This window comes from Acomys russatus, chromosome 14, assembly GCF_903995435.1.
Source record: "Acomys russatus chromosome 14, mAcoRus1.1, whole genome shotgun sequence".
Taxonomy (NCBI): Eukaryota; Metazoa; Chordata; class Mammalia; order Rodentia; family Muridae; genus Acomys; species Acomys russatus.
This window is the reverse complement of record NC_067150.1, coordinates 19,161,983-19,232,369: the sequence shown is the minus strand read 5'-3', so window position 1 is coordinate 19,232,369 and position 70,387 is coordinate 19,161,983. Positions and strand designations below refer to the sequence as shown.

At 41.4% G+C, this 70,387-nt stretch overlaps 1 protein-coding gene and 2 pseudogenes across 1 annotated transcript; 1 reads left to right on the top strand and 2 right to left on the bottom strand.

The window, feature by feature from the left end:
• Positions 1 to 25,135: 25,135 nt before the first annotated feature.
• Positions 25,136 to 25,513, bottom strand: LOC127198030 (40S ribosomal protein S25-like; annotated as a pseudogene).
• A 7,735-nt stretch (positions 25,514 to 33,248) lies between these two features.
• LOC127198763 (small nuclear ribonucleoprotein G-like) lies at positions 33,249 to 34,543 on the bottom strand (annotated as a pseudogene).
• Positions 34,544 to 39,618: 5,075 nt separating this feature from the next.
• Herpud2 (HERPUD family member 2) lies at positions 39,619 to 66,655 on the top strand. Its single transcript, XM_051156093.1, has 8 exons — positions 39,619 to 40,416; positions 53,603 to 53,680; positions 56,590 to 56,703; positions 57,418 to 57,569; positions 61,026 to 61,148; positions 64,148 to 64,471; positions 65,162 to 65,276; positions 65,777 to 66,655. Exons 1-8 carry the CDS (start codon positions 40,270 to 40,272, stop codon positions 65,936 to 65,938), a joined length of 1,215 nt encoding a protein of 404 aa, XP_051012050.1. The 5' UTR covers positions 39,619 to 40,269; the 3' UTR covers positions 65,939 to 66,655.
• The last annotated feature ends 3,732 nt before the right edge of the window (positions 66,656 to 70,387 follow it).

The window sequence follows — 70,387 nt, the reverse complement described above, 5'->3', positions numbered from 1 at the left end:
TATTCTAGTGTGTTTGTGTGTGCACTTTTGCCTGTGTATATGTCTGTGTGCCTTCCATTATATGATGAGAAGTAAATGAGAGAAGAAAGTCTCTGTGTAAATCCTTAAGAAAGGGGAGTGATATTTTGATCAAAGTTGGTCTGGTCTTGTTCATTTAACTCTGAAGTTGGAGATTGAAGGAGTTCTTAATCATGTTTTTGTTTGTTTTGTTTTGTTGAGACAGGGTTTCTTCCCTGTGTAGCCCTGGCTATCCTGGAACTCACTCTGTAGGCCAGGGTAGCCTGGATCTCACAGAGATCTGCCTGCCTCTGCCTCTGCCTCCCATGTGCTGGGATTAAAGGAGTGCATCCCCACTGCATGGCTACTTACTCCTGTTTTCATGTTCACTGTGATATCACCTTTGGGAGCTCTATCTGTCCACCTCCTTGTGCTCTGCTGTCACCCGCCTAGTAACTGCTGATCACCTCTCGTGAGCGACAGATACCATTATCACACTGCATCAAAAACAATTTGTTCGCTCCTTTGTGCTGCTAGGTATTGAACCGAGGGCCTTGCACGTACTCGGCAAGAACTCTACCACCGAGCTACGAGCCCAGCCCAAGGCATTCACTTGTAATTCCCTAGAGATTAAGAGCTCCTAGAGGTATTGTGTTGTCTTTATCACTGTGTCCCATTTTTTTTTTTTTTCTGTGTGTATCAAAGAACTTGAGACCTATGGGAGCCTCCACTGTTGCACCAAAGGCATTTGAAATCAGGCTCTGGGAGTCAGTGTTTCTAAGGAAAATGGCAAGTGACCAGCACTGTCCATAAAGTAGAGTGTTGAAGCACCTCCTTTTAGAACTTCTTTCATTGTCGCACTGTCTGTGTAAGGCAGGAAGTGGAGGCACTGATGCTGAACTGTCCCTTAACACCTTCGCCAAGTCCCCAAGAGGCGAAAGACACAATAACCTACGTGGAGATGGTTTGGGTTGTCCAGCCCCTCACTTCACTGTTTCGGTTCCTTGTTTTGTAGAAGTCACAGATTATCACGGAAGAATCAAGTTTCTTGCTGTTCTGCACTTGCTGAGTTGTTGGCTCTCTCTCAGCTGATGCTCCTGCGTTCTCCTCCTTCTCTGCAGAGCAGCTCGAGCCTGATTCCTGCAGTGGACCTAAACACACGCAGCCTTGAGAATTGCTGTTCTATGGCATCTCTGCCCTTTTGCTAGGAGTATAATTTTTCCCACCTACAGCCTTACGATGTCTGTCTCTGTGCACTGCTGCTGTACCCTTTATCCCATGGCTCATGCTGGCTCTCAGTGGTGTTTTAAAATAGGCTTTATCTCTATAAAAATGGTAAGTGATAAAGTTAGAGCACTACATATGCTAACGTGCTATTTATATATTTTATTTTAAATTGACTATGCCAACCTCTTGTCTGCTTGTTCTCAGAGCTTTCTACACCACCCTCTGTCCTTGGGATCTTTGTTTTCAGACCTGGTCAAAGAGACCCAGAGATGGACACTGTAGGTGGGCAGATGGAAGAATCAAAATGGGTGATTTTGGGGTGTGTGTGTGTGTGTGTGTGTGTGTGTGTGTGTGTGTGTGTGTGTGTAATACAGCACATATATGGAGGTCAGAGGACAACTTGCAAGACTTGTTTTTCTCCTTCTACAGTATGGGTCCTTGACTTGAACTTAGCTCATCAGGCTTTGTATTGAGTGGCCTTACCTACTGAGCCATCTTGCTGACCAGAAGCCAGGGGCTGTCTTCCTTTCTCTCTGCTTCAGATGGTACCCGTAGCATCCTGATAACATCTCCACCCCTAGCCAGATAGCCATTTTCCTCCACATTCCAGCTGTATCCAGCAAGGGCTGCCATTGCTGTAGGTGCCTCTAGGCACCTCAGCTTATGAGTCCTAATGGCTTGTTTCTTCCCTCTAGCCCTCCAGGGTGCCACTCTGGGTGGCACTTCTGTCTTTCATTGCCTGTTTTAAATTCTCTCTGTTGCAATTAGCATGGCTTCTATGACCTCTTTATCTTGGATTATAGCATTCTAAATTTATATATTCACCACATGTATGCATGGGAAAACAAATATGTTTTTATCTGATCATATGTATTTATAGATACACACACATATATGACAACACAGAAAAAGAACCTTCAGCATACACATGAAACAGTTAAGAGTGACGTTAGGAACTGGGAAAAGAAATACAACTAGATAGATAGGAAATTTGAAGGAGTCCTAGGTTTTTTTGTTTTTGTTTTTTCCCTAATAGCTTTCAGACTGGAGAGATGGCTCAATAGTTAAGAGCATTGGCTACTCTTCTAGAGGACTCCAGTTTGATAGCCAGCACATACATGGCAGCTCACAGCTGTAACTCCAGTCCTAGGGGATTTGGTACTCCCTCTTCTGGTCCGCAAGAGCACTGCATACATATGGTGCACAAGCATGCATCTTAGTTAGGGCTATTATTGCTGTGATGAAACCCCAGGATCACAGCAACTTGGGGAAGAAAGGGTTTATTTGGCTTACACTTCCACGTCACAGCTCATCATCCAAGGAGATCAGGACAGAAACTCAAGCAGAGCAAGAGTTTGGAGCCAGGAGCTGATGCAGTGGCCACGGAGGGGTGTCATTCACCAGCTTGCTCCTCATGGCTTGTTCAGTTTGCTTTCTTATAGAACTCAGGAGCACTAGGTCAGGAATGGTCTTGGCCCTCCCCCATAAATCACTAATTTAAAAAATGTCCTACAGACTTGCTTATGGCCAGATCTTATGGAGGCATTTTCTTAGCTGAGCATTCCTTCTCAGCTTGTGTCACATTAACATAAAACTACATGCACATACATACGTGCATGCAGGCAACACACACACACACACACACACACACACACACACACACACGCACACACGCACGCACGCACGCACGCACACGCACACACACACACAAAGAGAGACAGAGTCAAAGACAGAGAGACAGAGAAATAAATAAGTAAAAGCTTTATTGATCACAACTCACATTTCTACAACTGTAACTTTTATGTGCTCACATGTATGACTTGAATTTTTAAGTGAGCATACATTCACATATTGCTTATATAACATTAAAAATAAAGTTAAAAATATTAAGAACAAAGATGGAGAGCACATTAAGTGTATTAGCCTATACCTTAAGCCACATAGGGAAATCCCTGCAGAGATACCACTCACATTCAGTCATTCTGCAAATTTTACTATTTATTGTGTTCCAGACACTCTATTGACTCTGACTGTCCATCACTGACTACCACAGGCATGATCTGTACACAGATTAACTGCAGTAACTAAACAGATAACAATGCTGATCCTTGTAAATTGTTAGTGAATAGTCCCTATTATCCATACTATTAAGAAGTAAGGGCAATGAAAAGGCTAGCCTAATCAAGTAAGACTTCCTTGATGGAGTAGTTTATTAACTGAGTCCCATTTCCCTTCCTTCTTACGTCGGGGAAATGAACAGACAGAAGAGGATTGTCAGAGCCACAGTTTGCTTTCCTGATTCCTCTACTCAGGAAAGCTACTTATGGTGGTTTGACTAAAAATGGCCCCATAAACCCATAGGGCATGGTACCACTAGGAGGTGTGGCCTTGTTGGAGTAGGCGTGGCTTTGCTGAAGAAGCTGCATCACTAGGGGGTGGGATTTGAGCTTTAGAAGCTCCAAACCAGACCTGGTGGCTCACCGTTTCTCTTCCTGCTGCCTGTCAATCTGGATGCAGACATCTCAGCTTCTTCTCCAGCACCGTGCATGCCTGCATGCCGCCAAACTTCCCGCCACCATGATAATGAACCAAACCTCTGAAAACTAAAGCTCTACAAAGGCACCTGTCCCTGGGAGCCAGTGCTAGGACGCCCGCTTGCTGGATGCAGACAGAGGTTCTACGGGAAGCATCGTCTCCTGCCTTATGCATTCTAACTACACATTCCACCTCTGAGCTGCATCTCCAGCCCTGATGTTATGTGCCTTACATTAATTAATAAAACTGGCTAGCAGGCGGCTCAAAACCTAAGGATATCAAGGGGTCAGCGCGATCTTTGGGCTTTAGGCTCAGCTCAGTGGTAGAACACTTCCCTAGTATGCTTAAGTCCCTGGATTCAGTCCTCAGCCCCTATGTACAACCCAAGGCAGGGATGCCTGCAAGCTAGACACGTATTCTAACCCTGAGCTACCCCTCCAGCTTTATCTTCCTGGTCTGAAGCAGAGCAATGTGAAAACGTTGCGTCAAAGTCCTCCATCTTCTATTCACACATCTACTCATATGCACTCCTGGCGGGGAGGGAGTTGGTATTTGTGCTAAAAAGCTACCTATTGTCAAGTTTCAATTTTCATGAGATTTGTGTATAATCTGACTCTTTTTTCTCTCAGATTTTCTAACTCATAGGCATTTTGGTTTTGGCTGTAATCTTATTTGTTTTGCACCTCACCCAATCTATCTTGTTGTAAGCCACAGTTTCCCCATGACATTAGGCTACTTGCAAAGTAGCCCACTAATTGCAATTATGGTTTAGATACAGTATGTCCGGTCTCTCCAGACTACATAAGAGCAGGTTACATTTGCCTTTGATTTCCAAGTTACAAAAATAACAACAGGTTCTTAGTTTGACTGCAGTGGCCTCTAGCTATTTCTGGGCATTGCCAATAAGGTATGTCGTCCACACTTATTACCAGCTGCTGTAAGTGCACTGATGCACCCAGTCTTTCCTCTCCTGCTTGGCTCCTCCATGTCTGTATCCTGCAGGGACACTGAGAACCCTTCATTGCTGCTACTGCTCACTGTGAAAGATGCACTGCTAGAGCCAAGGGCTCAGCCCTGGCACAGCCAAGTGTACCAAGCCTGCCAGCCCTGGGGTTGTTAGAACAGAATGGGGTTTTATGTGCACGCTGTGAAAATGACCACTGCCCCAACTTTGAGCTGAGATCTGAAACAGTGATGCATTGGACTGGGTATCTAAAAGGCTTCTTGCTAGTAGGTTTCTCACTTGGAAGTAGTTGGGAGGTTACAGAACCTGGTGGGAGGATAACTTTCACCCTCCTTCAAGCCTTCTCCCTTTGGTTCTTAGCCATCCTAGCAACTGTGCTTGGCTCCATTCTCTAATCACAAGATCTCCCAGCCAAACCAGCAGATTCACACGGAGAGTCTTGTGTCTGTAGCAGTGACACAGTAGTTGTGTTACAGGTGTCTATGTGAACAGCTAAGGCTATTCTCAGCTGGCCAGAACAGATCTCAGTGTAGTACTCAGTCACTCAGATGCACTAGGAATGCTTAAATTAAAATGGATTTATGAGGAGAAATGGCTCGCTCCGCATCTTCTTCTCAGACTTCCTACATTATAATCCACGGAATCTGCGCAGTGAGAATCTGTTGTTCTCAGAACCCAGCACAAATTCTTCGCCAGCTGCTGTGTCGGGCAGGGGCGTGTAGCTGAGGTTTGAGCGCACACCTCTGTGGTTGGTCTAGCAGTGTTCTTGCTGGTCTGAGGTTTTGCCTCAGAAGAGAGCTTCTTCTGTTTCCTGGTGTGATGAGTAATAGAAGGAAAGGGCTGGGTGTAATGTGGGGCTTCTCACGACATTTGTCATTGCTTCTTCTCACTTACGGCCTCCTTTCCGCCAGAGATTTGCAGGATTCTGTTCTTAAAAGTTTACCCAAAACAATTCTCTTTAGAAGTTTAAATACGAGCCAGGCATGGTTGCGTATGCCTTTAATCTCAGCACTCGAGGAGGCTGAAGCAGGGGGAGCTCTGTGAGTGTGAGGCTAGATTGGTCTACAGGGCAAGTCCCAGGACAGTTAAGGCTACACAGAGAAGCCCAAACTAAAACAAGAAGAAGAAGAAGAAGAAGAAGAAGAAGAAGAAGAAGAAGAAGAAGAAGAAGAAGAAGAAAAGAAATGTAAATAAAACTGATTTTTGGCAAGTGCATAGTTAGTTACCCTTTAATGCACATAACCGTGGACTCGCTTAGTTTTACACACAGCAGAAACTACTGCCGATGAGGAGACAGAGTCAGGCTTATGTGGATTGTGTGCTCAAAGACACAGCAGACAGCACACAGTCTCACCAGACCTCACACTGGTCCTCTCACCTCTGTGCATTAAAATCCTGAGGACACTCTCACTTGATTAGTCAGATTGTCCTTGGTGCACATTCAACTTGAACATAGCCAAGTTTGCTATGTTTTGCTATGAAAGTGGTTTGTTTCATTAACCAGCAAAAATTCTATACCCAGTTATAATGTTAAACTTCTCTGAATGGAAAGCTGGGTTTAAAACCTTTAAATATTTCAAAAGCAATACAATACTTTTTTTAAAAAATACCACTGTTATATTTATCACCACTAGGTAATATAGAAATATGTTTTATAGGAAACTACCAAAGGGTCTTTCAAAGTGGTTACGCCAGTTTCCTATCCCTCCAGCCACCAGCCACCAGCCACCAGCCATGTGTGAGCGTTCCTGGAACTGCATAGTTCTAGCTGTTGCTAACACTCAGAGTTTAGCCATACTAATAGATATGTAGCGGTGTCTCATTATTATTTTCATGCGTGTTACTCCCAATGAGTATGATGGGGGAACATCTTTTGTGTGCTTATTTGCATCTGCATGACTTCTCTGGTGAGTTCCTCAAGTCTTAGGCCGATTTTTCAAGCAGTTGTTTGCTTCCTGACTTTGTTTTTATTTTTCTCTCTTTTTTTCATTCCCTTGGGGTGGGAGATTGACCTCAAGGCCTCCTGCCTGCTGGATAAGTACTCCAGCATTGAGCTACATCCCCAGCCTTTGCTTTTTTTCTTCTTATATTTTAAGAATTTATGTACAGGCGTTTAGAAATAGGGGTTTCTACTACATCTAGACAAGCAGTTTTAAGAGCTACGTTGCAGTAATTGCAATTTAGATATTAAATCTGATATTGAATAATAAGAAAGAATTGCTTTCTGTAGAAAAAAATGTAAAGATATGAAAATTTTCTGATAATTCTACAACAGGTCTAACAGCTGACTGCGGCTGGGGGTGTTGGACCGATGATGTTTAATTTTCTAAAACTCATGCTAGGTCTAGGAGCCAGCAGGGTATGGTGGGTAGGAATATGGGGCTCAGGCCAGGGTTGCAGGTTATCATCTGGATGATCTTGGGCAGATTGCTCAACCTTTGTGGCTTCCAGTTTTCTAATCTTCAAGAATGAGTGGAAAGGATTACTTACCACGATGGACTGAATAGATCCCCTAAATTTATCTTTAGGATCCCTAACTCCCAGCGGGGCTATATTTGGGTGTGGTACTGTAAAGTAATTAAGGTTTAATGAGTCACTGAGAATAATGGCCTGACCCCTAGGATCGGTATACTTAAGAGACAGAGACAGCCAGCGCTCTCTGAGCTCTCCGAGGAGCACAAAGTGTGGGCCGGCTGAGCCCACAGAGAGAACGTGGGCAATCTGACGCTCAACCCTTTCACCACCTTACTTTTGCACTTCCTGTATCTAGAACTGTGAGAAAGCATAGTTCATTGATGAAGTCACCCGCTATGTGACATTTTAACCTCAACATTGTAGGATTGTTTTGTTATGGTTGTGTTTTAAATGTCACCTAAAGGCTCATGTGTGGGAAAGTTCCTGTCATGTGGTGAACATCCGAGAGGAGCACTCCAGGAGAAAGAAGGCACTGCAGGCGTGACCTCTAAGAGAGGACTAAACATTTTCCTTCTTCTCTCCCTCCTTTCCCTCTCTTCTTTCCCCACTTCCTATTTCCCCCTTTCCCCCCTCTCCAGCCTCTCTCCACCGTCTCTCGGCCACCATGAGTGAAAAAGTAGCTTTGCTATACCAGGCTCTCCCCTCAGTGACATTTTGCTTTACTCAAGACTAGAAGCAAAAGATCCAGCTCTCCACAGACGAGCACGCCTCAGCAAGCACAGCCAAAATAAGCCCTCTCTCATTTTACATGCGTTTTCTCTGATATTTTCTCACAGTGATTGAACTCTTTCTCTCTCTTTCACAGACACACACACACACATACACACACACACAAAACGTTTTTACAGTAACATGGTGCCAGCACTAGGAAGTTCTATAGACGTGTTACCTAGCATTGTTAGCCTCAAATCTGTGGTCCTGTGGTTACACAGTTTGATACACAAGAGAACTAAGTCTTGACAAAAACTTGAGAAACTGATTTTAAATTAGTTAACTGGGGAGACATTTTCTTTCTTTCTTTCTTTCTTTCTTTCTTTCTTTCTTTCTTTCTTTTCCTCTTTTCTTTCTTTCTTTTTTTTGGGGGGGGTTGTTTGTTTTGTTTTTGAAACAGGATTTCTCTGTGTAGCCTTGGCAGTCCTGGACTCGCTTTGTAGACCAGACTGGCCTCGAACTCACAGCGATCCTCCTGCCTCTGCCTCCTGAGTGCTGAGATTAAAGGCGTGCGCCACCACTGCCCGGCCTGACATTTTCATTTAAAGTCCATCCAGTCAGACAAAAGCAAACATGCCAACCTCATTTAGGGCCAACATCACACGACTTATTTCCTTCTTTCACTTGTCAAATGTTTGCATTTATGTTAAAGAAAAGGCATTCTTGCGGAGTTTGGTGGCACATGCCTTTAATCCAAGCCCTCAGGGTGGGCATGGGGGTGGGGATAGGCAGAGGCAGGTGGATCTCTGTGAGTTTGAGGCCAGCATGGCTTACAAAGAGAGTTCCAGTACAGCCAAGACTGTACTGGAGAAACCCTGTCTGGAAAACAAAACAAAACAAAAACAATAAAGCATCCTCCTTCCTAATGAAACCTCAAACTAATATGAAGTAAGTTTAATGTGTCTTGAGGGAAAGAGAAAACAGAACAGGAAATGTCTATGTATTTAACGTTCAAATTTTCTTTTTCTTTCTTTTTTTTTTTTTTTCTTTTTGGTTTTTTGAGACAGAGTTTCTCTGTGTAGCCTTGACTGTCCTGGACTCACTTTGTCAACCAGGCTGGCCTTGAACTCACAGAGATCCACCTGTCTCTGCCTCCCCAAGTGTTGGAATCAAAGGCGTGCAACATGGTGTCTGGCCAGACACCATCTTTTAGGCAGGATAGTTGCCTACTCTGTGTCTGCACAAGAACAGGCCTGTCAGGACTCAGTCTTGGAAGGGGAAGAGGCTCAGGAGGCTATTGGCTACTGATAGCATCTGGACAAGGGGAAATCATTGCCTTTAGTTATAGACCCATGATGATACCATCAAGCTCCAGTGGATAGTTCCAAACCCTGGTTAAACAGAGCAGGCCACAAAACAAAACAAAAGGATCAATTAGAGAAAGGGATTGGTAGGAAGAAGATGATAGGGATGGAAGGGAGATGAGTGTGTGTGTGTGTGTGTGTGTGTGTGTGTGTAGGGGTGAGAGTAGTCAGAATATGTTATATACATTTAAAATTGTCAAAGATCAAACTTTTAAAAATATCTGAGTGTAGTTGTAGGTAACAGTCCTCCCAGCACTGGGGGTGGCAAGACACAGGAGATCCTGTGACTCACTGCCGATCTTATTTTGTGAACCCTAGGTTCTTGTGAAAATTCTGTGTGCTCAAATCAAGATGGATGGCACTTGAGGATGCCACGTGCATGCAGTGACCAGAGTAGCCAGAATAGGGCACTGACCTCCCAGGAACTGGAGTAACAGATTGTTGTGAACCCCCATGTGGGTGCTGGGATTTGAACTTGGGTCTTGTGCAAGAGCAGCCAATGCTCTTACCCACTGAGCCACATCTAGAACCCCTATATTAGGCACTTGGGTTGTCATAAAACATCATGACCAAAAACAACGTAGAGAAGAAACAGGGGTTTTGGCTTGCAGTTCCAGATAGAAGTTTAACAATGGAAGGAGAGACATGTGGCAGACAGCTGAAGCAGGAAACCAGGAGATCACAGTTTCAGTTACAGAGGAAGAGGGTGGGTGAGCTGGAAAGGGGGCAAAGCTACACATTCTCAAAATCTGCTCTGGTGATGTACTTCCTTCAGCAAAGTCCCAATTTCTAAAGGTTACACAACACTCCCTGACAGTACCACCAACTGGGGATCAAGTATTCAAATACCTGAGCCTTTGGAGGATATCTCTCATTCAAACCACCACAGTAGCTTGTTCTTGTTATCTTAGTATTTGGTAGGCTGAGACAGGAGGCTCAGGAATTCAAGGTCATCTTTGGATGGATATATATATTTATATATTTATATTGACGCTGTGTGTGTGTGTGTGTGTGTGTGTGTGTGTGTGTATACACTAGCCTGAGCCATGTGAGGGAGGCTCAGGCTAGCATATTGTCTCAATATTTTTTTAAAATAGTGTCTTAGTTGCTTTCCTATCTCTGTGACAAAACACCTGAGCAAGGCAATGTATTCAATTGGGGGCTTGCTTACAGTTTCAGAGTGTCAGTACATCACCATCATGGTGGTGAATATGGAAAGGAGAAGAGAAGAGAGAAGAGAGAGAGAGAGACTGGGTCTGACACAGGATTTTCAAAAAAAATTTTTTTTTAATTTTTTTTTTTAAATTTCAAACTTTAAAGCCAAACTCCAGTGATGTACCTCCTCTAAAAAGGCCACACCTCCTAATTCTTCCCCAAACAGTTCCACCAACTAAGGGCCAAGCCTTTGGGGGCCATCCACGTCCAAACCACCATAAACAATAAACGTATTTCACTTTACCCTAACCTCATGCTAGCTGTGCCAATCAAAATGAAACAAATTTCCAGAACAGAGTAAGTTTATAACAGGCACTGCCCCTGCAGCTTCTCAGGCTACAGTTTTATTACTGCTGGGTTTGTGCTTTCTGGGTTTCAGCTAAGACAATCTCTCCCCCTTGCACTTCAGAGGGGAGCATTCCCAGGCTTTCTTGGCAGGCTGGACCACCATGCTCCGCGCTGTGTGTTCAGGAGCAGGCTCTACATGTTTGTGCCTCCCAGCCACTCTGGTTATCCATGCCTACCCCGTCTTTATTATCTCTGAGTAGGCTTCAGGCTTTACCACGATTCCTGGCTAATGGCTCACCCACCTGTCTCCTGTTGTTGATCTTACCAGCAGAGTATTTGTCCCCAACTCAGTTATAATTGTCTCCCCCTATCTGGGACTCCATTTAAGGTCAGTGCCAATCCCTGGGACCTATTTGGGGAGATTCTTGTGACTTGATCTTGGCCAACTAAAAGAAAGAAAAAGAAAAAAAGCAACAACTAAGTGGGGACTTGGGGACATGGCTCAGTTGCTATACTGCTTTCTGTACAAGCACTCTCTCAGTTGGATCCATGGCCTCTATAGCAAGGCTGAACCAGGCCAGCCAGTCTAGCCACAATGGTAAACTCCAAGTTCAGTGAGGGACTCTGTTGGAAAACCTAAAGTGGGTCTCTGTGAGTTTCAGGCCAGCAAGGGCTGCACAGTGTAACCTTGTCTCAAACAAAACAACAACAACAACAACAAACCAACAGCAAACAAACCATCACAACACAGACAAGGAAAGTAACAACAGGAAGACCTGCAAATATTTCCTACTGTTAAAACAGCTGCGTGTGGTGTCTCTTGCCTTTAATCCTAGCAACTCGAGAGGCAGACGCAGGCAGATCTCTGTGAGTTTGAGGCCAGCCTAAGTGAGTCCAGGACGGCCAAGGTTACACAGAGAAACCCTGTCTTGAAAAACCAAAAAACAAACAAACAAAAACAAAGAAACAAACAACCCCTCCCCAAAAAAACTCCCCCAAACCAGGACCCATGAATGATACTGTCCACAGCTACCCAGGAAGCATACACGACGGGAGAGCTGCTGTATAGCTGAGCTCTCCTGTGTGCTGAGGAAGTTAAGGCATGGAGCGTGGGCGTGGAGTCTGTCTGCTAATGCTGAGCTCTCCTGTGTGCTGAGGAAGTTAAGGCATGGAGCTTGGGCGTGGAGTCCGTCTGCAAATGCTGAGCACTCCAATCAGTGCGCCATGAGATTATCCTTCTCAAGCCTTCTTTTATCTATTTTAATAGTAGAAAATATAGCATATTTTCCTACTGCTTACATCAGTTAAACCAGCAATTTTCTTACACTGGAAGCTCTGCTATGCTTGCCTATGCTTATGTATATGGAAGCCAAAGAATTGGAGCTGTCGGTCCTATGTGGGTTTTGATTGACTGCTCTGCAGTTTCGTGAGGAAGAACATGATATAGTAATAAATTCACACTATGGACACATTTGCCTACTCTTATCTAGACTTTTTATTTTGAGATAATTGTAGCTTTCCATGCAGCTATAGGAAGACAGAGAGGTCTGGTGTAGAGTCACCCACTTTCCCACAGTGGTAACATCCGGCATTTGGAGCACAGCACCCTTAGGGCTCAGCATCTGTCCTCAAACAAGACTTACGATTTGAGGAGGAATTCCACAAAATCTCATGGGATTTACTGGAAGAAATTTTGCAAAGCCAAAATAAACAGCAAAAGTGGAGAATGGGCCAAGAGTGTTTGCTGGACAGATGGTGGTTGGGCATTCCAGGGGAAGGACTGTTTCCTTTGCTGCTTTCTCCTACAGGATGAGAACGACAACGCCTGGTGGGTGGAAGATGATCAGGCTTTATAGCAGTTGTCTGGAGAAGTCTGCTGCCTAGCACCCGAAGACCTTGGGGGGTGGTGGGAGTATCTGTGGTAGAAACAAATCAGCCCAGGGAACAGTTTGAGTGTAGTATTAGTGACCTGCTGTCCAGGCAAAATAGATGAGACCTGCAAGTGTTGACAGTCTTACCTGACACCGTGAGTCTTACATTCCCTTCAGTGTCAGGTAATTTAATGAATGAATGATGTAGTTATACATCAATTGTCATTGCTCCTGGAATATGAGCAACCGAAGTCCTTCTCTCCCACCTTCCTTGGATCTGAGGAAATTCATGTACATTGTCCTTGCTTTGGCTAAAGCTCTTTGAAGGCTCCACAGGCCTAAGAGAAGGTTCCCTAGGTCCAGCATGGCCTCCTGCTATTGAATCCTAGTCCTTCCCTCAAAGCTCTGAGGAGTTTCTTACCACAGCAGTGGGGCAGCCCAGGAACAACTGGCTGTCCACACCTCATAGTGCCCCCAGAACAGGCTTTTTTTTTTTTTTTTTCCGAAACAGGGTTTCTCTGTGTAGCCTTGACTGTCCTAGGCTCACTTTGTAGACCAGGCTGGCCTTGAACTCACATCAATCTGCCTGCCTCTGCCTCCTGAGTACTGGGATTAAAGGCCACCATGCCCAGCTCAGAACAGCCTTTTAAAACTTGTAGGACTTAGGCTCAGCCAGGGAGTATAACCACAACCTGCCGTTGTTTGCAAACTTCTGTGAAAAAAAAATTGAAAATTCCATCTCTCACACAGTTTTGTTCTAACTCACCACCAAAACCTTTTCCCTTCTACTTATTTTTATTTATCTATTTATTATAATTTATTCATGTTACATCCCAATTGTTAAGCTCTTGCTAATATCTTCCCATTCCCACCCTCCCTTCCTTTTCTACTCTAGTCCCCTCTGACAGACCTCTAACAGGGGGGACCCTTCTCCTCCACCGTCTGACCACAGCCTATCAGGTCTCATGTAGATAGCCTACATCTCCTTCCTGTGTGTGCTGCAGGGCCTCCCTGCCAAGGGGAAGTGACCAAAGCTCTGGCACGAGAGTTCATTTCCGAGGCAGTCCCCCACTCTCCCCTCAGCCTTGGGGAATGAGCTGTCCATTGGCTAGATCTGAACACGGCATCTGTGTTCTCTGCATGTATCCTCCTCGGTTGGTGCAGGCCCAGCTCGGTGGCTTATGCCTGTCATCACAGCACTCTGGAAGCAGAGGCAGGAAGATCAGGAGTTCAAGGTCATCCTCTCCTGCAGAGTGAGTTCAAAGCCAGCATGGGCTACGTGAGAGCCGGTCCCAAACAAACACGAAAAACATAATGGCTGTATTTTGAGTAAACTATTTTAAGCTTCCTGAGAAACTGAAAATAACTAAAGGAATCCTTGGCCTCTGTCTACCCCACTCCCTCAGACACTGGTCATTGCCCTTCTCAACTGCTAGGATTCTGAGTAGTGTCCAGATTTGAAAGTAGCAGCAGGGTTTGGTGGCACGTGCCTATAATCCTGCACTCAAGAAGCTGAGGCAGTAGGACGGCCATGATTTGGAAGCATGTCTTGGCTGCAGAACGATATTTTGTCTCAAAAAGCACAAAACTAACAATAATTAGCAATAAATTATTCAATAAAAAAAAAAAGAAATGAAACGATCGTTCCAGGAGGCACCAGGCAGAGAACATGGAGTTAGTAAAAGCCTGTGACTCCAGCTAGATCTTTGCTGTCAGTTTACCTTCCTCAGTGGTACGGAGTACTCAGCTGCGGCAATATCCTAGCTTCAAGCTCTCTTCTCCCAGGCACAGCTAGTCCCAGGTCTGTTAACAGAAATTAAAGGATGCAACAAGCAAGCTGGCACGGTGACACCTGCCCTTTAAGACCTGTCCCTGGAAATGTGAAACAAGTCACTCTTTCCACTATGATTCTACTTGATTTGTGGTGTAGCTATCACTTTAGGGTGTAAAGAAAACCTCAAACAGGAGCACAACAAAACAGTAAGTTTTAATGCTTTCTGAAAGAAAAGGAAGTATTTCTATTACCATCATCCACTGCCACAGTACGATGAAAGGGAAAGCGTAGAATAGACGGGAGCTTGGAAATCTGACCTTGGCTGGTATAAGAATAGAGAGAATCTGCTGCTTCTAAGTTCCTCATTCAGGATCTCAGTGTTCCAGGAAGTGGTCTGCTCAAGTTTCCTTTCTCTATTTAGCTCCCCTGAATGCCAGCTTCAGTGCCTAGGCATCACTGCCAAGGATCCCGCTGGTGCATTCAGCTGCCATTCAAAGAAACAGGCCTCCACACCGCCTCGCATTCAGGAGCGTGTCTTACAGCATAAAACAGGTGGAAGGACATTCTGCCTGTAGAGCTCTTCTGGCATGCTCTGCTCCTTCTGCTGCCCAGGGCCAAGAATGACAAAAATCCTTTGTGTATATTTCGGGGTGGGAAAGACCAGATATTACTGTGAACAGCAGTTAGCTTGCTGATCAGACAAGACTCCCAGGGCAGCTGTTGCAACTCAGACAGCAATAACTTTAACATGTGGCTCTGCTGCCAGGGTAGATTGATAGAAACTTTGAACAAATCATTTAAGAAATTATGCTTTCACGGTAACGTTAAATAGTCCTTAAGATCAACTTACAGATAGCTGAATATTTGTTAGTATCATATCAAAGAAGTACAACAAGATATTAATCAACCAGGGCTGTGCTTGTACTTCCATCCCATTCTAAACATCTGCTTTCAGTAAAGTCCATAAGTTTTCTGTCGGCAAAAATTGGAAACGACACCAGATTTGAAATCCCTAGCTACAATTGAGCAGACTTAACTTCTTATGTGCCAGCACACGCAGTCTTACTTAAACTAGCATAGAAGTCAGCTTTACAGTGGAATTACAAATTTTAATTTGTGAAGTAGACAGTTGTTTTTTAGCCAAGGCTTAACTACCCTTGCTTAAATTTTAGTCTTAGCACGTATAAGTGTACACACAAGCTCTTAACATTTTTTACTTAAGAAAACATTAATACTTAAATAGTTATTTGCAATAAAACAAAGTTACTTCAGCAAATAATAAAAACATGGTTAGCTAAGATAACCTATTTCTAGAAAGTGAGTGTCCAACACAGAGCTATAGAAATCTCAATATTCCATGCTAACTGTCCTCAAGAGCTAGGTCTTAGTAATGCCACTTGTTTAAATAAAGTGGATGGTTTTCCCTTGCACGTGCCCAGACCAATATTAAAGACTATAATTACCCTTATTCCAGAGTAAGCAGAGGGCACCAGTGATACCACTTTGATCTTCAATCACCAGGGAAGTATAGGATTAAGACTGCCATTGCTGATCATGGTAGCACATGCCTGTAGTTCCAGCATTTGAGAAGTGGAGGCAGGAGCATCATTGAGAGTTCATGGCTAGTCTGGGCTCCAGGGTGAGGTCCATGTCAGTTAAGGCTACATAGTGAGGTCTTGCCTAAAAAACAAAACAAAATAAAACAAACAAAATCCACTTTGGCTCATATTGACTTATATTTTGTTTTCCTAATTTGGGGACTGGGAGATGGCTCAACCACTGAAGAGCTTGCTAGGCCAGGAGAGGACTACAGTTAGGATCCTAGAACATATGCACATGCCAGGTGGAATGATAATCCACCTCTAATCCAGCCTTGGAAGGTGAGGCAGGGGTTAGCCAGAATAAATTGCCTTGAGAGATTGCAGTATGGGTGAGTTCTGGGTTTGATTAAGAGACCCTGCATCAGAGGAATAAGGGTTAGCCCAGCTGAAGAAGATCCCCACCATCAGCCTCAGGCCTCTACACATGTATATGTGGCCATGCATACTTCAGCACACGTGTGCACCTACACACACAAACCTATGCAAAGCAGAAGATAGAAAGTGTGAGTGCTGCTAGACACTTGGACATACTGACACTACCATTTGGCTTGCCCTGTCCTTGGCCTACCTGGTTGTCTGCTTTTTCCTCTCATAATTGCTTCTACATTCTTCAGTCAGAGCACAACATGGTATCTGCCACTGGACCAGTCTGCCTAGTCTGTCCTGTCCAGCAGCTCCTGCTAACCCTTGCCAGCTTTCTCTGTCATTCATGATGCCCAAGCAGGCATAACAGCCATAGCCAGTTCTGCCACCTACGTCATGAGTCCTCAACTCCTATGGTGTTGTTTTTCTGTCACCTCCTTTTACCACAACCTACAGCCCACACCAGTAATGCTACTGTGCTCCTCTTCTATCTGCTCTTGACAGCTGCTAGCTCCTGGCTTATCCTCACACTCACACTCAGCACACACTGCTAAAGCCAAGCCCAAGGTAAGCTCTAGGCTCTCTCACATGGATGCTGGCTCCTTCTCTGACCCTTTGGAACATGTCACTGATACTTGATCCTCCTGGAAGTCCAGTCTTGGCTTTCTTCTCTGTACTCCTTCCCTGTTTCTAAACTCATGGATTCAGGGAGCACTTCCTCCCTCCCCCCTTTTTTCTTTTGAAGTTCACAGTAAGCAATGCTTCTCACCTCATGCTCCCTCTTTTGTTATTGTTACAGAGCCAGCCTCGCTCAGCTGACTCCCAGCCTGACCCAGATTTGCCTGGATGCTCTTGTTACCAACTGTCTGTCTTCTCTCCATGATTGCGTCATTTTTTGGACAGGCTGACTGTGAAGCCTCTACTCTGACTGCTTGGGGTATCACACAGAAAGTTCACAGATGAGAGTAAATGTTACTAAGTGTAACTGCAGAAAATAGAACTGATGAGGAAAGAATAAAGGAAGGGAGATGAGATGAGAGAGCCTAAGGGTATTATTAGTAGAATAATGAAGACATGAAAAGAAGGCTGGAGAAGAAGATGTGTAGGAACAAGATGTATTAAGATAAATGTAAGCGACAACCAAGTCCTTCCTATGCAGAGCCTTAACATTTGACTGGTAAAATGCCCTGTATTGTCAAAAGACATGGCCTAATGACCCACTCTAGTTAATGGGTAGTAAGTATTCTAGAGGTATTAATGAGAATTGAACTAAGAAAGCTCTCTGATTCCTTTAAATGGCCCATGGGTGTAAGGTAGATGCACAGAACAGTAAAGGAAACTCATAATTTTAGTGTGTTCTAAACATGAATTTACCATATCCCTCGTAGGCGATGTCACTGACTTTAACGAATTTAAATGTTTTGAGAAGCCAAGTGCTTAATGACCACATGATGGGGATGGTGTGCAAGAAAGTATTGTGTTTGGTTTGTACATAAGGCAAGGTAGAACAATTCTTCCAAGCACTGGATTAGGGTTTTCTTCCTTGAGAAAAGGTGTGCGTGGGTGGGAGGGGACTGTTGAGGCAGACCATCACAATAATCAGCGTTTTCATAAAAAATCATTTTTCACACCCAGCATTGGCCAAAAGAGATATCAGATGTTTGGATAATTATCAACATTTATTTTCATATAGGTTAAACACCTGTCTATATCTCTGATCATACTTTTAAATTTAAGGAAAGTAATGGTTTAAAGATTTTCTGTTGAGATTATGGGTACCAGTGGGATTTCTGTGGGAGGAGAGACGGCTTGGGATTACTATAGAGCCTCTAATGCTTAGGAACTCCTTCTGCATTTCTCCTCTTCCTTGTCTTTTTCGGTCCTTATTTATTTATTTATTTATTTTGAGATGCTGGGAATTGAACAAAGGGCCTAGTGAGTGCTGGGAAAGCGCTTTACCACTGAGCTATATCCAGTATACATCTCCCTGCTTTCAACAGGGTTTATGTCGCCCAGGCAAGCCACAAACTCATTGTATAGTTAAAGATGACCTTGCCTTTCTGATCTCCCTTCCTGCACCCCAAGAGCCAAGACTAAGAAGGTATACCACTGTGCCTGGATGTACTATTACACTTCTTATTATGCTCAACTATTTTGAAACTAATAATGGTATAATTATAAAATTAAAAATTCTCTAAAATGACTGATATTTTAGTTTTTGAGACAGGATTGAGGGGGGGATTCTGTGGGTTGTGGCTTTAAAAATAGAGCCCTGTCTTTGCAATAAGAGTAAGAAACAGTAAAGGAAATGCCCAAATCAGTGGCAGGTGGTTTTCATTTATTTGTACATTTGTTTATGTATTTATTTTTGGAGACCAGATCTCGATGTATAGCCTTGGCTGGCCTAGCACTCCCTATGTAGATCAGGCTGGCCTCAAAGTCACAGACGTCTGTCTGTGCTGCCTCCTGAGTGCTGGGACCAAAAGCGTGGATCAACATGCCTGGCTTTGCAAGGTGACTTTTAACTTTGTTCAGTGGTGCTCCTTACAGTTTGCCCACACTGAACCCCTACAAATTAAGTGGATCCTGGAACTGGACCCTCGTCGACACGAACGATGTCACAATCAGAGGAGATATTAACTCTAAGGACTCAGAAGCAAACAGAATATAGCTGTGATTGAAATATGTACAGAAGACAAAATCACAAACATATAATAATTTAAGTAGTCATGTTCACTCTGTCCTAGAAAAATGGACATTATATCGTACAATTTTCTTATAAAAATATTCCAATAAAAAGTTACTTTATGGGCTGGGTGTGGTGGCGTACATCTTTAATCCCAGCACATGGGAGGCAGAAGTGGGTGGATCACTGTGAGTTCAAGGCCAGCCTGATCTACAAAGGGAGTCCATGACAGCCAAGGCTACACAGAGAAACCCTGTCTCAAAAAAAAAAAAAAAAAATTACTTTACACAGAAAGCAAAATTCTACTAAAGTACATGACCTAAATATATATTTTGGGTTTTACTATTTATTCATTTCAGAGACCAATGCTAATTATTGTTTTTTTTTTTTTTTAAAAAGCCTGGTCCAGCTGATTCATTTTAGAGCTGAGGAAAGAAAGAACATCAACTGAATTAATTAAATTGCCAAGGTAGCAATGTCAGGACCCAAACACAAGATTCCTAAATCCTCCATCTCATAGTCTGAAGATTAAAAATACACTTACTGATCTGGGTGTGTGTGTGGGTACATACATGCATGCATACACACAAGGATACATACAGGTAAGTGCTATGTTTTTATGGCTGTTTGTGAAGGTCAGGGGTCAACGCTATCTTTTGAGCCAGCATCTCTTCTGGTAGCTGGGGTTTGCTAAATAGGCTGGGCAGCATCTTCCTCCCAAGGGCATATATTTCAAGTGTGTGCTACCACTTTTAGTGGATCCTTGAAATGGAACGCAGGTCTGCATATCTGCACTTTATTGACTAACCTATCATCTTGGCTATGCTGTGTCCTAAAAGGTTTGGTCTTGGAAATCTGACTGGGTGACTCAAGAGTGAAGAAATTATAAATACATGTAAAAAAAAAATCTGGGATTGGGTAGGCTGTGCTGGCTCTGCTGGGGGACAATTGTTATGTAACCAACAACCAGCAACCAACTCAGGGGATTTTTATGCACAGCACAGGGAGGAGGGGTTGGTGGGTGCTTTGCTCCACAGAGGAGCATTTTCAGGAAGGAGGTAGCCCTGGCTGTCCTGGACTCACTTTGTAGACCAGGCTGGCCTCCAACTCACAGAGATGTACCTGCCTCTGCCTCCCAAACGCTGGGATTAAAGGCGTGTGCCACCACCGCCTGCCCTGCCGGCAGTCAATGTCTTTATGTCTTATGTCCACTGGTTTTAGCTAAAGGTCATCTCCTTATCAACATTCCTACTTGGGCCAGAGGAAAGTTTTGCCATTTCTTAGAGCCTTACTTGGGTATCGCTTTCCCATTTCCCCCGGGGTCTGAGACATTGGGGTCTGGGACATAGCTATGCTCATGTCAACAATACGTTTTCGCTCAGGAATTTATATGCTCCCCATACAACTCTTATTCACTGATCTTCATTATACATAAAAACAAACAAACAAACAAAACCCTTTTTGTGCTAGGTGGGGTGACACATGTCTTTAATCTGAGTGCTTCAGAGGCAGAGGTAGGCCAACAACTGTGAGTTTGAAGCCAGGCTGATTTACAAAGTGAGTCCAGGACAGCCAAAGCTACACAGAGAAACCTTGTCCTGAAACAACAAAACTTTTGGGGAAATACTTAAATATCTCAGAAACTTTTAAAATCTGGTGGTAAAGTCTGAAAGTAAGTTTTTTTTTTCTTAATCAGTTTCATCATAGCAAACAGATGAGATTAAATTAACGATACCCTGCTATACTTTCAGCCTAACAGAGCTGTCCTCTGAGAGGTTCCACCCAGTTGGAAACAGATGCTGAGACTCATAGCCAAATATTGGGTGGTGTGTAGGGAGTCTTGTGGAAAAGTGGGGTGGGGGAAGAAAAGGAACTAGGGGTGACAGGAGCCCCAAAAGAAGACCAACAGAGCCAACTAACCAGGGCCCAGAAGGGCTTGTGGAGACTGAAGCACCAACCAAGGACCATGTATGGACTGGTCCTAGGCCCCCTACACAGATGTAGCCAATAGGCAGCCCAGGCTTCATGTGGGTCCCCTAGTAAGGGGAGCAGAGGCTGTCTCTGACATGGACTATGTTGCCTGCCTTTTGATCACTTCCTTCTGGCAGGACTACCTTGCCAGGCCACAGGGGAAGAAGGTGTACTCGGTTGCTCAGTCCTGATGTGACTTGATGAGCCGGGATTGATGGGAAGGCGGGGAGCTCCCCTTTTCTGAGGAATAGGGGAGGGGGGAAGGAGGGAAGGTGGGCCTGGGAAAAGAGGAGGGATGGGAGTATGGGCAGGGTTTAAAGAGAATTAAAAAAACAAACAGCAGCAACAACAACAACAAAACATACTGGTTCCAAAAAGTATATGCAATCCTTCATTCTCTCCACTAGATGACATTTTTTTTGCATGTCTAAACTATCCAGTGAATAAGAAAACACAGGGAAAATGGAGCACTGGAGCCTAAGAGAAAGCAATATCACTGACGGTTGTAGTATAATGGTTAGATACTAAAAAGACAGTATTAAAAAGGGAAAACACACTTCAGAGCACTGGGGCTGTAGGTCATTTGTATATAGTATGTGCTTAGAGTTTATGAAGCCTCGAGTTCATTCCCCAGCACCATACCACCCCGCTCCAAAACAGCGAAAACAATGACATGCATACATTTTGTTTAGGAACACACACACACACACACACACACACACACACACACACACACACACACACGGTTCCTCTATTTCTAGTTTGTAAAATGAAAATCGAATTCTGCTCTCACTGCTGTTTCAATTAAAATTCTTCTCATCTGATTTCACCATCCATTAGTTTCCCTGGGCAGACAGGTAACTCAGTTTGTAGCCAATGCTAAATTACAGTGAACACTAATGCAAGTATTCAGAGTTAGGAGTACTTCAAACTGTCAGCATTTATGTAATTTCTAGAGATGTCTTTTGTTGTAATGGAATGATTCAGGGTTAAAGTACAACTATTTTAAATATTAGTTTTCTTTAAAAATTGTCTACCTAGCCTAGCATAGAAAGGGCAGCAAAGAGAAGACAGAAAAGGGAAAGGAGGCCTTGTCAGGCAGTTGATGTCACCAGGTGCTTCCTGTGGGATGGTGAAGCTCCCTCACCAGAGGCCATCTCTGTAGCTGCTGGCGCTTTCTTCTGTGCAGAGCGCTGCTGACTGGATGCTACTCACTGTGTGAGGGAGAGGACCTCCAGCGCTCTAAAAGGACTGCAAGTGCTCTCATGGCTTTATTTGATTATTAGACTTTGAAAATGATAGCTATTAAAATACGATTGCAAAATGGATGCAATAAAAGTTTCCCCTCCTTGGCCCAACGAAGTGTTCGGTTATCAAAAATGAAAGAGGACACGGCACAAACGGGGAGAACTGTTCCTCAATAGGGTGTCTGACAGGAAGACGCTGGGTCTTACTTAAGAATTCTGTGAAGTCACTAGACATAGCTGCACAGTTAAGAACACTCTGGTTCCCAGCACCCATACGGAGGCTCACTATTGTCCCTAACTCCAGCTCCAGGAGATTTGATATTTTCTTCTGATCTTTCTGGACACCAGGCATGCACATGGCACAAATACGGGTAAGCAAAACACTCATACGTATGAAATATTTTTTGGAAAAAATTGAGACAGGGTTGCTCTGTGTACTCCTGGTTGTCCTGGACTCCCTTTGTAGACCTGGCTGGCCTTAAATTCACAGAGACCCACCTGTCTCTGCCTCCCTGAGTGCTGGTATTACAGCCGTGTGCTACCTCAGCAGGCTGAAAAAAAAAATTGAAGTATAAAGAAAGAATTCTGTGAATAAAGCTTTGCTCTCCATCTCTTTGATCGGAAACTTCCATCAGAGATAGTGAGTGGGGTGATGCAATGGAGACACCTAGTGGCTGGTGTGGTTAATGCAGCAACAACACATTTCACCATGTTGGCTTCCTGTTTTCTGTGTGTACACTTCCTCTTGAAAATAGACATTAAGAACCGGGCGTGGTGGCGCACGCCTTTAATCCCAGCACTCGGGAGGCCGAGGCAGGCGGATCGCTGTGAGTTCGAGGCCAGCCTGGTCTACCAAGTGAGTCCAGGATGGCCAAGGCTACACAGAGAAACCCTGTCTCAAAAAACCAAAAAAAAAAAAAAAAAAAAAAAAAAAAGAAAATAGACATTAAGTATACTGAAGAAGAAATTCAATGACAGCATAATAAACCTATGAATGTAATGTCATTAAAAACTAGGCCTTCACTTGAAAGATGGAAAAATATATTTTAAACATGAATATAGATTTCCCTTTTCATCATTAATTGTAATTTAGGTAAGAACTGGAAAGATTAATATTTGAAACCTGAAACTAAAACTTAAACCTTGTGAGGGCTGAGGAGGTGGTAAAGTGCTTGGCATACAAGCAAAGAGGTCCTTAACAAGCCACAGGTGTTAACTCTTGTAATCCCGCGCTGGGGAGGAGAGGAGTGCCAATCCACAGGGCCTGCTGGCCAGCCAGCCTCATTTAACTGCCAAGCCTTATGTTCAAATCTCTGTTTCAGAAAGGATTAGGTGTTTGGGGCTTCAGAGAAGGTTTGTGGGTGGGATCACTTGTTGCTCTTGAAGAGCACTGGACCTGGGTTGTTCTCAGAAGCCACACAATAGCTCATACCATCTGTGACTCTAGTTCCAGGAGCTTGGTCAACATCTTTTGATATCCACACATAACAGGCATGCGTGTGGTGCACACACATGCATGCAGGTAAAACACTCATACATATAAAAATTTAAAAACAAAACTAAACAAATAATCTCCAAAGGTGAATGGCCCTGAGGAATTATATCTGAAGTTGACATCTAGGGGTCCGCCTGCATGCACATACACATGTATACATGTCCCTGCAAACATACATGTTCCTATATGCCATCATAACATGTATGCATACTCCCCTATATATTCAGACACAAAATACTTAAAATTTGAAAATGTCTCTGTAACGCCACTGAAATTGTCCCCACATGAAATGTATTAATATATTAAAATGTAAAGACTGTAAAAAACTTGTTTTTGTAAAGTACACTTATTTTATTTGTAAAATATATTTTATTTTAAGAAGAAAAAAAAAGAGAGAGAGCCAGTGAGATGGCTCAGTGGTAAAAGCTCTTGATGTGCAAGCCCAGAACTTGAGATTCATCTCCCAGATATCCCAGGAGAACTAACTTCTAAGGGTGTCCTCTGACCTCCACACATATGCCTGCACATGTATTGTCACACACACACACACACACACACACACACATACACACCAACACACACACTAAATAGGATACTAAAAAATTGCTGCTTAGTGAAGAAATAAATGGGCTTAGTTTACAAAATAACTTTTATCATAACAAAAGTTGCATAAGTTCATTTAAAAGAATGAGAAAACCCTGGAAAAAAAGAAGCAGTATGTCCATTCATTCCTACCTTGATACATACATATGTGCCGCATACATATATATACTCACACATATATGCATCTGCATGCATTTCCTCATACAGCAAATTCCCTAGGAAGTGAGGACCTTATGACCGAAGGCAGAGGTTGAATCATCTTTCCCAGGCTTGCTTCTCAGTGATGGAAGAGGCGGGGCCCACTGCGGGCTGAGAGTCAGCCGCAGCAGCAGCATGGCCTGCAGTGAATGTTGGACACCACAGCAGGTCCATCTTCTTTCCCTCTCACATCCTGGCAGTGAAGTGAATGTGCTCTCCTCTGCACAAGCATTCACCATGAGGTACCTCGCTATGGCAGGCCCAGAGCGAGGAGCAACACCCCGAGACTTCAGTATGAGCCAAATTAACCTTCCTCCCTTTTTACGTTTATACAATATTTGGTTATAATAATGTGAGGTGGAAACACAGTTTTTATAGTTTTTCCTCTTTACATTATGAAGAAGCCCTTAGTATACATTTGTCTATACATAATTTAAAAAGATATAATTTCCCCCTATATAGGCATAGGATGCTTTATTTAACCAATTAAAAAACTTTGATATTTGGGATTGAACCCAGGGCTTCCTGTATGCGAAGCAAGCTCTCTCTTTCTCTCTCTCTCGATTTAATAGAGTTTTATTTCCCCAAATGTACAGCTGATTTAACCTGCTCATGCATTTTCACCAGCAGCTGGGGCATCTCCACTCTCGGTGTTTCTTGTGTAAATTACTTGGACTCTGTGCTTTGAAATTAGCTTGATAAGTCCTTTACTAAGTAGCTCCTGAAGAGCTGCCCTGGCCAAGGAACTTCAAATCTTCAGTCTCTCAGAGACCACAGCTGGAGTAATAAGCTTATAATTGGGACCTTCCTTACAGAGTTTGTCATATGTGGCTTTGTCAAACAGGACTAGATTGTTGAGCTTGTCTCGAACTTTTCCTTTGGACCACTTCTTCTTTTTGGCCTTGCCACCAGATTTATTTACTGGGTCTTTGTCGTTTTTGGTCGACTTTCAGGCATCTTTCTTCTTCTTGTCGTCCTTGGGTGGCATGGTGAAGCTCAGAGAGTGGCGATGACCACTGCAGCCTCACTAAAGATGCCGGGGTGAGGGGTGGGGGGTGGGTGTGGGGGGGAGGGGTAAGGAAGCCCAGCGGGGCCAACAGTCCTAAGCAAGCACTCTTACTGCTACATTTTTAGCACTTTATATTTTATTTAGGAACAAAATCTTACTATATAGCTCACACTGGCCTTGAGCTTGTAATCTTTCTGCCTCAGCCTCTCAAGTGACTGGATCCATAGTGGTCAAATACTGCCACTGTAATGAATGTTCTAGATTAATTCATTACTCACACTGCTTTTAAATTTAACTGCTGTATCCAGATCACGAGACCTGGGAAAAAGACCACCAGGATTTGATACCGATACAATATACATGAGGACCTTTAATCGAAACAAGCCGGGCTCTCACCAGTCACTAACACAATGGTATCCAGAAAGAGCCTCAACCTCTGAGCTGAGGGTAAATTTATAGGTTCCTATCCCTCCTAGGATGCCAAAGTGGGGAGGGGAGGGTCCCAGCCTGGCAATCATCTATTGGTTGAGTAACATAAAAAGATCTAATGTCTAAAGTGACCGGTTACAGAAAAAGGTGTGAAGACCGCACATGGCTTATCTTTCTTTGTTCTCTTTGTTCACTACTTTGTCCAGTGAAGCGTCTGGCTTCTTATTAACCCTATCTCTTGTGGGCAGGAAGGAATGTGGCCATAAAACTGGGTCTCTTATCAACTCTATCTCCACTGGGACCCTTTGGGTCAGTCATTAGGCATCATTACCTCTAGAGAGGCTGCTCTTTGCAGCTGCCCAGATTATCTCCTGTAGGCCTATTTCTTAACCTTCTAACCTTGAAATCTAATTTTAGTTCTTCTGTGATACATAAGAATTATTTAAAATGAATATCATATACAATTTATAAGTTTCAAAATTATGAAGTATAGCATAGTCAAAATACATATACATTGTGTGCACACACATGTGTATACAGAGGTGGAAAACAGCTCTGTGAATGTTAGGAAAGTACTCTGCTACTAAGCTGGTGCCCCTGCTCTGTCTATACACTATTAAGCAAGCTGGGTGTGATGACTCATCTCTGCAGAGGCTGAGGCAGGAAAACCACCATGGGTTAGAGAGTAGCCTGGGCTTCAAACTGAGGGCCTCTCTCAAAACAGACAATAACAAAGCAAAGACAAAAACAATTAAAAACATGTATGTGCCACAGAGGCCATGAAAAGAGCATCCTGACACATCCCTCCCTTTGGGATTATGGTCTTTAAGAATTTGAGCTGCATTATCAAATTATTGTCCAAAAACATACTATTCATATGTATTCTTTAAAGACTGCATCAGGTACATGCTTATATCATGACTCATAAAGTAACTATTGTTTATTGTAATCAGTAGTAAGAAAAAAAATAGATTGAATTTTATCAACATCACATTGACATCTAAAGTTGTATCATTATCCCTAAGATGCAATTGTAAATATAATCCAGCTTACTGTGCAACCTTATGATATTTAGTACAGAAGGCATTTGCTGGCATACACTGACCTGTTATGGAAGCCACACTAGCCCAGAAAGGCTGAGACAAGTGGGCCAAGCCTAATGACAGCATTTGCACCTCAGTACAGGAATGGCTTCTAGTTCATGTCTTCTCTTGAACTGCTCTGTATGCACGACTTTTTTATTAACTATATTGTTGGGGTCTTATTCCTCTACCTCCCTTCCACCAAACTCCCAACACTAGGTAGGAGAGAAAGGGAAAAGGGGCATAGGTTTCTTAGTCTACTTCCAGCTGGTTAGGGTCATTGGGTTCTTTGGGAAAATACCAGTCTCAGTTGTTAGGACATCCAGCAGTCCAGCAGAAACAGTAGCCTTCCTCTTCCTCTGACCGTCTCCTCGAAGAATTCTCTCTAAGTGTTCTCTGACTCTGTCTCTGTCTCTGTATGTCTGTCTGTCTGACTGTCTGACTGCCTGACTGTCTGTCTGTCTGTCTTCTTTCTCTCTCTCTCTCTCTCTCTCTCTCTCTCTCTCTCTCTCTCTCTCTGGGCTCTGGTATTTATACCCTATTTGAATCCTCAGAATTCCATTCTCTGTAGCTGGCAAAGACCATGCCCCTCTCTTAGCCCACAGGAGACACTTATCAGCTGTGGACAAACTAAAAGCAGCCCCATATCCCACAAAAATTAAAACAAAAATATAACATGACTGGGTTGTTAAGGAAATCAAAACTTCTACTACACTGCTCACTTCCCAGTGTCAGACTGATACTGAGCCTGGTGAGAGCTGAAGAGGAAAGGTGTCTCAGCATAGGAGAGCAGGTCTTTTACTAGTAAGGGGCACTGACTTCCAAGCTATGTAAGCCATAGAACTATGGCATATACATGTGTCTATCTGTGTATGTTTTGGTTATTTTGGTTTTTCGAGACAGGGTCTCTCTGTGTAGCCTTGGCTGTCCTGGACTCACTTTGTAGACCAGGCTGGCCTCAAACTCACAGAGATATGCCAGTCTCTGCCTCCTGAGTGCTGGGACTAAAGGCATGTGCCACCACACCTGGCTTTCTATCTGTGTATGAGTGTGGCCATACAGAATAAAAATGTACAAACATTAAATTTTTATTTCATATGTATGTGTTTTGCCTGAATGCATGCGGTACCTGTGGAGATCAAAAGAGGTTGACAGATACATGAGAGTTGGAGCTACAGTCTAATGTGGTTGCTGGAAACTGAACCTAAGTCACCTATAAGAGCAGTAAACGTTCTTGACACTAAGCCATTCCTCCAGACTCTACATATACACTTTTAGGTTAAAATATTTTTTTTCTAAAATTCTATATGGACAATTATTACTTTAAAAACCTCCATATGTACATGAATTACTTATAGATAAGTACATATAGTACCAACTAGAAGACATGAATAAATAAGAATTTCTACCTTAGATTGATGAGACTATATAGTAGATTAAATATTTTATAAAGTTACAAAAGGCTTTCAAATAAAAGATAATCATAGCTGATACAAAAACCCTTAAAGATGACTTCTATTGCTTAGTCAACATAAGACGATACCTCCAGAATGAAGATGTCTAAAGGAAAGATTTTAAAACAGTTATATGTATATAGATATGTCCACATGTATGCATGCCAGGTGGAAATACAAGCTGCTGTGTGCCACCCAGTGTGGATGCTGGGAACTGAATGGTGATATTCTGGAAAAGCAGCAAGTGCTCTTCACTGCTGACCCACATCTCTATCCCCATATAAAGGAGTTTTGATGATAACTTGGAGAAACAGGTTAGAAATGGTATAGAACAAAGAATAGTATCTCACATAATTGATCTAGTTTTGACTTTCTGTAAATGTACCTACTGCTATAGGTTCCTTGCCGTCCTCATAAATGTATGTGGTTTATAAGAAGGGTGCCTCAGGAATTCCTCTTCCTTGAGTATTGTATAAATGATCTGTAATTTACAGTATAAATGAATAAAAGATGGCTGTGTTATGCAAATAATGACTTTAATAGGCACAAATGTTTCAAGCACGTAACACTTTTTAGAAGATCCCAGGCATATGTAAAATAACTGATACCAGATTAAAGTACTGTTTGCCAGGGGAGATGCAGGAAGATGCTGGCTCTGTTAAGGCCTATCTTTAAATGAAAACATGCATGATAGAGAAGAATTGGCTAGAATGTTGAATCTTGTGGCTATGTTCCCTTGTTAATCAGAATGCTGTTTTCAGATGCCGAAGACTCCTAGCAGATGTCTGAGGAATAATGTCTTAAATCATGCTCTGGAACTTTCCATGTGGCAATTGTGTGGTCCTTCTGCTTAACTCTGCATTCTAATCTCAACATGGTCAAGATGTTCCCACAGTGTTGCTTATCATCACATAGGATAGAGGGCAAGAAATGGTTGTGCAAGAGCTCTAAATGATTGTAGCTAGAAAGGAAATAGAGACAAATCGAAAGTTAACATAACATTTTAAGTCTTGTCTTAGGGTTTCTATTGTTTTGAAGAGATTCCATGACCAAGGTAACTCATATAAAGAAAAATGTGTAATTGGGGCTGGCTTACAGTTCAGAGGTTTAGTCCATATTGTCATGGTGGGAAGAAAGTGGCAGGCTGGCAGACATGGAGCGGGACAAGGAGCTGAGAGTTCCACATCTGGATCCACAGGCAGCAGGAAAAGAATGACACAATGGGTGTGGCTTGAGTATATGAGACTTCAGAGCCTGCCACAGTGACACACCTCCTTTAGCAAGGCCACACCTAGTAGTGACACTCCCATTTTTATTAAAATCACCACAAGGCTTTTTGTAGCAAGTGGTTTATCAATTATATGTGGTTGGTGAGTTACTAATTTCTTTACACTCCATGTAAGATGAGTATTATCATTTAATTAACAGTGTTTATTGCTAATATGAAAAAAGGATTACGTCGTACCAATGGTGATATAAAAGTGGATAAAATATAACATTTTACCAAAGCCTAGTAGGGACTGACATATTAACATGCTATCATACAGTTAATACAAACTTTCATATTACACGGAAGCATGCAAGCCTCTATGGATGTGGCAAGGGTAAGTCTGAACATGGCATTCAGGGTTTGTCTTAAAGGGAGTCGAAGAGATTACTCTGTAATAATGCCCTGCACACTCCACATCTGGAAGAGGGTCCCATAATGTGTTTCTCTTCGGTCAGCAGTGATTTTCATTATCCATTCCTGCAACAAACTGAGTGCTTTCCCTCTGGACATCAAAGTGGTGAAGCACGAATCCCTTTGGGGATAAACTCCTGCATTTTTAAAGAATGATTGTTGCCAAGGCAATGATCAGGAAGCTGCCCCAGCATTTTCTAGCGCTTGGAATTCAGCACATTCTCACTAATTTGCGTTTTCAGAGGCTCATCTAGTTTACAAACCCCAGGGAGCCATGAAGAGCAACATTCAAGAGAGATTTAGAAAGTAAAATATGTGAACTCAGCTGAGATTGCTCTCTGAAAATTTTGGCATTTTCTCTTGACTAGTTATATAAATATTTAAGAAGTGGTTTGTATAGCTTTAGAGATATTTTCAAGATGAGATAAGAAGCATAAAGAGCATGTTTGCATTAGTAATGAACAGAATGAACAGATGATCTTGGCATGTGTATACAGTACTTGTAACACTTGACCTGCCATTTCCCTCTCTTTACCTCTGTCAGTCACAATAATCAGTATTTTCCAGATTCTACATCTGGCCTTAGAATTTTGATTTTGATTTTGAGACAGTGTCTTGCTATGTAGCCCTTGGCTGGCCTAGAATTACGTGTGTGTGTGTGTGTGTGTGTGTGTGTGTGTGTGTGTGTGTGTAGCCTCTGTCTCTTGAGTACTCAGAGACTTGTGGTGTTATGCTTGGCCTAGCCTTAGATTAAACAAACAAACAAACAAACCATTTAGTTAGAAAACCAACACCAACGGAAAGAAACTGCAATAGACATTTCAAGTAAGATGGGCAGCAGCAGTGGAGCTTCAAGTAAGAGGGGCAGCAGCAGTGGAGCGTGTGAAGAAGACAATGAGGCTGTCCTCTGGAATGGCCGTGGGGCTGGTGATGGTGAAGCCATGAATACGAGTCCTCATGCCAGCCAAAGCTACATAGTGGGACCCTGTTTCTATAAGAGAAAAAGAAAAGGACCCAGTGGGGAAGTAGGAATCGGCATGTACGGGGCCCACTCTAGTTCCTGTGTCTTACACGTTACAGGGTCTGTTTCCCAACAGAGTAAACTAAGTCTCATCTGAGTTGGAAGAAAGACACTGGATAGATGTTAACATAAAACTTGGGAGAAGTTGTAGAGAAGAGTGTGTAGAGGAAAAACTATGCCAAACTAATGCTTGTATTTTGAAAATGGCTCTGGTTCACATATACAATATATATTATTAATATTATATACATTAATATAATATAATATAATATATGCCTATCTCCAAAGGTAGATTACGAACTACCTCCCTGGCCAGGTGGGGTGGCTCACGCCTTTAATCCCAGCACTTGGGAGGCAGAAGCAGGGGGATCGCTGTGAGTTCGAGGCCAGCCTGGTCTACAAAGCGAGACCAGGACAGCCAAGGCTACACAGAGAAACCCCATCTCGGAAAACCAAATGAAACCAAACCAAAACAGATAAGAACTACCACCCTGCTGCTGGTTAGGCATATAATTCTTCTTCAGCTTTGTTTACATTTAATGCCATAGTCTTAATTTTATTTGAAGGTTGCTTCTCAGCAACAAAGATATCAGACATTTGAGAAAGAGTCAATAGTTCTAAGAGTAGGGCTAGGAAATCAATGAGACATCTGAAAGCCTATCAGCAGGAGGGTAAACAGTTGTGAGCCACTGGGATTTGTGCTTGGACAGTCAAACACCCACATAGAAGAGGATCTGCTGGGCTGTAGCTAGTATGTACATTATGGTACATTATGTACCCTATGGTACATATTTATATTATGGTAGCTGGCCCGGAATGAGACCAACACACTCCACTTCCTGGTTCTCCTACATCTTCTCAGGGTACTCAGTGTGACCTGCACTGCACAGCAGAGGTGATCAAATGATTTCCACGACTGCCATAGCAGGCATGATGGCTTCTGAAGTGGTCTCTTGGACAGTTTACTCTGGGCAACCTACCTGTCACGTGTGGGGTGCTGAAGCAGTCCTGTAAAGCCACTAATGAGTACAAAAAACCACTAATGAGTACAACTTACTAGCCATATGAGGTAGAAACTTGCAAAGTAGGTCCTCCATTCCTTATTGAATTTTTAGGTGACTATTAGCTGAAAGCATGATGAAATGTCATTAAGAGTCTCAAACCAGAACCACAAAACAGCTCACAAATTTCTAACCCACAGTGTTTGGAAGGTATTTTGTTTTATAATAAGTAGATGCTTATTTATAGATCAATAATCTCTGAGAATGGAATCTGCACACACACACCCACACAGGTGCACGCCTTTATTCCCAGCACTTGGGAGGCAGAGGCAGGTGGATCACTCTGAGTTCGAGGCCAGCCTGGTCTATAAAGTGAGTTCAGGGCAGCCAGTGCTACACAGAGAGACCCTGTTTCAAAACAGCAACAACGACAACAACAGTAAAAGGAATTTTAAAAGAATAGACATAGTTTTTAGGTTTTGTGCTGAGGATGTAGCTCAGTGGCAGGGTGCCTGCCCACCACGCATGAGACCCTGCATTTAATCTGTAGCACTGATAGAAAGCAAGAATAAACATATTCTGAGGTAATCAAAGGGGAAGGTGGGCCTAACAATGAATGCTAAAACTTCAGCCTTTTAACTCATTTCTAACAGCTGTGGATGTTTATACAGCTGGCCATGCTAGGATTCTCCTTATTCTGCAAATGTTTCCTAGCCTTTCAGAAATATGGGAAGAGTGATTGTGGTATTTGGAAGGCTGATCCAACCGCCTTTCACATATTTCTGAAAAGCTCTTCTTATGATGTGCCTTCTTATCCATGAATTTTTTTCTTTTCTTTCTTTCTTTCTTTTTTTTCTTTTTTTTTCTTTCTTTCTTTTTTTTTTTTTTTTTTTTGAGATGGTGTCAAGTTGCCCAGGCTGGTCTTGAATTCATTTTTTTTTTTAAGCAAAAAGTTTCATATGAAAATGTGCATGACCCAATTCTATATCACAACCAAAGAGGCCCTTTGCAGAGGGATGTGGGAACCTCTGCTGAACTGACACTGTTTAGACTCTTTCCAAGGCTTCTGACATGATGCTGCTGTTCCCTCGCAGGACACCATTCCGATGTTATCCTCTTGCCCACTTGTTGCCCTCTTGATACCCTCATCAATCATAAGATTCATAAAGGGATCAAAGCCCCGTAGTATTCCTTGTACGTGTCTGCCACCATTTAACTTTTCTTGTCGATACATTTCTTCAGTCCGGGAGGGTGGGCCTTGCTCAACTTGAACTCTTGAGCTCTTCTGTTTCAATCTCAGCTCCATAGCTGGGACTGTAGGTACGCACCACAGGGGCAGCTTTTTTTCATTGTCTATAAGATGGTTTATAGTCAAACATCTGACTAAGATTTTAAAAAACAGTGCTGAAATGAGCTAATTTTCATAGGCTTCCAGCATAGGTGTTCAATTTTTAGAAAATAGCACTACAAGTCATTGAGACTTGATTAGATATTTTATTGTACGGCATCATAAAACATGTCAGAGGTGGTGAAAGAGAAAATGGAAGACATCAGAAGCCAGGTGGCGCAACCAACCGCCCACACAATAAACAAGCATAAACCAACAAACATCCTCAAGGTTATTTTAGGTTCCTAGAAGGTACTTCACATTTCAGATAAAATGCCTAGACTTTCGTTGAATTTTAAGGAGAAGCTAGAATCTCACAGAATGAATTGTTGTATGCGCTTTTAGCTGTCTTCCCTCACCACCTTGATTATTAAATGAACCAGAAGTAAGCATTCCACAAATACTGGAAATGGCTTTTTGTTATTTAAAAAAATATTTTCTTAATTTCTTTTGCTTTTTAAAAAAAATGAGTGCTACCCCATGGACGGAAATAAAGCTTGATTTTCTTACGTATACACAAAAGCTAATATGGCTAAAGAAGATTCGTCAACAATCACATTTTTTTTGCCGTTGTTCTCTTTAAGAGAGCAATGGGGACAATGACAACCAAACCCATCAAAACCAAATGAAAGGCATGTATTTTTCTTAGAATCTGTCTTTAGTAACAAATTATAAGTGACACAAACAACTGTACTTTTGTATTTCCACGTTTTATCTGCCACACGTAGAGAGATTTAGACAGGCATGCTAGAGCCATGAAAACATGTAGAGATAGGTAATAATTTTGTGGGATTTTTTTCTAATCACCCATTCTAATCCCCAAATAATAAGATGGAGACCTGCAGATTTATTCAACAAGCTTTAAGGCACTAGAGCTGGGCAGATATGCATCTATTCTAACCGTCTGTACCACTCTGCCCACTTCCCAGTGGCATGCCATGAGTTACTCGCCATATTGGCCCAGCCTGGGCTACTTCTGCTCCATCAGGTCAATCCTCAGGGTCATGTCCTTTCTCTACTCCTTCTTTCTTCTCTCTCTTTTACCTCATGGACCCTAGGCTGGGAACAGAAGTGCTGCCTCCTGTCCTCTCTCACCCAGCTCTAGGCTGCAGAGCTTCCTTATTAACCAATCAGAGGTTTAGGGGGAGCATCCTTTACACAACATTGATATAGGGAACTTTTCAATAATCAGTACAAAGCCCATGTCCAGACTGGAATTAGATCTCGGGGCACAGAAATTAGCATCTGAATACACTGCGCATCAGACCAAACCCCAACAGAACCCCCTAACCAGCTGCTACCATTTGGTTATCCTAAACTCATGCCAAATTCAAAGTCAAATAGTATCAATATTCTGGGGGACCACTGTTATCATACAGTTAGTGGTCTCACTAGTGGTGAGGCCAAAAATTCTGGGAGCACTGCTTGACAAAGTTCCAGTGCCCGACTACTGAGTGCCTCTGCCATGCACCCTGAGGGCACTGCTTGACAAAGTTCTAGTGTCCCAATAACCAGGTGTCCTTAAGCCCTGCCTGATAAAGTTCCAGTGCCTGGATGCCTCGGATTGACTCTTTACTGCAGAAATTCCTGTTAGAGGTTTCTCTCCAAAGGCTAGAATTGGAAATTAGTAAAAGCTGATGCTAATAAAAACTAATAAAGTAATTGATGATTCCCTGGGAAAATACAGCTATGAAGAAAATTGAGTCTTTTACAGGATTTATTCAGATTCACTGTTAGATTATTAATAAATGATTTTGGTAAATGATTTAGAGGATTTTAGAAGAATTAATAAAGAAGAAAAATTTAGGGGAAACTTTGGAAGCTGACAAACTGTAATTAAAATCACTAGGTCTTTATGCTCAGCTATGGAAACTAGGAACTAGTTTAGAAAAAAAGAGATCTTGATCATGCCATTATCAACAGATCTTTGTGCCTGCTTAAAAGCAAAAGAAAACAGTTTTAAAATTCTAATGTTCCTTTACAGGACTATAGTAAAGACAGAAGTTGTATTGAAGTAAAAGTTCATGATGGGGTTAAAGGAAGACATTGGAGACAGTCCTAAAGTCCTAATAGTTTTCTATTCTCTACAAAACTACAGTAAAGATAGAAATTGTATTGATGTAGGAATTCAAGACAAAGTCACAGAGACAGGCATGTTGGCTCAGGGAGCTGCCTGCCCTTCTGAGTAAACCTGACAGGCCAGGACTTTCCTCATGTTGTGGAAAGACAAAAGGACAAGCTGCCACTAAGTAAAAAGGCTACATGATATTTTTAATTGATAGTTTTATTTTAAATATAAAAACGGAAAAGAAAGGATCAACTAAGGGTCAGGAAGACAAGTTTGGGGTATTAGGTGGAGGGATTGGTCTTTGATCTATTAACTATATGCCAACTTAAAACAAAATCAAATAGAGTCACTTTGTTTAACATCTTTTGTAACCGCAAGGCTTTATGATACCAATCACAAGGAAGAAAGCTTTGATTAAAAGAAAACTGATTTAATCCTAGTTAATTTTTAGTTCTCAGGAAATTTGCTGTTTGCTTGCTTCGTTCCCTTTGTTCCTAAATACTTATGCAACAACAACAACAACAACAACAACAACAACAACAACAACAACAAAAGATTTCAAGCTGTGTGTAATCAATGATTAAAGTCTTCTAGGGAAATGATTTTGTGTATAAATAAAGCTTACAAGAGACACAAGTTGTCAGAGCAGGTAAAGCCACTGAGGCTTCCTCTCTGTCCCATCTCTCATCAAAAGAAATTGAGTGGTGTCCCGCGACTGATTCTTTTTTCCCTCATTGCTCTTACATTCACCCTTCTTCGGGGGCTGGACCCTCATCCGGAGCTGGACTCTGGCACACTAGCCTGCCTTTTAGCGGCCTACAAACTTCTGATGACATCACCTGCTGATGCCAGATAAGAAGGACTTGCCTGCCACCCACCCCCTCCCCACCTCTGTCTCTTTGTCTGTTTCTCTTGGGTCTGTCTCTCTGTCTTTCTGTCTCTTTCTCTCTCCGCCCTCATGGCTCACTCAGGCTCTAACTCCTCGTCCCTTCCCTTCCCCCATAAATAAACCTCCTTGTACCAGACCTGTTGCATGATGTGCGATTCCTTACATATAACAGCCATAATTTCCAATATTATTCTATACCTGCACATTTTAATAAAAGGGAATATTTACATAATGTGCATAATAAACTGGGCTTGGCAGACCTGTAATCCCAGCACTCAGGGAGGCAGAGGCAGGTGGATCGCTGTGAGTTCGAGGCTAGCCTGATCTACAAAGGGAACCCAGGACAACCAAGGCTACACAGAGAAACCCTGTCTCAAAAAACCAAAACCCTCACCCTAACCCTAACTGTATCAAGCCAAAACCAAAACAAAACGAAAAACAAAAAACCCATAATGTTGCTAATGTGACCCAGTTTAACAGGAGCAAAATTAATGTTTAGGAACTCTTCTAATACAAGAGGTTATAAGGTTTAATATCAACCCAGGTAACATATTTTACTTTCTTGGTCATTTTGTTTTAATGTTTTTGTCTATGCTAGTAAAGCTTTGATGGACTCTATTTACCTCTGTGAAATGTTTTAATGTCTTAATAATTAGGCACATTTTGTGGTTAATGTACATTTTACAGTGCTGCATGAGAAGGTTACATCAACTCCAAAGGATTCCTGGAAGCCTGAGTCACAAGCCCGCATGACGGGAGCTGCAGCACGGGCTGGTGGGGATTATAAGGAGTTCCTGGCTGAGACAGTTTTCTGACATAAAACAATCTTGTGAAGACAGATCACAATGTCATTAAAGACCCAGCCTCCTCTTCCCTTTCTTTGAGGAGAAAGGGATGGGGGAATGGGGGTGAAGGTGAGAGGGAGAGGCTGGGAGGAGAGGAGGGAGGGGAAGCTGCTGGGATGTAACACACATTAAACTAACTAATGAACAAAGACCCAGCCTCCTTTATTTATTCTGCCATTTTCTTTTCTTTCTTTCTTTCTTTTTTTTTTTTTTTTTTTTTTTTGGTCTGTTGCTTCATGTCCCTCATGAACATATAAGCCATTCAAAGTCAAATAGCCTCTAGCTTTAAGGAAGTCTGAAAGGGTTTTTTTTTTTTTTAATCTAGAATTAGGGTCCCCTTAAATAAAGACCTTGAGTCTAGGGGGCTGTAGTTGCAATGATGGGAAATGAGGACCTCACTCTTACTAGAGAATAGAATTTGAGACCATAAGGTTATGACTTCTTGGGTCTCCTATCATAAATACAACGTAGTACAAAAGAAAGGTGTATGACACGATTTCTCAACCTTCCTAAAGCTGCCAACTTTTAATACAGCTTCTCATGGTGCAGTGACTCCCTCCTCCCCGACAATACACACCATAAAATTATTGTTGCTACTTCATAACTGTAATTTTGCTAGTTATGAGGTAAATATTTGATATGCAAGGCCTGTGAAAGGGGTCGAGACCCACAGGTTGAGAACCACTGGTGTGGGGGCTTTTTTTTTTGCCCCCTCTTAACTAGTGAGAAAAATTTCCCCTTGGCCACGAATCCAGTGGTAGCTTGAAGTTCTTCCAAAGCGCAAAGGAAGAGTGTAGCAGGATACTTGATTTCAATGCAATCCATGAGATTGTGAACTGTAAAAATCTTATCTTTGATCCCATTGTGATCCCTGAGACTGGACTGTAAATCCCTGTTTCTGTGGTTGAGCCCTAACACATCTTTACTCCAAGAACTTTGTTTCTTGTAAACAGGTGATTAAGGTATGGGTCAGCCAGCCTTACGCACACAGCACACACCTTTAATCCAAAAGCTATCTGTACACAGGATTTAATGAAATTAACCCTAGGTCAAGAGGTGGAGCAAGAAACCTGCTGACAGGGATTAAAGAGTGGGAGGGACTTTGAGTTGAGGGGTATTTAAGACAGCAGGTAGCAGTAGAAGGGGTCGTTGGTGCTTTCAGCTCTTGGGCTTTGCTTTTGGGATTTTAGCTTCAGCCCTTTAGCTCTTAGCTCTCTAGCTCTTGAGTGCCTCAGATCTTTGGCCTTTGACTTTTTGGGCTTTGATCTTGGTTTTGGGTGGGTGGGGGGCTTTTCCTTCTGGGCTGTCAGCTGAGCTAGTGAGCCTTCGAGCATTTTCCATTAGGACTAATCTGAGTATGAAGGTCAGCTGGGTGCTTTCTCTGCCTTTCTGAGCTAGCAAGGTTTTCACCACTGCATTTGGCTCCTGAGTCTTTATTGATAAAATAGAATGATCATGGATTTTCAATTAAAACAACAGAAGAAACCAGCTCCTGAAAACCCCTCCCTCTAAGTGGAAACCTGGAGCTGTGAAAACGCACCTCTAACAAACTTTAATTCACATTATGGATCCTTAAACGAGTGTAAAAATTCACAGGGCAGGGTGCAACAGTGGGTCCACCCTTGCATCGCCTTGCGTTAAATGCAAGGTAGAAAATGAACATTACCATCCACCTTCACGTCCCACTGTGCTGAACACACAGTTGTTTTGTGAGAATTCGGAGGGACTGGGCTAGACTGAGGTTTGAGTGACATCCATACTCCATATGCCTGGCTTTACACTCAGAGCCACTTACTCATTGGCATGCAGTGGGGCCGGCAGCAATCGGTCCTATCTTTACAGAACACGTGGCACTGTTTTGCAAGCAGCTGACACTCAGGAAAATTAGAGCCTAGGTTTGACTCATCACCAGGATCGATAAGCGATTATAAATTTGCCGAGCCAGCGCGTGGGGCGGAGCACTTCCAACACTTTCGGGGTGTGGTGAAGGCGGGGTACACTGATGTCAGTCACGCCAGTGGTCCCGCCTTATCCCCGTCGGCCATTCAGCAGGCCAGAGGGCCTCGGGGGCGGGGCTGACCCGACCAGGCGAAAGGGAGTGCCGCGAGTGACGCACTTCCGCCTTGCGACTTCCGGCTTACCCGGGACCCGGACCCTCTTGACAACAATCTCGGGCGCTCGCGCGGCCCCGTCCCCGCCCTCCTCCTGCCTGCCACCTGCCGCCGGGTCGCGCCTAGCGGTATTCAGGAGGGCAGGCCGCGTCGCCCACTGCCACCGAGCCGCCCCGCTAGACGACGAAGGAGGGCGAGCGCCGCGGAGCAGGAAGGGAGCGGCGGCCGGAGGAGCCGCGGCGGCGCAGGGAGGCCTTCCTTCCCTCCGGCTCGCTCTGCTCCCAGCCGCAGCCTTGCTGTCCCCCAGGCTCGCCCTCGGCCGCGGCGGCCTTCCTTCCTCCAGGCTCGCTCTCCGGCCGCCACCGTCAGCTGCCCAGGCCGCGCGGGTGCTCGCGTGGGGCCTTGTTGCGTTTCAGCTCGGGGATCGTCGCAGGGGCGGGGCGCTGAGCGGTCCGCCGAGGCCTCCCCATCGTGTCCTCCCCGGGTCACCTGTCCACCTTCCTCCGCAGTCCGGAGCCAGGCGGAACCCAGACCTGGCGGGGACAGTTGCGCCCCCGGCCCGGCACCCAGAGCCTGCCGTCACTACCACCACCACCACCACCACCGCCCATCGTTGGTACCAGCAATGGCCTTCGTATCGCCCGATGTGCTTGTGACTGATCTGGATCCAGAATATTGAGAACTGACTTCTGTCCCCATCCCAAGCTCTGCCCGCCCAGTTAGGGCTTAGCTGCAGCGCCGCTAGACTGTCCGACTTTGAGAACATCATGGACCAAAGTGGGATGGAGATTCCTGTAACTCTCATCATTAAAGCACCGAATCAGAAATACAGTGACCAGACTATTAGCTGCTTCTTGAACTGGACCGTGGGGAAACTAAAAACGCATCTATCTAACGTGTACCCTAGCAAACCAGTAAGTGTGTAACTGGACGCAGCTGCTCTGACTTGCTGCCCGGTGTGCCTGCTACCTCCTTTCTCCCAGCTTGCCCCTTCCTCGCCAATCAAATAGGTCTCCATTCGAAACCCGAGGTTCTGAGGTTGCGGGTGTCTCCTGAGTGAACCACCATTATCATCTTCCTAATGAGGTTCAGTTAATTAGTATACAATTACCAAGAGACAAGAATTTGCAGTTACGAAAAAGGGACCATCTTCCATGGAACTTAAAGTCATCTAATGTGAATGAATGTCAGATGCCATTTTTGTTTTTCAGATAAAGAATCACTGTCCATATTACAACTTTCATTGCTTTCTAGGCTAAGGAGTTTGTTCATAGTGAAGAGAAAGTTTTCTTTTCTCTTGGAATAAGTATGTGACTTAGTGAAAATTATACTTTAACCATCACTCCATTGCACTGGTTATAAGTTGCAAACTCACGTTGTTTACCACATCCTGTCCCACATTTCTCCTGAAGCGGACACAGACATTGAGACAACTAAAGTCCTTTCACATAACCCAGTCATTTGATGCCTGTTTTGTTCTCTTGTATCATCTGTTTCGCTCATGGCCGAATGCCCTTGTTTCCCATTCTTAACTATTTCTTGGTATTGGAAAGATAAACAGAATGGTGCCTTAATTCAGATTTGAAGGGATGTAATTGGTAAGTCTTAGAATACTGTAGAGAAGTGTGTCGTATAGAATGTATTAAAATTAGGCTTTCATATTCTCGATTGTATAACTTTTCCATTCTTGAATATCTAGTATTCAACTACTAAATCTTATGTTTAAATAATAAAGAGGCTTGTTTCTTAGGGTGGGGAATGTTTTGGCATATTTACCACCAGCCAATTGGAAAGCAACTGCTTTTTAGGCCTCTTTCGTGCTCCTGAGTTTGGAAGATGCTTGATCAGTGTTAAGGTATTTGTGAATTGGAACTGTGTTTACTGCTGTTATTAAGATTTGGACTTCTGGACTAGCCACTGACTTAGTTTATTGCAAAAGATGGAGAATGATTTAAAAAAAAAACTCATTTGGCATTAGCTGTATTTGTGACACAAATATTTCCATTATGTGGGGAACACTTAAGTTACTTAAGTAGTTGGAACAAAGTACTAAAAAGTTAGAGCTTTTGCTTATTTAAAGCTCAAGTTTGAAAGTTAAGAGTTAGACAATGAAGATAACAACTCGCTGAGAAATTAGGATTTATAAGAATTTTTTTTACTACATATTTATTTCCTACATTTTAAAAATGGAGAGTAGACTGTGAGAATAGTTCTAATGGAAAGGCATACATTTTCACGGTGCTGTTCAGAAGACAGCCCCCAAATTTAAACTGCATTCTTAAGTCTTACACATCTTTTTGTATTTGTGTGTGTGTGATGTATATACCACTCAAGATGTATATAGACCATAAAAATGCTATTTTAAACCTATATACATCTGTATGGTGTGTATGTGGGTGAAATCTATGTGCTGCACTATATTACACAGTTAAAGGACGTGGTCTGCAGTGTGTGGATCAGGGTTTGCATTGAGCCTACAGGGGTGTAATCCTAACACTTGAGGAACTGCAAGCCCGGGGGTCAGCATTTCAGGGTCAGTCTTAGTTGCATGGTGAGCTTGAACCTAGTGTGATCCTGTCCTCCAAACCAAAACAAATGATGAGTATTCTAAAAATTTTCTCTTGTTAAAAACAAAACAACAACAAAAATCTATGTGAGAGAAATGTGAAGCCTGTTTGTCTTACCTGCCCTGGGATAAGTCTGCCTGAGGCTACAGGCTTGCCCTTGCACAGCTGGTCAGTAGTGGGGGAGTGTTGCTCCTCCTGAGAAGGAGGTCATTTTGCTGACTGTCTTTGCTGACTTGCCTGCCTCATAGACACTCGGGAGATTCTTCTGGAGGCTGCACCACATACTATCATTAATGACTTAACCTTGTGACATTTCTCCAGCAAGTTTTCCGAGTGGATTGTAATGTCCATAACTTAGAGTTTCTGTTCTGACTTATCACCTGAAACTACTTTGAAATATCACAGTTGTTGTATAATTGTATAGAAGACAGCAACTCTAGAAACTGGAGTCATTAAAGTTATCTTTGTAAGGTTACTTAGAATCCAAAACATTTTGTAGTTAAGATTATAACAGGAGTTTAGATTCATAGGATTGCCCACAGTGATTCACATTGGCTGTTTACATGTTTTACGTGTTGTATCCTACGTGTGTGTGCACGTGTGTGTGTGCGCTTCACCTCCTTCTGAGACAAGATCTTACTGTGTTGCACAGCATGATCGTAAATTCCTGGCCTCACGTGATTCTCCCGTCTCAGCTTCCCAAATTATGGGACTATAGGTGTACATGACTCTTCCTCCTCCTCCCCTCAACTACCAGCCTTTGAGAGTTAATGTTGCACTGATGACCCCACATTTTATATTATTATAATAATTAGCAATATAGTTTTAAGTACAAAGATGATGTTTTACTAGGTATGGAGGAGGAGGTATTTTCTAGTTAAGAATTTAGACATTTGTCATATATATGTGAAAAGTGTTTATAAATCATTAAAAACTTCCTATGTGGAATTGAACTCTTGGAGTTCAGTTAACTTCTAAAAAGCCTGTAATTGGTTTAGGAATTGGGAAACTTGCCAGTACCAGTTCATGTTCATAGTGTTTTAGGTCACCATAATGTATATAGGACATTTGTTATTATTGATGGAGTTAGTTTTTCAATCCTGAAATTGGCCTGAAGTGTGAAATAAGCATTCTTAAATTTCAGTAATTGTTTCAGAATGTTGAAGATACCTGTCAAAACCCCACTTTTTCATGAGTGTTGGGTTCTGGTCTGAACTTGGACTTAGTTATCAGAGATGTAAATATGAAAATGGTTGAACTTTGAGTTATTCAGTAGAATATACTATCCAACAGAAGTTAAAAATATGTGAATTTTGTCTAAGTCTGCTTAGGCACTTTCCCATCTCTCCTTGCTTACTGTTTGTTCTAATTTCAAATGGTAGCTAGAGATGGAGTTAACCTACCTTGGATTTGATGTTGAAGGCAAACCTTTCTAGTGCCTGCTGTCAAAATGCTTGTGATGTGTGTCTTACCTCTGGGTATGTTACCTCTGTCCTTGCTGTTTTAGGTGGTTAAAAACTAAGCAATCACTTTTAGTACTTAGATGTTCTATCTTCCCTGATTGGCTAGGGACGCTAATGCTGTCTCTTCAAGCAGTTCTTTTACTTTAATGTTCCATTGGCAATAGAGAAGCAAGGCTAGAACCAAATGAATAGGTTCTGTTCTGAGAATATAACATTCTGCAATCCAGAAGGAAAGAAGTTTTCTTTTCTGCAATGGAAATAGTGTCTTGCAGCCTTTGGAACTTTTTATTTGCTTTTTTATAGTTCCCTATTTCCTTACTTAGCACATTTTAAAAAATGTAACTTGACCATTTCAGGACTGTTGGAGTTCCAGGCAATAGAATACATATACATGAATACTTTTTGCAGTTGTCTTACATAATTTTAACAAATTTAAGAGGGCTTAACTCTTAACAGTATGGGTCAGATTTTTTCTGTCTTTTTTTTTTTTATTAATTTATTCTTGTTACATCTCAATGGTTATCCCATCCCTTGTATCCTCCCATTCTTCCCTCCCTCCCATTTTCCCCTTATTCCCCTCCCATATGACTGTTCCTGAGGGGGATTTCCTCCCCCTGTATATGCTCATAGGGTATCAAGTCTCTTCTTGGTAACCTGCTATCCTTTCTCTGAGTGCCACCAGGTCTCCCCCTCCAGGGGACATGGTCAAATGTGAGGCACCAGAGTTCGTGTGAAAGTCATATCCCACTCTCCACTCAACTGTGGCAAATGTTCTGACCATTGGCTAGATCTGGGTAGGGGTTTAAAGTTTACTGCCTGTATTGTCCTTGGCTGGTGCCTTAGTTTGAGCGGGACCCCTGGGATGGGTCAGATTTTTAAAAAAACATTTTGTGAACAAATGGGACTGTCAAAATTAATGTAAAGAAAAAAAAATAGGTTGAAGTTTTTAATGACCGTTGATTAAATTTCCCTTCAGTATTTTGTAGTCTTATCCTCATATCTTTTTCTTGGAAAAATAAAATCTGTTTAATTAGTGCTTTTGGGGAGCTCTAGACTTTTTAGTTAAATATTTTTCTTTATGTAATAATGATTTGTCAAAAATGGTTTTGTTTAATCGGTCTCATTTTAAGCTGCCGTTTAAACCAAGCCTTCTACTAAATACTTGATGTACTGTGTAATGTTTATCTGTGGTAGACATCTTGTGAAATTAGCTCTTTATAGAAGGGCAGACAGAGACTTGATGATTTTGCCTAAGGTCATAGAACTGAAGTAGAATTTGGATTTGAACCCAAGTTGGTCTGACTTGAAAGGTAAGGTCCTTAGACGCACGCACACCCCTCCACCTCCCAACACACACATATGGCTATAAACAATGAGATTGAAGGCTGCCATTAGTGACTTTACTGTATCAATTATATACCTATAAAGAGAAAACAAAGAATTGAACTATTAAAAGATGTTTGGGCCTAGGGAGATGGTTCAGCAGTTAAGAGTACTCATTGCTCTTGCAGAGGGCCAGGGTTTGAGTGCCAGCACCAACATTGCAGCTCACAAATGTCTCAAACTCCAGTTCCGGGGGATCTGATACCCTCTTCTGGCCGCTGTAGACATCAGGCACACATGTGGTGCATAGGCACATATGAAGGCACAGTACCCATACAACGGTAAATTATTTATTTATTTATTTATTTATTTATTGGTTTTTCAAGACAGGGTTTCTCTGTGTAGCCTTGGCTGTCCTGGACTTGCTTTGTAGACCAGGCTGGCCTCGAACTCACAGCGATCCACCTGCCTCCCGAGTGTTGGGATTAAAGGTGTGCACCACCATGCCCGGCAAGGTGTTTTTTTTTTTTTTTTTTTTTTTTTTTTTTTTTTTTTTTAATTTAAGAAAAAGATATACATTTGAATGCTATGACACCTAAAAGCTACATAGTTTAGTGAGTGACATAGCCTTTATTGTGCTAGCACCTAGTCAACTTCCTGTGTGGTTATTAATATTTATTCTGATAAGCTATAGGGAAAATATGGGAACATAGTATTTTTAGACTGTGGAACATGTTACTTTGGTCTGTCTCCTCATAGTGTATTAATTTCTGTACTTTGGCATTATTGTATATACATCTCACATGTGATTGAATGGCTTGTGAGGAGGAACCTTTAGTCAGGGCATATTTTTTTGGAATTCCAGATACTGTGTTTTCTGGAGATTCTGAATGCTTTGTTGCTGCAAAGAGATGGGGGTAGAGGCTATTTGGGCAACCGTGTTTCCATTTACAGTATTTCTGAATCATTCAGGGCTTTAGTCTGAGTGAATTTAATTGGAGAGGCATGTTTAAAAGTTTACAAAATTTATTTTTTCACAGAATCTATATTTTGTTTGCCTCCTTGTATTTAGCTTTTAAAAGCTATTTGACAGTCATGAGTGAGCTTTGTATGTGAACTGAAATGTTACAATTTCTATTTTTAAAGTATATATGTACTAGTTATTAGAACTAGCCAGTTAAAGATCATTTTCATTGGATCAGCATATATTAAAAAATCCACATATTATAAGCTCTAAATTAATATTCTGAAATTATGACTAATTTGATTATTCTAACGTTGGGCATAATGAGGGTATGACTTTTTAGTAGAGAGGGCTTTTTTGTCTCTTTTTTTTTCTTTATTTTTGAGACAGTTTTTTAAAAAAATTGGTTTATTCTGATTAACTTGCAAATAGAAGGATCATATGAGTAATTAAGAAATTACTCATACACTTGCCCACTCACAAACTATACATCTCAGTAAACTACTGTACAGTTAAAATGGACATTCTATTGCCTACATTCTATCCTTCCTTATATGTAAATCTCTCTTGGTCTCCTTTTAAAATTTTATACTATACCTATATTGATAACTGTATATATGTATATATATATATACATTTATACATTACAGGCTAGCATACACACATGAGGGCAAATGTGTGGAGACTTTGTTCCTGAGTTTGACATGATTTTTAAAAGTCCTATATGAGAGACAGATTTAGTCCTTGGTCGGTCGGTCGGTCGGTCTGTCTGTCTATCTTATCTACACACACACACACACACACACACACACACACACACACACACACACTTTAATCTTTTCATAGTAGTGAATCTTTTCAAGTACGAAAATTCATGTGTCAGCTTGTTGTGAATAGTTTGTTTACATTTTTCTGGATTTTTATGTATGGGTGTTTTCCCTAACGTGTATGTGTGTACTGTATGTGTACGTGGTGCCCACGAACATCAGGAAGGACTGTCAGATGCACACCGTTCCAGGGTACACACCCTGAGAGACCTTTGTCTAAGTGAGGCCCCACATCTAACTTTGCATTGTGTCCCCAAAAAGCCATCAATTTGAATCTGTCAGTGGATCAGTCTGTCAGAATCTTCACAGTCCAATCTCTTCCTAAACACCCCATTGGCTGACAACGAGTCCAATGCATGGATCTTCAGGGGATGTTTCACAGTGAAGCCATGGCATTCATAAAAGCTGGACAGAGTCACACATGCCCGCAGTCTTAGCTCTGGGGAGGCAGAGGTAGGGCGATTCCTAGGATTGCCTGTCAGTCAGTCTAACCAAGTTCAGTGTGAGTGATCGGATGAGGTCTAGCATACTGAGCTAAGGAACTTCTGTATATTTGGGCTGTGGTTCAGATCTATTTCTGCTCAAATTTCTTTTAGAAATATTCTCCGTAATAGTATCATTTATTTTTAATATTGTCAGGTTCTTTGCTTTGGTTTTATCTGCCGTGGCTTTTTGTTTGTTTGTTTGCCAGCTGGCTAAGTAGATGTTTGAGCAGAAGACGGCTGCCTCAAGGTTCCCGAGAGATCCATCAGGGTGTGTCCAGCTTGTTAGTTAGCTGGCCATGCCCCACCAGACACGGCCACTTTATCTAGGGAAGACTCAGGGAAGAAGTTTACTGCTGGGATCGGCTGGCTGTTGGCTGTAGACATGAAAGCCAAGAAGAATAATGTTACTAACAGTGATAGTTCTACTGATTTTGGGCTGCAGAGCCACAGGAACAGTTCAGTTCTTCTAACTTGCTAATACTGAGTCTTCTTAATTCTTATATTTAAAGCGCAACATTCTTTTTCCAGTGTGTGAAGCTACTGAGATCGGGATGGGGTGGGCGTTGTTACAGATGCTAGATCACTAGTTTTTACTAGTAGAGAAATGTAGTTCTCCCCTTCCCCAATTTCAGTTTGTTCCTTGAGAATTTCATACAGCGTGTTTTGATCATAGGGGTTTTCAGTCAAGGAAAAAGATAATGAAATGAAGTCATAGTTCAAATTAAACTGCAATTGTGATCTCAAATTGTGTATTTTTTTTCTAATGTGGTAGATTATGCCAAAGCATCTAGTTGCACATAAAAGTTATTGTTGCTTGGCTTGCCTCCTATTTCATTGGTACTTAAGTTGAGATGATTTTTTTTTTTTTTTTTAACAAGGAAAACTGTTAAATCTCACTTACCTAAGTTAGGCATATGAAAAACTCGTTTTTCTGTTTTCAAATCAAACAATTTTTTAAAAATTTAGCATGATCACAATGCATTTGAATATTCAGTTAAGAGCAAAAATATACTAAATTATAATTCATATACTGTAAGGTTTGTCATTTAAATTATACAGCAGTGGCATTTTGTATTTTCATAGTTACCACTATTGCCTGCTTGCAGCACATTTTCATCACCTCCCAGATATATGCCTTACCCAGTTAATAGTCACTCCCTATTCTTTGTCTCTGAGCTATTGGTAACCACTAATCTTGTCTCTGGATTTCTCTCTTTAGGACATTTTATGTAAGTGGAACATAGATATATGCCATTTGTACCTGGTGTCTTTCACTTACATAACAGTCATCTGTGTTATAACATGTGCCAGACACTTCTTATGGCTGAATAAGTCTCTGTATGTGTGTGCTTGTACTTTATGTCTTCACTCAGCAGTAGATGAACATTTGGGTTCTTACCATGTGTTGGCCATTATCAATGATGAAGTTACAAACATTCTTATGTAAGTGTTGATGTGGACATTTGACTTCAGCTGTTTCTGGCATATACCTAGGTGTGTGTGTTTCCTATTCTGTGAGTTCAGCTCCTACACACAAGACCCCCATTCCCCGGTCACTAGTTGCAAATCAATGATGTTGCTCTTGATATTCTATATTTTTTTTATACTGCATGGTCAGTTTTTCTTTCTATTAGACTATTCTTTTTGGCATACAGATGTTACTTCTTTCTTCTAAAAGAAAGATAGGAAGAAAGAAAGAAAAGAAAGAGGGAGACAAAGAATACTATATACCTTCTGTAGATTCTACTTGTCTTGTAACTGTGTCTTCTCTCCTGTGGGGCAAAATGCCTTGTTTTATATATTTGCTGTTTCTAATTACATTGCTGCCACATTGCTCTTTTCTCTTGAGTCTGTTCCAGTAGGTTTGATTTGGTGTTTGTTTATATCTGTCGCTCTACTAAGGTTGTTTTCATCAGCATTGCTGGTGATCTTTTTATAGGGTGCTTTGTGTAAAATGCAAAGATAAATAGAATAATGTGGGAGAAGATCCCTGTATATCAGAAGCCTGGAAACATATAAATAAGTATAAATAAATTTACTGGTACTTAGATACAATAGAATATTATGCATTTGTCAAAAAGAAGTAAGCTATTTATGAATGCCTAAGGTATTATCTACAGGATATACTGCGAAAGCATGGCATCAGAAAGCAAGCATAGTTTCCTGCCTTTTATGTAGTAATAAGGAAGAGAACTATGCATTTGTATTCTTAAAATGAGAAGGTATACAAAATTATAGGGGGAAGGAAAAGTTATGTGCTTGAACAAGGGTCACTTACAAATGCTTAGCCTACTGAGGAATGTGATGCCCCCTCCCCAGCATCCATTAACTGCCCATAGCTCCTCAGGGAAGAGTGGGCCAGTGAGCCCCTTCCTGGGCCCCGTCTTGTGCAAGTGGCCTCTGCTAATGTGAATTTGTGCTTGACCAGGCACGTCATGCCCAGAGATAGTCTTTCACACTTCTTCCCGTTCTCCAGCTTTTCCATTCTTTGCACCCCTTCTTCCACATGGTTTCCTGAGGCTTGTGAGGAAGGTGGTACAAGTGTCCTGTTTCAGACCGAACTCTCAGCAATACTGCATTCTCAGCTCTGACCAGTTATGGATCTAAAAATCACTGTTTCCCACTGCAAACAGAGGTTTCTCCGACCAAGGCTGAGAACAACACTAATTTGGTTTAAATATAAATATTTAAAAGTAAGTTTGATACCCTATACATTCAGCAAAACAACAGTAGTAGACCCTCGTAGGGCCTATGGCTTTCTTAGCTATAAGTCTTATCACCAGGTTTACAGTACCAGGCATGCATTATTACTATGGAGTGGGCCCACATCCAACTAAGAAATCAATAAAAATAAAAAGATTAGAGACATAACTCAATCTTGTATGTGACTCTTGTTTGAATTTTAGTCAAAACATCTCTAAGAAATTTTAGAGTGGTGAGAAAAATGTAGCTACTACATGGTTGGATGTGGCAATCTTGTAGTTGTTAAAAAGCAAAACCAAAATCTGGGTGTGGTGGCATATGCCTTTAATCCCAGAACTTGGGAGGCAGAGGTAGGTGGATCGCTGTGAGATCGAAGCCAGCCTGGTCCACAAAGTGAGTCTAGAACCGCCAGGGCCATACAGAGAAACCCTGTCTCAAAAAACAACAAAACAAAGCAAAGACAAAAGTGTAGAGATTGAGTCAAATCAAGTGAAAAGAGAAGTGCATTTGCTCTAATGTACTCTTCTAGAAGTGAGGTTTGGAGGGGGCAGGGAGGAAAAGGATAGATTAAGAATTGTAGAATGTCAGTTGTTCATGAATACCTGAGAGGTTTTTGTTTGCTTGGTTTGGTTTGTTTTTTAACATGGTAGTGGTTCTTTTCATTCCATCCCCTCATATGTTAGAGAATGTTTATATTGAAGTAAAGAAGGATGATCTTGGGGCTGGAGAGAAGGCTCACTGGTTAAGAGCACTGTCTGCTCTTCCAAAGGACCCGGGTTCAATTCCCAGCACCTGCATGGCAGCTCACAACTGTCTGTAACTCCGCTTCCAAGGGATCTGACACTTTCACACTAATGCACATAAAATAAAATTAAGTAAATTATTAAAAAAGAAAAAAGATCTTGCAAAAGGGTTGCTCTTAGGTCAAGTGATGCTACAATACTAGTATCTATTAATTAAATGTTTAGTCTGGTAGAAAAATGATAGTTTATGATTGTATAATACTTATAAGTGAATTTCTTTAGAGTTCATTTGGTCAGGTGTTGCCTCATTACTTAGCATTAACATGTGCATATATAATTTACCTTCACTGCTTGTAGGTTGCAGATTAAGAAGCTCTTGCTTTCTCGTAGTGTCAGCAGTCAATACTTGACTTGTAGTCACCAAAATGTGTGAAAATTCCTCTGAAGACACCAGGGGAGTACCATCTAACTCACTTTACTTCTGAAGATGTACTGTCAGATCCCATCTCTAAGTCCCATAAGTCTGCCCTTCTCCTTCCTTCAGATAGGGGTTCTTAAACAGTTTGCACCTGTGCTTCTGACCAACTGACTCTAAATTGATCTCCTTAAGACTCCCTCCTTGGGTTTGATTAATGTGGTAGAGTGGGTCACAGAACTCAGGGATAGCTAGTGGCCAGAGCTGCATGGGGTGAAGTGTGGGAGAAGAGGTGGTGGTGAGTTTCTATGCACTCTTACTTTCTTTTTTCTTTCTTTCTTTTTCTTTTTTTTTAATCTTTGGTTTTTCGAGACAGGGTTTCTCTGTGTTAGCCTTGGCTATCCTGGACTCGCATTGTAGACCAGGCTGGCCTTGAACTTACTGCGATGCACCTGCCTCTGTCTCCCGAGTGCTGGGATTAAAGGCATGCACCACCATGCCTGGCTTGCTGGAGAGATGGCTCAGCGGTTATAAACATGGCTTGTTCTAGCAGAGAACCCGACAACCTGAGTTTGGTTCCCAGTGTCCCCTGTGGCTCCTCACAAGGATCTCTAAGCCCAGAGTCAGTGCATGCACTCTCTCAGAAATCCAGGGGGAAAAATACCAATGGATGGAAAAGGAACAACAACAGAACTTTTTTAAAAAGAAATTTTATTAGTTTTTAAATTTCAAGTCTCATGTGTTTTGATAATATTTAACACATTTCTTTCCAGATTCACTTCCCTCTTCCTCTACCCAACTCTGTGTCTTTTTATTTTTATTTTTTTAAGCCCTTCAAGACCAAATTGTGCTGCTCAAAGTATTCTTTGATGGGCCTTAAACTCTCATACTTATTTGCCATAGGGGATAAGGGATTGAGCTGGACAGCCAGCTTGGTATGCTGCGTAGGTGAGTGTGTACAGAAAGGGGATGGTAGAGACATTTTAGATCTTCTCTAGCTAATGCCACAACCTCTCTACTTGCTTCCCTGTTAGCTACCCAGAAACTTTTGGCACTCAGTTGTTTTGGACTTTTATAAAAATAGGTATGATTGATTAAATCCCTGACCATTTGTTAACTCAAACTGGACGTTCTTTCTGGAGATTCGGACAGGAACTGACAACTCTAATCACAGTGCTGGGTCCCCTGGAAACCAAGCCCTATCCCAAGACCATTTATTGCTCTCTAGATACTAGTTATTAGCCAACAAAATCTAGAGCAGCAGTTCTCAACCTGTGGGTTGCAACCCTTTTAGGAGTTGAACCACTTTTTCACAGGGTTTGCATGTCACTGCCCTGCATATCAGCTATGATTCACAACAGAAAGATTACAGTTATGAAGTAGCAAAGAAAATAATTTTATGGTTAGGGGTCAATAGAACATGAGGCACTGTATTAAAGGGACGAAGCATTAGGAAGGTTGAGAACCACTGTTCTAGAGTGTAAAGATTTTAGGGAGTGGGGTTAAATGACAAGAAATGAGATGACGGCCAAACGCAACGTGTATTTCTAATGTCATAGAACTCTGTTAATTTTTTATGTGCTGGTTTGAGTTTTTAAGTCTTGGCACCAAGAAAAATTGTATATATTTTTAATACAGGAATTTACACGTTGCATTTTAGAAATAGCATGTTAAAACCATGTCTATCATTTAAGCATTTTGGAAGGATAACTGCATTTCCCTAGTGTCTTTGATGTCACTCACCATGACAACATCTATTATGACTTTTAGATTTATGACTCTTGCCATAGCCATGCTGAAAATTAAAATTGTATTTATAGCTTGGATTAGATTTTGGATTTAACATTTGCTTTGGCTAATAAATGTTCATGGAATTTAAGGAATGTTTGCAAAGAGACCTTATGGGGACTACAAAGACACTAATTCTAAATAATGCTAACAATGTGAACTTTAGAAGATTTATCATGAAGTACAAAGTGTAACAGAGCCAACCAGAACATTTCTACTATGTGTTAGATGTAGAGGTGACAGCTGAATCTCCATGGACTTGGGTTGACTTTTCTTCGGTCTTGGTGTTTTGAACATGTGTAGACAGTTGTGAGTGGCAGGAATAGTTAAAGCTAGACTAGTTATGGAAACTTGCTTTTAAATCCAAATGACTTTCAAATTAAGACCAATAAATTCTTGTTTGGAAGGATGAAAATAAATCTTTATATACTTCGTATTAAAAAATACTGACAAAACAGTTCAAAAAAGCTGGTGATCTTGAAAATTTGTCTTCTATTGATAAATGATAGAAAGCCTTTTGCTTTTTCATTTATATGATCTTAAAGACTTTTAATTAAGAGCACTACATTACAGCTGATAAACAAACCTCCAGTTTACTTTTTTTTGGTCACACTTTATGGTATATGATCAACATTTTATGTGATTATAGATATGCTGCCATTTGTTTAGCTTTTAAATGCCTTCAGCAGAACTTGGGACAAAAATATTCTTAAAATATATATCCCTAAAGAGAGTTTAGTTTTATCCATATTTACTCATGTTTTGCCACCTTTAAATTTGTATAATTAAAAAGCTGAAGTCTTTCTTCTATCCCACTTCTAGTTGACGAAGGATCAGAGACTGGTGTATTCGGGCAGACTGCTTCCTGACCATGTGCAGCTGAAGGACATCCTCAGAAAAGTAAGCTCTCTTTCTATCTTAGATGAGTGAGAGAAGCCACCTCTCAAATTTTCTCTAGCCAGAGGAGTTCATCAACCCCTGCGGGTAGCAGAACCAATAAAAATAAGTCATAACAGAGCATAGAGGTAGTTTGGCTAACAATTTTGCATGTCCATCTGAGGTAAACCTGAAGTGGGGTGACATTTGTGTTCATATATTTTTTATCTTTTAGAAGAAAATATTGACCTGTCAGTACTCAGTGGGGAAAGATTGATAACATCTCTTTAAACCCATTTTCAACCAGGCTTTGTGACATTTTAATAAAAATTGTGTGAGTTAGGAATTTAATTTCAGGAAAGGGGATAGGATGACGACTAAGTGGCATATCTGTTACCAGAATGTAAAGGCACCAGGCAGAGCTAAGTGTGCTTCAGTGTAGCTTTCTCCAGTCAACTTGATTTTGATGTCCTTTGTGAAGGTTTTACTTTTATAACCTTTTACTCTTGATATCTACTTTTTGTTTGTGAATAAAGAAAAATTGAATAGCTTTATACTTTGTATTTGGCTTTGTATCTTAACTTTAAAAAATTTGTTTACATAAATATTTATATTATTACACATAAATAAAATAAACTACATACAGCAAAAAGAACCATGAAACAATCAGGAATTATGTAAATGCTACATTCATAGTGTTTTGGCTGTTTGTATTTGGCAACCTTGAAGAACATTTTCCTACCTTGGTGAGTTTAAAATTCTGAATGCAAATCAGTATCTAGCATATCTTATCTCTGTCAACTTAAAATATCTATCTAGACCTAAAAACAACTTACCCCCTCAACAACTAAACTTAATTGTAAAACTAAACTATCTGGTCTTCAACCCCATCAGAGGCTTGAGAAGGGATAAAATTAATTACCTGATGTACCTTAACTCTAAACACAGGTGTTTCTGATGTGTCATATTCTGTTTATGATCACCTGTGGGAAACACAAAATGTTTTGGTTGTGAGCCTAGCCTTTAATGGCTGAGCCATCTCTCTAGCCTGGGAAACATAAAATATAATGTCAGTATGTTTCTTCTACTATGTGACATTTTAGCTTTGCCATTGTGGCTTTGGCTGTTCAGTTGCATGACTTCAAAAAGCTATAGTGTTTTACCATCTGCTCACCTTAAAAATATTGCAGCTTATAGCACAAAGATTTCTCATCCACTTTCCCCCTAAGGCATAGTCTTACCCCAGCTGTTGTAACCCTGCTTTAGTTGTTCATCTGTTGTGGTCAGTGGACACCATTACTCAGAATACTAAAGTTACCACTCTAGGTGATGCAGGCTCTATGGATTTTGATGAATGTCTAATTACATGTTTGCACCATTATGGTGTCATACAGAATAGTTATAAACTATGCTTACTTTTTCATTTTTTTAACTGTTTGTTTGTTTTTGTAGAGTTGGGATTATCCCCAGGGCTTGGCACATACTAGGCAAGAGCTCTACCAGTGAGCTATCCCTAATATTGCTTTGTTCTCCTGTTTAAAACTATTATGCTGTCTTTGAAATACAGAAGCATTTCTTGTTCATTGTTTTCCAAACAACAGCTTGAAACCTGCACATGAATACTCTCAAAAGATTGTTGTTGACCGTATGTCAAACACTTCGGGCAGTGTTACATCAAAGTAGTTCTTTGAACTGTTACTGTTAAAGGTGGTTTCTTTTCAGAAAATGTTGCTATTGGCTCTATAAGCTGTTGAGTTGTAAAATGTTCTTTAGATGTGTTCCCTGAAGGTGAATCAATGCTGTGATTAACCATTATTAGTATGATCTTTTGGCACTGGATTTATAGAGATACACGGTGGATGTTTTTAGTATTCTCTGCCCAAAAGCCGAGAGATCCTCTATATCAAGAGAAACCACCTCATGCTGTCTGTCTGAAGCCTTGCCTTAAGCAGCATAGCCCCAAATGTCATCCTCTAGACTCCTAAGGGAGTTGTAGTTTATGTTTTTCAGTTTTATGCGAAAGCCTTTCGTGTATGTCTGGCATTGTACACACTCCATTGCTTTGGTCTGTTAACGACATCTTAAGTTTCTTTGAGGCTGCCCTTGCTTTCTTGGATTCATCTCAGAATTGAGCACGAGCCTGGGTTTCTGGTAGTTGATCAAGTTCTCTCTTTCTCACAGCAAGCATCTTGCTTGACTCCTGCTCCCCCACCCCTTGCCACTCTGCTACTGTTGTTAGTTGCTTTCTAGCTTACTAGCTTTATGTAAATGTATGTGTACTCTCACTAAAGCCTCAAAGCCCACCGAGTCATTATTTAAAATGTCTTCTCTCATCTGTAGTTGTAAATTTGTGGAAATAATATGTAATATTTATAGAATATATAGAATATAGAATTCAAGTATATGCTCTATATCTGTTTATAAATGTTATAAGATAAAAATGTTGGCTTAATTTAGAAAGCAGTACAAAGCTGTACTTCACCTTGCTAAAATTAAAGCAAATGAGATTGAGTTTCTTTTATCAATACATTCAAGTAACCAAAATATTTTTCACTATTCAATGTTCTGAAAGTTCAATGTGACTCTATATATTCTGTTATTAAGACACTACATGCTTTTATATTGAAGTAATAGTTTGTGTTGATAAAATTTTGTACTATTTGTTGCTTCAAGCCTACTTTATGTATGCCAACTACTGTTAACATAATAATTATTGGTTACTTTAACCATTCTTTAAGCATGGGGAGAAATGTTGAATTAAGAAGGCCACAAAGTATTAAAATGGCAAACTTATCTCCAAATACTAGAACAATTTATTACTAACAAATGGCTAAGCTAGAAAGGAAAGGAATGTCAGTCTTAAGTATTTCAGCTTAGCTAGTGACTTTTTGAACTATACATTTTTCTTTATATATGATCTTCTTTACTTTTAGCAAGATGAGTATCATATGGTTCATCTAGTGTGTACTTCCCGGAGTCCTCCCAGCTCTCCACAGTCGAGCAGCCGCAGAGAATGTCGTGAAGCACTGGCATCCAGCACCAATTCTGTGAGTGATTTTGAGAGGAGTAAACATTGAACTTTGCTGATTTTCTTTTTCTGCTCTAAAATCTAAATGGAGGGCTAGGGTGTACTTCCATAGAACAGCACTTGCTTAGCAAATGTGAGGCTCTGTGTTCAGTACTTACCACAACAAAGGACAAACACAAACTTTGATAGAAGGTCTCCGGTGACTTTGGCTGGTCTTGAATTCATTGCATAGCTGAGGCTGGCCCTGAACTGCTGATCCACTTGCTTTTACTTCCCAGTTCCTGTGATCAGAAGCCTGTGTGGCCACGCTCAGTGAGATTGTGTGGGAACGTTAGAATATAACACTTAACATTCATTTAGGTACACAGTGTTAGTTTACTTTGAAGCCTGTGTTCACCATGAGTTACATAATTTGATGAATGGTCAGGTCAGCAATGGAGCCAACCTTAACAGATTTAATTACTGAAATACTCTGGAAACAGAATATTGATGGGGTTATATAATATGTTTTTATATATATATATATATATATATATATATATATATATATATAATCATGTGGATCTTTAGGCTAGTGAACTTTTAAAAATATTAAGGTATAAAACATATTTTATTTAATGTGATTTAAGTTATTTAAATCTAAGTGATCCCAGTTCCCTCTGCAAAAGGATTTTATAAATACATGTTTAGCAAGATGTAATTACTTTTTTTTTTCTTGCTTGCTTTTTTGTAGAATTCAGATCATTCAGATTCAACAATCCCATCACCCAGTCAAGAGAGTTTGTCATTAGTTGCTGGTTCTTCAGAAGGATTGAGGCAGCGCACCCTTCCACAAGCACAGGCTGACCCAGCCCAGAGTCATCAGTTGCCATATGTAATCCAAGGGTAAGTGAAAATATGGGTCATAGTTAGGGCCCTCTGAAAGTCATCAAAAACATTTACTTTTGATTTTTTCATGGTAGCATATTTTTTATTATTAAAATACATTTGAAACTCACTTATTTTTCAAGTATTTTCACATGCTTTATTTACAAAGAGATGAACTAGAAATAAAATTAGGCAATTACTGAAAGTGAAAACCTGAAAAAAAGCAACAAAACACCTATAGAAAGTAGCAAAGAATATTAAATGCTAAGTATATTATGTAACAACAATATGTAGTAGATTGAATGAATAGATAAGTTATTTAAACTTTTTTTTTTCAAAATTTCATATACAAAAATTTGTCTCCTGTAACTTACCCTCATGTTCCCCAGCACCCCCTCTTCCACAGCTTTATGTATATATTTGTTTTGCTTTTTGAAAAATTCACTAAGTTCAGTTAGTGCTGCCCATATATGCATGGGTATAGGGCCATCCACTACAGCAAGGGAAGCCCAGCAGTGGCTACATCCTCAAGAAAGAATGGTTTCCCTCCCCGCCAGCAACTCTCACTGTCAGGAGCTTCTAAGGGGTGTCGCTTAGAGATCTTTTGGTTGGGTTGCTCTTGTGAAAGTCTTGGTCTTGTGCAAGTAACACAGCTGCAGTGAGATCATGATTACTATAGCTGTGTCATGTCCGGAAGATTATTTTACAGGAGCCCCAGATGTCACCCCAGCTCTCACATTCCTTCTACCTCCTCTTTCAAGATGTTCCTGGAGCCTTGGTGTTGTGTTAATATAGATGTGCCAACTAGAGGGAGCTGTCAGACTTTACTCTCTCAGCACTTGGACCAACTGTCCATCTCTCCTTTGACTGAATTGACTGAAAAGAGAAATGGTTAAGAGCGGCCCAGGCGTATGGGCACAAACATAAATACTTAGAAGATGTCTAAGTTAGAATTTTATTGCTGTGAAGAGACATCCTGACCAAGGTAAAAAAAATTAGCATGGCAGCATTCAGGCAAACATGGTGCTGGAGGAGCCCAGAGTTCTGCATCTTGATCCACAGGGAGCAGAAGGGGACTGGATTCCACACTGGGTGGAGATTGAGCATAGGAGAACTCAAAGCTCATTGACAAACTTCCTCTAACAAGGCCATACCTCCTAATAGTGCCATTCTCTATGGCTAAGCATTTAAACACATGATCCTATGAGGACTATTTTCTTTTTCTTTTCTTTCTTTTTTTTAATGAGGACTATTTTCATTCAAACTACCACAGAAGGCAATTTGACAGCATGATCCAAAAACAAACAAACAAACCATAGCAAGTTCTACTTAAGGGCCTGACTTCCCTCCTGTGAAACAGGTCTCAAGTCCAATAAGAAGGCAGTTAGTTACCCCATAACAGTCATGCCTTCATTGTGCCCATATACGTAGCTTGTCTGGCAGGTCTCTGTTGTAGCATTCAGGGTCCAGGGCAGCAGCCTGCGTAGTGCCTTCTTGAAGCAAGAATGAAGTCTCTGGTTAGTTTAGATTGATTTCTGTATATCCTGCAATCAAATTATGTGGTATCTTCAAACAATAAGGCCTTATCACGTAGTTATGGTGGAGAATTAAGAGCATTGGCAATAACGAGTTGTTTTGGAGACGACTTGTTCTTCCTTGAGTAATAACTCATAGGGAGGTATCTCATGGCTTATGTTGAAGAGTTCATTTAATAACCCGTGTCTTCTGTGAGTGACATTGTCTATCCTTGCAGAGTAGTTCCGTTTGAATTCTTATTTTTTAAAGTTGTACTTTGTGTAAGAGTCTCAGTAGTAGGATATGAAGTTCTTTGGGTATAAGTCCATGAGTAGTGTAGCTGGGTCATAGGGCAGTTCTCCTTCTTTCTTTTTTTCTTCCTTCCTTCCTTCCTTCCTTCCTTCCTTCCTTCCTTCCTTCCTATTTTCTCTTTCTTTCTCTCTCTTTCTTTCTTTCTTTCTTTCTTTCTTTCTTTCTTTCTTTCTTTCTTTCGTGGACTGCTAGACAGACTTCCAAAGTGGCTGCACTGGTCTGTGTTCCCACTAAATATAAGTGTTTCTCTGTCACCAAATCTATGCCAGCATTCATTGTCATACTGTGTATCTCTGTAATGCTGGCCATTCATACTAGGGTGAGGAGGATTCTTTATTTTATTATTTATTTATTTTTTAAAGCCCATTTGGGTTAGAACCATGTAGGGACTGTGCCTGCTGCCACAGTCTGAATTCATACATGTGTCAGTCCTGGTATGTTTCCTTGTATGCTCCATCGCCACTAGCTTTTACAGTGTTTCTACCTCCTTTTTCCCAAGGTCCCCTGAGCTCTGAGGGGAGGAATTCGATGGAGACATCACATTTAGGGTTGAGCGCTCCAAGGCCTCTCACTCTCTACAGTTGGTTGTGGGTCTTTTTGTTCCCGTCTACTCTGGGGGGCAAGCTCTGAAGATGGCTGAGCAAGGCACTGATCTATGAGTAAAGCAGAGTGTCATTAGGAGTCTTTATTGCAGTCCTATATTAAATATTCTGGAGTTACAGCCTTATTTAAGGGCTAGGGAATAAAAGTGAAGTGATCAATTGCAACTTTTGGTTATGATCAAATATCTGGCAAGCAACTTTGAGGGAGGAAGGGTTTAGTAGTTGGCTCTTGGTTTGAGGACACACAGTCCATGGTGGGGAAGGCACAGTGGCCGAAGTGTGAGATAGCTGGCCACAGCGGGTCAGGAAGCACAGAAGTACAGGAAGTGGGGCTGTGGGCTATTTAAGGTCTGCCCCTCTGCCCTTAACTCACTTTTCCCAGCAAGACTGCATCTTCTAACGGTCCCACAACTTTCTAAAACAACATCACCAGCTCAGGGCCAAATTACATTCAGATCACAACACTGGTGTTTACTGAATACAGAGTGACAACATTGTAAAGATAATTCCATTTCAGAATTAGGGACACCGAAGCATAAAGTAAATGATGACTTTCTACAAGTTTTATTAAATTAATAGAATTTCAACTTAAAAAAAATTCAGAGGTATGTTCTTCACCCTTGGTTCTTTTAAAGGTCATTTTACACTTGAAATGTTTGTATTTTAAATTATTTAGCTGCTGTATTTTTAATAAAATTTTATTACTTGGCTATGACTTATTTATCAAAACAATATGTCATGAAGTTTATTTTATAGCTTTTCTTTTTAAAGAGAATATACTTAAAAATCATGATATTCTTGGCTTTGTTCATGTTTGCTACATATTTTGTGCATGACTTATTTTGTCTATATACTTGGGCCCAGGGCCAGCTTAGCTAAGATGTAGTGTTTTATCTGAAGAATATTGAAAATCAGTATGTTTTCAGTAAAATTGAAAAATACTCTGTCAGTGGTTGACTTCCAGTTCACAAATCAGTTCAAAGGAATTTTTTTTTTCTTTTTTAGTTTTGACACATCAAAAGACTTCATTTATTCTTTATTGCAGAAATATGGATCACCAGTTTCCTGGGCAAGGTGTGCCACCTGGGTTCCCAGTGTACCCTGCTCTCAGCCCACTGCAGATGCTGTGGTGGCAGCAGATGTATGCTCATCAGTATTATATGCAATAGTAAGTCTATCTGAGTTCGTTGTTTTCTCTCTTACACTAGGTTGATTTGGGATTGAATTTGTTGCTATCATTACTTGGTTAGTTCAAAATTATTGAGTAGGAATAGGAATTTATAAACTCAGAAAATACTTTAAATTACTTGGTGAATGGAAAAAGCACTCCCCCCCGTCCCCCCCAGTTTCACATCAGCTAAAGCCTGCTCTTAGCCCCTTCTTCTGGCCCCTTATTCCATGTAGCAGGAGTCAGATACTTTGTGTTTGTTTTTGCTTTGTTTTTCAAGACAGGATTCCTTGGCTGTCCTAGACTTGCTTTGTAGACCAGGCTGGCCTTGAACTCAGAGATTTGCCTGCCTCTGCCTCCCGAGTGCTGGGACTACAGCGTGTGCCACTGAACCCAGCTCAGATACTTAAAAAAAAAGAAAAAGAACCTAATACAGAAGTCCAAAAGAGTATCCCTGAAAGGCTGCAGATCTACATGGGACAAAAATTCAAAGTTAAAGGGACCATAGGAAGTATAGGGCTCAGTGTGACAAACACGTTTGGTCACTACACTTGTTCCTGACTGTGGCCCGAGGAACTCGGTGTCTCATCACTGGGTCATGTCTCTGCTTTGCTCTCCCATTCGCCCTCATCCTGTCCACTCATTCCGCACTGAGCAGTTGCTGTTAGTGTCCTCTTCTGGTTTGCATGGCCCTCCTCCTCCTCGTTCCTGTGCGTCACTTGCTCCCCTTCTTCTCAACAACAGCATTCCTCACTCAGCTTGACAGATACTGACCGGCCTACTGTGGGTGTGCTGACACCCAGGGATCTGTTCTGGGCTGTGCTCTTAGATCTCTTTCTTCCATGGCTGCAGTTGTCAGCTCTCCACCTTCTGTACTGCTGGTGTCACTGCTTCCTCGGGAGGTCTCCTATGGTAATGGTGTTTGCTCTGAGGTCAGAACACCTAACTTTGGCCCCTTCCTTCTTTCAGTGCCTTTCCTTCTGACTTCTTTGTCAGTGATGCTTACCCTGTTAGTTGTCAGGAAAGTTCTTGGCCTTAGCCGTGTAAATTCTAGCTTCCTCCATTCCTGAACCTTACAGAAATGATACAACTGAGCTTCTGTTCTTTCTTTGAATCTTGCTTCCAAAGTTAGCCAGATCTTTTTTCTCATTTTAAATGTTTTACTTCACATTAGCTTTCTTTTCTGTCTCATACTGTAACTTTATTCTACTTCAAATAACTCTTCTACATGCTATTGAACCAGTCTCTCTCTCTCGGTCTCTCTGTCTCTCTCTCCGTCTGTCTCTGTCTCTTGAGACAGGGTTTCTCTGTTCTGGACTCGCTGTGTAGACCAGGGTAGCCTCAAATTCATTCTTCCTTCCTTTCTTTCTTTCTGCTTCAAATGTCTACTGACTTCCTTTCCTCCAGCCTAAAGGAGGAAATGTAGATGTACATATATACCTCTACAAAGCTTATCTGCATTAAGAACCTCTTATGCTAGTGTTCATTTATAACAGCTGGCTTCAGGGAGGGTATTTGTACCTTTTGTGTTGTCATAGTGACAGCTATCTTTCAGTGATGGCTTTGTGCCTAGTACTCTGCTTTACACCTTTTGTTCTGTTTGTGACCTCCATGAGAACCATGTAAAATGAGTGAGGCTTTCCTCTAGCTTACTGTTGAATCAAGTTACTGTGTACAGTGTGCGTGTTGTGTCTGTGTCTGTGTGTGCCATCTAATTTTTAAGTCTTAGGTTCTTACCTTTGAAATAGGTATGTATCCGAGGGGTCACAGGATAAGAAATGTTTTAAAACCAAAGGCGTTATTTAGAAACAAGGTTTCTAGGACATTTGTTTAAATAGGAATTTATAGCCTGTGGAACATCATTTCCTTAATTTTCTTCAGCTATCTTGACTAACTTAATTAGCAATTTAAGCATTTAAAATACTTAATAATAAAACAAATACATAATACAAAATAGTAAAACAAATCCCTGTATACCCATGTTTCAGCTTCAGTATTTACAAAATCATGTCAGTCTTATTATACAACTTCCCCCATTCTTATTATAATTTAAAAGCAAATCCCAGCCATGTTACTATTGGTGGTGGTGGTGGGGGAGACCTGTAATATATAGACTAATTCTAACCTTATTTTTCTTTGTGAGACAGGGTCTCACGTAGCTAGGGTTGGCTTCAAAGTGGATTTTTTGCCAAAGATGACCTTGAACTTTGCTCATAGTGCTCCTACCTCCCTAGTGCTGGAACTGTAGGCATGTGTGTGCTACTATGCCCAGCTTGATGTGGTGCTAGGCATGGAGCCCTGGGCTTTTATGCATGCTAGGTTGGCACTGTACCAACTGAGTTACAGACCTAGCCCTTTTTCTGACTTAAAAAAAGTAAAATTTCCTAAAATTACATTTTATTTTTACTTGTGAGTGTGTGCGCATGCATACTGTATCACACATGTGGAAGCAGAGGCAGCTTGTAGGATTGTTTCTCTTATTCCATCATGTGAGTTCCAGGGATCACACTGTGGCGGTCATCTTGCCAGCTGTTCTGACTTAAACATTCACATTATCACTACTTTTCAGGTCATGAGTCTTCTTCAGGGATCCTCAAATGGTTGTGTCCAAAAACCAGGGGTGGGATTAAGAAGTATTTTTTTTCCCAAGATTGATTTAATATTTAAACCCATATTTAGATAAGTATGTCAAAGAGGGGCCTGAGAGGAATTTGGTAGCTCTGACATGTAGAATAATAAAAAAGTAATTAATTAAAAGATTTGGTTACTTGTATTTCTTTCCCTTCTCTGATGTGGGCTTAGATGGGCAGGCTAACAGAACTCCCTTTCTGTAGATGCACCGGAAACTGCTTCCTAAGAAATATGGAGCAAGAGTGCAGTACTTGAGATAATGATTACAAAAATTTTATAATAACTAAAACATTAAAAAATTCATAGTATGTTAAAAGTTTGTTTCTGTTGTTGTTGTTGTTTTAAAAATATTTTGGTGACTATTTCAGTCAAGCTGCAGTTACAGCTCAGGCCACACCACATGCCAGCCCAGAGCAGCCTGCTGCATCCCCGCCTCTGAATGTGGCACATGGTCCTGGAGAAGAACCTCCACCAGCCCCTAACTTAGTGGCCCAAGAAAATGGGCCCATGAATGAGAATGTTCAAATGAATGCACAGGGGGGCCCAGTGCTAAACGAAGAAGACTTCAACCGTGACTGGCTAGACTGGGTGTACACATTCTCGCGAGCCGCAGTTCTCCTCAGCATCGTGTACTTCTACTCTTCCTTTAGTCGGTTTGTCATGGTGATGGGAGCCATGCTGCTGGTTTATTTGTGAGTGATGGATATTAACCGTTTGTGGTTTCTTTTAATTATCTTTTGAGACTGTTTATCACAGACACTGGCATAGCAGAGTCAATTAGAAATGTTGAAGGAAAGATTTTTTAATATTGGCCTTTAGGTATCCATCATGTTGATGCTGACCAAAAGCATGGGCAGGAGTTACCATGTAAGAACACTGATCAGAATTGTTGAAAAGCAGAGTATTTTATATAGGTTTTTAATTCAATGATTCATAGACTTCCAATTATTTAGAACTCAAGTATATGATAAATGCTTTCATAAGGGTGTTCTTTTAAGTTATATTTATCTATAATAAATCCTTTAAACATAGGTCACGCTCTTTTCATAAATAGATTGATGTTTTTCCTGGCCTTTCCTTCTCTCTAAGATGCAAAGAAATATACCTAGTTATATTTCATTTTTTAAAAAGCCCCAAAGGATTTGTGATTTATTGTGTCACACTGAGCCAGTTATGTCCAAGATAAGCTTTTAGATTTGAGTTGTTTTGTTTTGCTGTTATTACCTTGAGAAATTCCCTGGCTTGAAGGAAGATACTTGTTTTTTATCATTTATAATAGCTCCAATAGTTTTTATATATTTATTTATTTTAATGAGGGGCATTATTTTATTGTTACAAATACAAGTGTTTGTGGCTTCTTTTCTTTTTCTTTTACCGAACAGACACCAAGCTGGATGGTTTCCTTTCAGGCAAGAAGGCGGTCAGCAACAGGCTCCCAACAATGTTGAAGTTAACAATGATGGGCAAAATGCAAACAATCTAGAACTTGAAGAAATGGTAGGTTATTGAAGTTTGTGTAGATTTTAACGGTACATAGAGCTTAGGCGTATATGGGACAGAAACAGTGATGGACTCTTGAGTGTTCCATAAATAGCTGTGGAAGGCCCACAGTGAAAAGCTAGTGTGGAAACGGTGGTGGTTTCTTTCTTTTTTTTTTTTTTTTCCCAATGGTGGTGGTTTCATCTGTGGGACTTAGCATGAAATACTGGGTCAGTCATAGCATATGTTGGAATAAGCAGGAAGGATTAGCCTCTAAAAGTAATCCAGAAATAAAATTATGCCTGTGGTGAGAATTTACTGTGTTGGCAGTTATTTGCATACTGCAGAATTATTTATGAATTTTAGACATCACAAAGATTTCAGATGGCCCTGGATCTACCATTAGACCTACACACATAGAGTCCTTGCTACAGAGCATATTTAGCTGTCCCTTCTGCTATGATAGGTTGTTGTGTATCGTACTGATTACTCAGGGCTGTGTTTATGTTGTTTGAAAGGAGCGCCTTATGGATGATGGACTTGAAGATGAAAGTGCGGAAGATGCAGGTGAAGATGCCAGTGCAGTTCAGAGGCCTGGGTTAATGGCATCGGCTTGGTCTTTTATTACCACCTTTTTTACTTCACTAATACCAGAGGGGCCTCCCCAAGTTGCCAATTAGACCTGAAAAACTGTGCCAGCTGCAAAGGAGGGTTTGACTTTAGGAAAATGTTTTAAATAACAGTGCAATTTCAAAAAAAAAAGTATAACTTTGTTTTGATGATCATGTACAGAGGTCTTTTCTTTAAGCTTCTCACGCATATGAATATTTTAAGCACAAATGGACTACTAAGTGTGTGATGTTTTTGTTTTGTTTGTTTAAAGATCCTAACAGAACATAGAATAACAGTACTGGTCTTCCAGTTTTATTCATTTCAATTATGTGTAGTGCGCCAAGCGGAACCACTGTGTGTTGTTTCTTTAAAGAGCTGCTACACCTTTAAATGTTCATAGCTAGATGCCCAGCCCTTCAATGTGTACTTTGAATAAATATCTCTATTTTCTGTGAATTATCCTGAAAGTTTTAAACGGAAACAACCTCATAGTTTTTAATAAAGTCTATTTACCTAAAATGTGCTAGTAGCATCTTGCCCACCCATAAAGCAATAAACTTCTCAAAAATCTTAATTTTGACATTTGAATAAATGATGGAAACTTTCTATTTTAAGGACACATGTCCCATCAGTTGGAATTAGTACCTTAAAAGAAAAAAAAAAAAAAAGGGCAGCTCTTCATTGGAATTAAGTGATACAAAATGTTTGATATGGCAGTACTTTTATAAAATATGCTGGAAATTGCTCCCTGTAATTTTTTAAATAAATCAATTATGATAAACAGCCTTATGCGATATTTATTCAAGTTCTTCAATACTAATTTACCTACAAAAGTATGTTTAAGTTTTTGGGAGGGTTGTCTTTCAGGTCATTTTGGCCTTTTTCCATTCTAAAGGGTACCTCTTAGTTTTCAGGCCACCTGACACCAGCAGAAATGCTCATTGGGTTGGAGCCTGGGGCACCTACAGGGTAGTGGGAGAAGAGTGTAGAGATACTGAAACTCTAGATAAGTTTATCTCCTTTGGTTGAGAGCTAGAGACAACGTTTTGGGGGCACTATTGTGGGGGTGTTACAGGAGGAAATGAGCAGCCACCTTGTCTCAGCCCAGGCAGAGCCTCAGAAGGAAGATGCTGTCCAGATTTGCCTTGAGAGGGGTACAGCTATGGGTTCTAGGAATTGTAAGTATGCTATTGTTTTTAATTATTATCTCCATGTAGTTAATTTTCTTATGTCAGCCTTACTTTCAGTGGGTCTTGGTTAAAAAAACAACAACAACAACAACAATAAAAAGAACAAAACAAAACAAAAACTAGTCAGGTGTCAGCTGCGTCTTGGAGGGGCCTATCTGGTGCCAAACAGTTGTGGTGCTTAAGGTTTTCAGAAAGCAAAAGAGAGTACACAGAAGCTCAGAGATTGGTCTGAAGGCCAAGTGATAACTAGTGACAACCAGCATAAAGTTTTCTAGGATGCTTCTAAGGAGTTTTTACACTTGACAGATAGGATTAGGTGTTCTCCAGTGAAAGATTTTCTATGTGTGGGCAAAAGGAAAGAGTGTTAAAGGGCTGGAGAGTTGAAGACATTTGCTTCATAGTGTGATGCCATAGCTCAGTATACTAGTTTCTCTGGCTCTTCCACTGTCATTACTAAAATTAGACACATCAGGGTAGTGGGATATAGACTATTTTTGGAGCGACAGCTGTGTAGTCCAATGGCAGTGTCTTTTATTTTTATTGTTTTGAATTTTGCCTCATAGTTAAGACTTGATTTCCACCTCACATTTTACTAGACTGTGGTGAGGCAGCCTTGCGTCAGTTGAATCTGGAATGGGGCACTGGAGCTGTAGAACCAGGCTAGGCTCTGTTAAGTGAGTTCTTTACTAGCAAGTTCTCTGGGAAGCCAGTGGGGCTAGCTAGCTCATCTCCACTGGCAGAAGGTCCAGCCTTGCAATCTCAAAGTGGTGGCAGCCTTCTGTATGGCTGGTACAAAGCATATTTATTGTGTCTCATTTCTCACACATTCATTACACTTTGGATGTTCCATATTCAAATGCTTAGGAACATTTATATGGAACAGGAATCCATGACAGTGCTTCCTGTTACAGAGCAGTGCAAGCCTTTTCTTAAAGGCCTCTGTGGAGCCTGCTCAGAGTTGCCCTCTTCAAGAGAGCCCAGAGCCTTCACTCGGGGGTCCTGTTGTTGAACTCCCAGACTTCTTTCCTAGTCAGAACTCTTAGGAAAGAGAAGCTTTGCCCCGCAGTGAGGTTTCAGCCCTACTGAAGACCTGTCTCTTCCTATAGCAACTCCCCAAGGTTGCAGCCGTTCTTGTTCTACACATGACGAGTATATCCTGGAGGTCAGTCTTGGGGACAGTTTGGAAGTCATCTTGTCAACACTTACTTCCCAGCCCTACTGCTGAATACAGACTCCTTTTAAGTTATCCGCTCTACAAAATCAGCATGCCAACGCCCACACACACTGACCATGGAGCATAGGTAGCCAGCCATCCTCACAGAAGAAGCACAGAAGAGGCTGTTATGGGGCCACCTTTCCAAGTTACATAACAGTAAAAATAATTAGCTAGAATATTTTTAAACCAATTCTGATGTTCAAACATATATCACATTTTTGCTGCCCTAGTTATGTTTTTATTGTGATAAAATTCGTGACCAAAAGCAGCTTGGGGAGGAAAGGATATATATTGTCATAAAACTTCCAGTCCAACGTAGTCTGTTATAATAAATTGTATCTGTTCGGTTTTAGGAAGTCAATAACTGACACAAAGAGACTGAAATGTAATTCAAGGCTATAAGCACTATGCTGGGCAAAATCTAAACTGCTACTAATCTAACAATAAAATAAATTACACTAATCCTCATAATCCTCATACATGCCAAGCACTTGCCAATTTGATGGTACTTTGGTGGCTTCTCCCAACTCTTGTGTCATCTGTTAACTGTTAACTCCCGGCTCCTCCCACTTTCGAGGAAGTCCCGCCTTCCACTTCCTGTCCTTCTGCCCAGTTGATTGGCTAAACAGCACTTTATTGTCAGTTGTTGCATCTGCTCAAGACCTTCCTCCACAATAGTCCATCATGAGGGGAAGTCAGGGCAGGAACTCAAGGCTGGAATCAGGAACTGAAGCCAGGATCCTGGAGGAGGTCTGCCTTCTGGCTTGCTCCTCATGGCTTGCTTCGTTTGCTTTCTTTCTTTTTAAAAAAGATTTATTTATTTATACAGTATTTTGTCCACATGTACGCCTTTGGCCAGAAGAGGGCACCAGAGCTCATTGTGGATGCTTGTGAACCACCATGTGGTTGCTGGGAATTGAACGCAGAACCTTTGGAAGAACAGATTGTGCTCTTAACCTTTGAACCATCTCTCCAGCCCTAGTTTGCTTTTTCATATCACCCGAAGTCACCTGCGCAGGGTGGCACTGCCCACAATTTTCTAGGTGCTCCCGATTACATCACTAATCAAGAAAACAGCCTACAGACTTGCCTGATTGAGGCATTTTCTCAGTTGAGATTTCTCTTCCCAGATTACTAGCTTGTATCAAGTTGACAAAACACTAACCAGGAAGACCTATTAGTCAAGGAAGAACTGAGGAGCAGCTGGTTTGCTCAGCACACAAGAAGGCTTTCTGCTAAGAAGCAGCTAAGACCATACAGCCTGCTTAGGTAACTGGCTTGCTTTTGAAGGTATTAGGGTTCTGTCTGACCTGGGGGGGGGGGGCGGGTCAGAGGAGGCAGACTCAACAGTATGTGGAAGAAAGGAGAGGAGGAGTGTTCAAAGATGAGGCAATTGGTGTCAGAGTTCCGGCTCCTACTTACAGTGTGGCCTCCGGAAATCAAATTGGCTAATTTTGCTAAATCTCATACCTTTCATGAACTATCCTCTGATTGTTTCAGGTTGGCATGGAGGATTTCGTTCACCAAAACTAAATATAGAACAATGTTTCTCGATCTTCCTCATGCTGCGGCCCTTTAATTCAGTTCCTCATGCTGTGGTGGCCCCCCGATACAAAATTATTTTGCTGCTTACTTCATAACTATAGTATTGCCACTGTTACGAATTGTAGTGTAAATATCTGAGGTGCAGGGCATTTGCTGTGCCACCATGCGGGGTCCTGCGCATAGGTTGAGAGCCACTGGTGTCTTGGCTGAAAAGGGGATTTCTACCTATGGATTTAGCACTCATGCGTGTGTAGAAAATGAAAAGGAAGTGTTAAGCTTACTGAAAGGAAAGAAGGAGTCTGCAGACTCCAGAGCTTTTCCCTGGTGAATCTGGTTTGTTACACTGGAAAATTAGAAAAACAAAACAAAACCAAAAAAAACCTGTTTGCTTCTTGAAGGCTGTGAACTGGTTACTCCCAGGCATGCGCAGAACAGCGGGGTTGACGGCTGCACTGTGTTACTTTGAGCACTAGGTGGTGATGTAGCAACACATGATCGGTACTGTTGATAGTTTTCTTCATCTCTTGGGGACCTTGATGAGGAGGCTGCTACCTTACCTTAGCATG

Coding starts and splice junctions, on each gene's coding strand:
- Herpud2 (XM_051156093.1), top strand. CDS start 40,270: ATGGACCAAAGTGGGATGGAGATTCCTGTAACTCTCATCATTAAAGCA. Junction 53,681..56,589: donor TGAAGGACATCCTCAGAAAA/GTAAGCTCTCTT, acceptor CTTTACTTTTAG/CAAGATGAGTATCATATGGT. Junction 57,570..61,025: donor TTGCCATATGTAATCCAAGG/GTAAGTGAAAAT, acceptor TCTTTATTGCAG/AAATATGGATCACCAGTTTC.